A 72089-nucleotide genomic window follows, 5' to 3' on the forward strand; every position below is an offset into this window, starting at 1 on the left:
AGGCTGTAACCCTATTGTGAGGGAGGAGATACCCTTCTGTCATAGACATAGGGGAGGGAGATAGGGTGAACGAGAGAGGGTGGGAGGAACAAGAGGATAGAAATGATGGGACAACAATTGAGATGTAATCTAAATAAATTTATAAGAAAAAAAGTTAAAAATAAAGGCCAGCAGAAATCTGATACAATGAAAAAAGTGCTGGTTGGAATGCATACTAGTACAGCCACTTTGGAAATCTATCTGGTGCTATCTCAGAAAAATGGGAATAGGGCTTCCTCAATACCCAGTCTTTCCACTCCTTGGAATATACCCAGAAGATGCTCCACCACACAACAAGAAAATTTACACAACCATGTTCATAGCAGCCTTATTCATAATAGCCAGATCACGGAAACAGCCTAAGTGTCCCTCAGTCGAAGAATGGATAAAGAAACTGTGGTACATATACACTATGGAATACTACTCAGCTATTAAAAACAAGGCATTCCCAAAATTTGTGGACAAATGGATTGAGGTAGAAATGATCATAATGAGTGAGTTAACCCAGAAGCAGAAAGAATCAAATGGTATATACTAACTTATATCTGCATACTAGCCCAAGGGGCATGTCCCACGAAAGCCTTCACTTACCAGGAAACTGGGACAGAGTTGAGGGCATCTTACTGGGACTCTAGATAAGAGAATCATGGGAGAATAGCAAAGTGGAAGGATCCAGAGGGTCTTAGAAACCTACAAGAAGAGCATTATGATAGGCAGATTTGGGCCCAGGGTTCCCACTCTAACTAAGGCACCAAATGACACTAAAAAAAAAAAAAAAAAAAGAAAAAGAAAAAAGTGTTAACTATATTTCTTAACCTCAAGTCAAAATATTGTAAGTGACTATCTCAAGGTGTTGTGAAAATTTAGAAATTGAGTAATAAACTAAGAAAACAATAGAAATTGTGTGTCAAGAGAAGGATAATCCTTTTTCTTATACTTGGAATTGAACCAAGGTCTTTATATGGGTCAAACGACAACCAATAACCTATACGTGCAGATCCATCTGAAGCAGTTCCACCCCTTTTTACTCAGAATTTAAAAATATACATTGCTTGGGAGATATTATGAATTCATGCTCAAAGGATATTAGACTATTAAGTTAAAATCTCGAGATACCAAGATTTTCCAAACCAGAAAACCTTAGCTTTTGCACAAATTAATTTTCTTTTATATTGTTAAATATTTTTATTTTTAGATACACCTTTATATTGTTACACAAGTATACATAAACTGCCTACAGAAGAAAAACCACAAAACAATAAGAAATTATATATTTTATATTCATATTGTTTTGGTTTTGGTTATTTGTATTTGGTGGCCACGAAGAAAACACCTTTACTATCTTGGTGAGTCTAAAATTGAGTGTAAATCAATATCTATCATATCTCATCGTTATCAACTAAAAACATGTCTGTAGATCTAAAAACATCTTATCCTCTAAACAGGTAAGCTTAATTGTAAAACTAATCTATCTGGTCTTCAACCCTATCAAAGACTTGAGAGAGAAAAAAATAAATTACCTGAGTATACAGGGAGTGCATGTTAGCTGCTTCCTGAATGAGAAGATTAGAGAGACAATTTGCTGCCTGAACAGTCACCCAAAACTCTATGATGTTGGAACATCCTTTTTCACCCTTCTGCACCAATATATCTGATGGACATGTTGTGAAGGAGGAACTATTGGGGACTTCCTTATCCCGTCCTGGCACAGTTTGGCTGTCCACTCTGCCTGTACCAAGCATGCTTATTTCTAAGCAGAATTCTGTCTGTAGTGGAAATGAGGTTATTTTGCCTGGTGGCTTGTTTGCCACATTTGAAATCATCTCTATAAGGAAATTCTTTAAGGCCCATCATCATCTTTGAGGTAGGCTGGGTGTTGCTCTGCTAGGATGTCCCCATCATTTAGATGGGCATATTCTTATCTAAGCATCATTATTTGGACAATATTTATTCTTCCTTGCATGAAAGACAGTAACCGATTTAGGATACATGGGCCAAAGGTTAGAAGGATTATGAAAATGAGGAGGGGGCTAGGAGAGTGGAAATTTGGGTAGTGAGTCATGGAGATGAGTTGTACTGTGACTCAAACCATCCTTGAGTGGCCTCTTGCTCCAGTTTGTGTTTGGCTTTCATTCAGTTTGCATGCTGATTTCCACCCTTTGACTGCCAGGTTTTCATGTTCATGTTTATGAGAGGTGTTTCCGGAAGACACAGACAGTTCATGTTGTTTGTTAACAGAGACAGTTAGTCTATGACTTTCATTTGGGGACTTGAAGCTATTTACCCTTTTTGTTATTACAATTTATGCAGCCAACCTAGAAAGGGGAGCTGGAATGTAGATTCAGTTAAAAGCATTTGCTGCTTTTGTAGAGGACTAAGATTCATTTCCTAGCATCCACACGTTAACCCCATTCCCTTCAATAACTGCAATATCAGGGAATCTAATACCACCTTCTCATCTCCATGAGCATCAGACTTACACACAGCACATACTTATTCATGCTGGTAAAACAGTCACACATATGATTGTATTCGATGTAAACATGTTTTTATTTTGATCCCAAGTGTAGGATATGAAGCTGCCTTGTGTGAGGGCAAGTGATGTTTGCCTGCTGGAAAAGGACCTACCTCATACAGGAGCATGGTCTTTGCCAGTTGGAAAACATCCTGGTAAGGACTCCGAGAGGAGATAAATAGGAGCCCCCCAAAAATCCAGTGGTTTGCTTTGCTTACTTTGCAGTGCTTCTATCACTTGGCCGTTCATGGCTCCCACTTCAAATTGATCCTAGAGAGAAACTCTCCAGAGAATGATTCAAAGTTCCAGCTGCTGAAGATGCTGAAGATGATTTGTTGTTTAATAGGTCTGCTGGAATCCTGACAATGAAGAGTGGAATTGCCCCCAAGGAATTGAATTTTAAAAGATCTCTCTCTCTCTCTCTCTCTCTCTCTCTCTCTCTCTCTCTCTCTCTCTCTCTCTGTCTCTGTCTCTGTCTCTGTCTCTCTCTTTCTCTCTCTCTCTCTCTCTCTCTCTCTCTCTCTCTTTCTCTCTCTCTTGTCCCTATTAACCTTCTTAACCTTCTTTTCTGCCTATCTAGGGTAAGTGTGTTGAAAGGGAGGTAGAGGCATTAAAGAACACATAATAAAGAAGGTTTAAAAAGATCACAGCATACACATAATATAAAAATAAAATTTCAAAAACATAACCAGAAACACATTTTCAGAGTTCCCTTTCTCATGGCACTCTTTTCAGGGAGATGGACATGGGAAAAGCAGCTCCAGAAGTCTTCAAAATAGGTGCCACATATCAGGCCCAAGGCGTGCATACAAGATGTCAATGAGCTTCCAGCTCTGTTTTCCATTAACAATCTACTCCTCACTTCTACAGCTTCTCTTTGTTTTGGGTCAAGTATGTGTGCAGCCTGTTGGCAAATGGCATGGATTCTTCAGAAGTTTCCCCAAAATAAGAGAGATTGAGTAGATATGAGGATTATCTTTCTAGATACCCAAACTACCACCTCGGTTTCACAGTACTTTCACAGGCCTCCGAATATATAGGTACTGCGCTCAAGCAACTGTACTGCCCAAACTCTGGTATAGTTAACATTCAGTACCTCAGGTTTTGTGCCAGATGCAAAGACAAAGGTTTGTGGGGGATAATCCAGGAACCACCAGTATTTCACAGGGTGAACTCTTTATAATCTGTCTCTGAATACTTCTCTCATGACAGTGCAACTTTGCTGAGCATAACTTCACAAGGAAATTATGTTCTTCACTCTCCTAGATACCTTATCTGAGGTATGTGCAGGTGCCAATTTAAAGAGACACTAGTGCTTTAAATGATTGTGGTGCAGGATTCCCAACAGTAGAAAATACCACACATATTCTCTTTGATCTATTTTTAACTAAATGCTTTCCAGACAAAGTATCAACAGAAAGCTGCTCACCATAACCATCTGTAAATTGCATAGGTTGAGGTTTTACTGAGAAACACAGCACTGATATGGACCACAAAGGAAGCATCCACAGTTCAGCTTATCCAGCATGTGCAGGTGTGTTTCTGAGCTGGGCTCCAGAGACTGGATCTGCTTAAGGAGCGTCAGTTTTTGTTTAGCCTGTGCCATCAGTTCAAACACTGTGGGTCACCTCCCCGAGCACACAGAAATATGTTCCCGAATCTTCTAAGTGTAAGGCTGAAATGACAAGGCTGATAGACTTGTCCGATTTCTGGAAAACAACAGAATATTGTCCCCTCCTCTCATTCTTTTTAGAAGAAGACATTTGGTGAATAAGGAAAATCATCTTTCCACTAAGAAGCTGCTTGTACCAAAAGAGATCATAAACATAATCACTTGTCTCATATGAACAGTCCAGGGTGACTCCTTCTCCATCACGTATGCTTATCCTTGTCTGGTCCTGAGCCACTTTCTGGGAAACACTGGATCCTGCAGAACAACCAGAGGAAAGAATAAAAAGCTTATCTGTTGACAGTGTGAACAAAACATTGCTAGAAATGGGCACCTTTACACCCAAAGACAAACCTAACTGAAGACCTATTCCACTTGCTTTTCTCCAATCTTTCACACCCCTGAAGCCTATGTGAATTGCCGTATGCATAGGACAATGCTTCCTGTTTAATGTCTTTATCTATATGTAAAACATCCATACCAGAAAAGACCAAGACCAGCAACACGTGCATCAGGTTGTTTGGAGGCATGTCACAAACGTCCTTCTGTATGAGGGTGTCAGTTCTACCTCAGCTCAGTGCTCATTGCCTCATGCAGGAAGTGATGTTTTGTATGACCATAAGCCACAAGTTCCATGTACAGAAAGAAAAAAATGTGGCTCAACACAGACTTTACTTGCTTCGTTGTCATTCTTGGTAGTCAAAAGAGTCAGTGCTTAAAAGGGAGCTTGATGGTGAGGCTGCTTTGCACACATGGGTGTTATTCAGTGGGGTAATATGGAAGGACACAAAGGCAAATTCATCATAAGCCATGTGTGATGTGAAATGCACTTATAAATCATTGTCATATGTTTACTTCTTTCCATCTATTGCCTAATTGTCTAATTAAGCTTTAAAAAAAATGAAGCCCTCATGGACCATGGATTTCCTGTGAAACAATGGCATTTGAAATAGTCATCTTCCCTTGCTGGTTGCCAGGGTCTAACTAAATTTAGCAATTAACAAAGCTATTTCTAAATCATGTGGTAAAGGTCAGTCCATCTTCATTCTCCATTTACTTATGTTCTGTGAAACTTTAACCAGGAATAAAGTAATAATTTTTAGAGACTAAGGAGATGTTCAGTGTGTCCATTCCTGCTGTGACTCATGAGGCCCCACATGTGGATATCTATTGGCCATATAAGGATCCAGATGCTGCTGTTGTACATGCAGTCTGATGCAGAGACAGGAGGATATTGGGGTCTCACTAATCAGTCAATTGGTGGGCTAAGCTTGTCAGGGCTCTTTATAACTAAAGCCTATTGCATGTATATGACACATATAACCTCCGAGCACTTAGGGGCATTATAATGCCACCTGAATGAGTGGTTGCGTTTTTGTGTACTGTTGTATCACGATTTAGAATATAGCTCTCAATCCTTGATTTGCTCTCATTATTCCAATGGATGATTTAAATAACACAAAAGCTGATCAGAAGAGAAAATACAAGCAAAGTCCCTGAAAAAGCTCTAGTTCCCCTTGCGAGGTTAATTAACAGATCAATACGTTTTTCAGGGATTCGTTTCTTGTGTCTGATGTCTGTTCCTCTGCAGTTTCACTGCTGAGTGCTGAGGGCGCATGTCCTGAACTGCAGCCTCTGTAGCTAAGTAGCACATCTTGGGAGCCACAGCAGCCTGGGCAGCTCAAGATGGCTGTAGACCTCCCCAGAGCAGGACGACGCTCTCTGTGCTGCAGGGCCACAGCCTCTGAGATGTGACCTTGGAGTACCTTGGGTTTAAGTGCTGAGACATACAATCAGTTTCATTTTAAGCACTACTTTGTCTTTCCTTGTGGTTTAATTGACACTTCCCAGTGAACATAAAGCTTAAGGCTGATGCAGAGATAGCTCAACGGTGAAAAGCACATGTTGCTAATGATAAAGTCAATTACCAGGACATGTTTAACAAGTTAAGTGGCTTTCAAAACCTCCTACTTCACCTTTGAATACGTGTGTGCCAGCTTTTGGCCTTCACTTGCACACAGATGTGTCTCCCCATGTATACACACAATTCGGTGTCTACTCTAATGGATATGGGTGCTTGCAATCTAGCCCATACACAAATAAGTAAATAGGATATTTTTAAAAGAATAAATTTTATATTTAAAGAAGAAAAAAGTGATCAGTCATTCAGGAAAATCAGGATAATGGTTGGCTTCCTTTGAAAATAGGGAGGGATGTCAACAGAAGAGAGAGAAAAGACAGATACCACTGATTATGTTTGAAATATACTTAAAGATTCTTATTGTTCTATGATTACTTGGAATTATATTACATGGATATTTTTAATGATGTTATCCCACTTACTCTGCCACTAACTCCCTCAAGAGACACACTATCTAACAAGAAGCCAAATGCCAGGCACAGGAAACCTCTTTTCAATATGCTGATCATGGGAATCCAAGAGGCTCTCAGGAGAGTGCTGGCTTTTGCTGTTGCCTTTGATTGTCTCTCAGAGATCAAAGCCATTTCTCTAGTGAAGATGCCATGCACTCTGAATGCAGGGCTTGGAAGACTTGACCTGGCTCTGACCTGAATGCCTCTTCACTGACCACCAGTGTGATAGGTGCTATGCAAGTTGCTAAAGGAAGTCAGCATCAATAGACCTATCTGAAATTGATGCTTTGGTACCACAACAATGAAGAGCTCAGCAAGGTGCTTGTAAAGGTGCAATGGTGGCACTGATGACTCTGTGGTAACCAACACCTCTGTAATTAGACTTACGCCTCACTCAACAAGAGGGAAGTCAGGGTCCATATTAGAATCCTAGCTAACTCTTCAGACCTAGTGACAGTTGGTCTTAGAGGAGAATGTACTGCTGCCACTGAACAAAACCAGCATTATTAACTGTGATAAAAAAACTTGTTGTACTCCCACATGTGTGTGCACCTCTCATAGCTCTGAAGGAAGCTTTTCCTTCAGAGGAGATGATCACAGAAAATCAGAATCGGTCAAAATACAGAGAAGAGCTGATCATTGCAGGTTCACTCACACCAAATACTTTTTCAAGAAGACTCCTGCAACAAAGGCTCAGAAAACATTGATGGAAACAAGGCAAGAGGAAAATATAAGAGCCAGAAGAACAGGGTGTCTTCTGAAAGATTGGCTGCTAGAAATGATGGGTAAGCAGTATCCTTGATGGCACAGCGGTATGTCTGTATGACACGTCCTGAACAAAGATGCTAGCAATAGGCATAGAAAATTATTGCCAGACATTGTGACTTCCTTTTTCCCTATTCCATGCTTCCATGCTCTCTTTTCTTCTTTCCTTACAGCCCCCATCACTAGGTAGGAGAGAAAAAATGATAGAGTGGAAAGTGGGTAATGTTATCTTTAGACTACTCTCTTCTTATTAGAGGCAGAGAGTTCCTTGGGGCAAATTTGATCCTTGCCTTCAGGATTGTAACTTCTCATTTCCCTGTGCACAACTACTTGAAAAACAGTAGCCAATAGCATCCAGCCAACAACAGCAACCATGCCACTTGGGGCCCTAGCATTTATACCTCCTCTGAAAATTTCTCAGAATTCCAAATGTCACACACTAGCAGAAATTCTCTGTATCTGGCAATGCATGCCCCTGCTAGATCACAAGGCATACCATAGTCACCTGCTGTGAAGCAGCCTTATATCCTCACATCTAGGGTTAAAACAAAGACATAGTACCATAACATTTCTGTGTTTTTTCAAAGAAATCAAATGTCTCACTACAGGAAATGTCATGGGGCCTCATCACTAGTCAAGGAACTACAGACAAGTAAGTCTTGATGACAGAGTGAGAAATGGTCACCCCAAGGAAGAGCCATGATTAATGATACAATAGCAAGAGGTCAGTACTGAGATCATACGTACATAAGCAACATTAGGCCGACCCAGCAGATTGTATTTATGAAATTGTATGTGTGCATGTAAATGCATTTGTGTGTGTATATGTGCATGTGCCTGTGTATCTCTCTCTCTCTCTCTCTCTCTCTCTCTCTGTGTGTTTGTGTGTGTGTAAAACAACAACAATCATAGAGATGCCTTTGATTGAAAGTGAAACATACACACCTGTGTCTTTGTGAGTGCCTCCTGCCTTACACACTTAAATTTCTTGACGTTAGAAGAGATATAAGAGGCAAAACAAGAGGAAGTAGAAGAGGTTGGTGGTCATGTATATCACCACGTCCATGGACATCAGAGGAAATTAAGGTAAAACAAATGTCTTTGTGATTTCTATCCCAGTAACCAAAGTAAAGGTCTTCCAACACTGGACTGTAACAACCACACATTGACAACATCACTGAAAAGAGTGTAGGGAGACCGGTCCTTCACAAATTAAAGTTGCTGCAAACCAACCACACAGAGAACTATTTGTACAACAATGAAGGAAAACAATTCCCCCAAACTAGTTAAGGAAATGCATCTGAAACTCCAACTGTCCCTGAGGGACACAGGGAGACTGGAGAACAGCAATTTGTGACTTCAGCTTGGATGGTCCCTGGCCTGAATGAGTCTAATTCTTACACTCACTGTGTCCCCTGCCCCTGCAAATGAGAACCTCTCCACACTCTGCCAGGCTCAGCTCCACTGCAGAGCTTTGCTGGGGCTTCAGCTGCAGGCTTGTGGTGGGCTACAGGTGCCTGGAGAGCACTGTACACTTGCTGCTGAGTGCCCAGGCTGAGTGTCTGCGATGTGCAAGCAGAGCTGTTTCTCACTTTTACTAAAGAAGATGGTGAATCGTCCATCTTCCTTTTTATTGGACACAGATAGTACAGAGGTCAGGAGTGCAGGGCCTTCCCCAGGGAGCTGACAGTACCATGGGAAGTAGTTAAATGCGCTGTTTTCATAAGTGCAGTTCAGGACTGTGGTCTCTCCTTCCCAGACAGTCAGAGACTGGGGACTTTGTTTTACCTGTTGCTGGTCATGTCTCTCCTTCTGTTGGCCACTGACCCCTGTGTAGAGAAATAACAAGCATCATTAGGTCCACTGATGTGCACTACCTGGTCATGATTTTGACATTGACTCCTTTGTCTGCTGCTCTAATTCTCTCGTTCCTCCAAATTAATCACATAGCCTTGGATATATGGTTTATCCCCCATGACTCACAGGCTAGGTGAAGGCCTAGGACTAGAAATGATGCTTTCGGGACCTTTTCCATTCCTCCTAGACTGAAGCTAGCAGAGACTTCAGGTGGCTTTTTATCTCCCCACAGAACACTGACTCCATCTTCACAGCCATCTCCATTGAAGGGCTCTGCCCTTCAAACACTTTATCTAAAGCTGTTTCTAACATAGGAAGTCCTCCCCCATTTTGATCAAATTTGGTATTGCTGAAAATAGAGTCATGTGAATCAGAGATCTCATCTTTACTATATCCTTATGCATAATTATTAGAAATGTGTGTTGGTATAGACATCAAGAATAGGAGAGAGAGAGAGAGAGAGAGAGAGAGAGAGAGAGAGAGAGAGAGAGAGAGAGAGAGAGATTGGAGAGGGGGCAGAGTGGGGAAGGCAAGGTAGGAGAAAAGAACAAAAGCAGGAAAAAGATAAAAGGAAGAAAAAGAGAAAAGAAGGAAGGAGGAAAAAGAGTAACAAAGAAGGAAGGAATGGAAGAAAGAAGGAAGGAAAGGAGATAACAGGAAGAAATACCAGTGATCCACCTAATGCCACTTCAGGCACTCAACCAGGAAAAATAGAATCATCATATAGGAGAGATACTTACATATGCATGTTTATTAGTACACCATTAATGATTGTCAAGAAAGTAAAGATGATCTGAACATAGAAGTTGGACAAATGAGTAAGGGAAGGAGCAATGGGGACAGGGAAAAGGAGAGGACTAGAGAGAGTAAAGCCAAGAAGAATATGAGGAAATCACCGCATATGAATTCCATTTAAATATCACAACAAACACTAATTTGTGCAATGAATATGTGCTTATAACTTGGATAGTTATATAATTAGAGAAAAGATAGATTTAAATTTTTCTCTAGTCTAGAAGCTTATACACAAATACATAAAGTGAGTTAAGAATGAGTTACTCTACATGGGACAAGAATATGCCTATTAGACACCACAGACAAAAAAATAAAAAGTCAGTGTAAAGAATAGGTTACAACTTTTGGTATTTTAATTATGTTGAGTTCTATCACCAAGATCAATAAAATGACCAGAAACAACTTAGGGAGGAAATAATTTATTTGCTTTACATTTTGAACCTCGTCATTAAAATAAGGAAAAATAACTCAGTAAGTCAGGCAGGAATAGTGTCCAGAAACATAGATAAAGCTGCTTACTGGCTTACTCCCCTGGCTTGTTCGTTTTCTTTTAATACAACACAGGACCTCCTGCCCAGGGCTGAGAGTGGCATCAGTGGACTGGGCCTTGCCTCATCAATTGTTTCTCCCCATCATATACAACATCCCCACTGCAGTTTCTCCTCCATTCTCTCCTCCCAGTTACTCTCCCATCCTCCCCCTTTCTCAAGATCCATTTTTCTTGCATTTCCCTTCAGAAAAGGGCAGACCACCCAGAGATATTGACCAATCATGAATATCAAGTCCACATCAACTATTAATATAGAAAATGTCCACAGACATGCCTCCAAACCAGTATGACAAATACACATTTTATTGTGCTTTCTTTTTCCTGAATATCTACTTTGTGTGAAGTTGGCAAAAAGTGTGCACCACAACTTACAGCTTGTCAGCCTGGAACATTGAAACAGCACTATTAAGCTATAATCTTTCCTTTCTTGTTGATCCCAAGATTTCAATTTTGTATGACAATGTAAAACAAAACATAACTTTTAAATTGCCAGTTTTTAAAAAATTTCAAAGACATTAAAAGTTCAAAATCTTTTTGAATGTTTCTAAAGTTTCCTAACACTGGGTACCTGTAAGATCCAAAATAAGTTACAAATGTCTTGTTAGAAGGGGCATAAGCCAGGACACACTTAAATTAGACAAAATAAACTTGTAGTACCAGGCCTTAGCTTCTCCTTTTTTTCCTTCAGCCCTAAAGCTTGCACTCTAACAAAACACATTACCAAGTTGGGTTTCCAGATTTAAGTGAAACACTGACCTCCCAGATCACAGCCTGTGAGGCCACAACAGACACCTGTGTGTCTAAACAAGATGATGAGGGGAAGGGTGTGATCCCTGATTCTCACTTCAATCAGAGAAGATTCTGATGAAGGAGAGGACTGAACTGGCTTCAACCATATGAGCAGATTTCCAGTGGAAAGGACATACAACATTCTTGTAGACAAATGTCATATTAGTGAGGCAGGATATTGGACCATGTATTGTGACAACCTTAAAAATGTACATCAGAGAAGGTAATGTGACCCTGGCCTTGAAGGGTAGCATGCGTCTTCACACTTGAAAATTCTTATTTGTCAATACTATGGGCCCAGGACAAGCAAATATAATATAGGTCAATGGCTAGCAACATAGGTGATAATGCTTTACTTGTTTTAAATAGTTTTCAATCCTAGCTTACTGAGGAGCTTGTGGAAGAACCAGTTTCCCCTGCTCTGAAGCAGCACTGCCCTTCAGTGGCCACACAAGAAGTTCCTTATTCAAGAGTCCTAACTTTAAAAGCTCATGCTTGATGGACTTCACTGCATCTTTCTCCTGAGCCAACACTTTGAGATGGAGAGAGATGTTGTCTTTATTGGGTCAGCTATCAGATGGTTTTCTTATCTCTCCGGAAGCATCACAATTCCCCATCATTCTCTCATGCCGAAAACCACTTCCTTCTGGAAAATGAGAGAAGCCCTTCATAAGACATGAGGAAATGAAAATGCTTATATTTACAATAAAGCATGTTCCCCATCCACTCTATCATGGTTATTGTTGTCCTGATTCAGCTGTGTCCAGGAATCCATGTTGGTGTGGCTTCATCTGTGTAGCTCTGACATTCCTAAGAGACACAATCTCACAACAAACTCCCTTATACTCTGTCTCTTATCGTCTTTCATCCTGTCTTTGGTGTTTGTTGAGCTTTAGCAGGTACAGGAGCTCTATTGAAGACTTATCCATTTTGAGTCAGATACACAACTTTGCTTTTAGTTGGTTGAAATTTTCTGCAATGGCTTCCATCTTTTAGTAGTCATGGATCTTGGAGGAGCACCCATAACCACCACTGTACTAACCAGACAAATTCATCACTACATTCTAATTATTTATATTTAGAACATATAGGATCATCCGGAAAGTCTGCTCATTTCGCTCTTCTTAGAGTGAGTTATTCATTCTGTTTTATTGAGATGTAAGAGCTTTTTGGGGATTCTATTAAAAATCTTTGAACAATAAATATGGTTTGAGTACTTTCACATGGACAGTATTCTCTTCATTTTTTCTTTCTTCCTTTCTTTCTCTTTTCTTTTCTTTTTCTTTTTTCATTCAATAGACACTAGGCCCTTTAATATGGGCTGAAGCTCAGACCATGATCCTTCCTGATGCAACAGGATAAAAGAATGGTGAAGAGCTTCAAGAGAAATCAGGGGAGGGGATTATGAGTTACAGGAATGTTTACCTTTAGGCGTGTTGGGTGGATGCTGAATCACCAGGGAAAGTTTTTTTTTTATTTCAAAAGAACATTGGGTGCTGATTATATCTAATCACCTTGGTAGAGATTCTGGAGACTGCTGGCAGGTACAGTTTATGGCAGTGCAAGGTCATTCCCAGAACTCAGGGAGAAGTAAGAGTCACCTAGAGGACAAGTTCTCACAGAACATACAGATCATAGCATTAGTTACAGAACATATAGAACATGGTATTAATTTGTTCCTTGCATTCTCCCCTCTGACAGGTTCATGAAGGCCCAATCATGAGTCTTCCTGAAACGTATTCCACTGTGTTGGCCTGTTGTAGAGCCAGGTACTACACCTTATGAGCTGGATGGTGCCCAATCTTTGCTTGATATAAAGGAGGCCACAAAACATGACTGATTTAAACATAACTAAGAGCCTATTTTTCTTGTTATAGTCATTTGTCCCTTGGGCCAGAGAGTTACCCTTGACTTAACATTTCAGCCTATAAAGTGGGAAAATGGGTGAGGTCACTCTCTTTTGTAACTTCTTCAAGCTGACATAAAGGGCTCTTTTATCAGGGCTTAGAAAGGCTGAAAAGCTAGTCAAAGGCTAGGTAATGGGACACCTATAAAAAGTATCTGTTCAGCTGATCCAGTTGAAAAGACAGGGAGTAGTCAACCTGCAGGACTGGTTTACATCAGCTTCCAGTAGATCCAGATCTCAGAAGCTCTGGATGGAATCAGTTATCCAGGTAAAAATCTGCTGAGAGAAATACAGACAAGGGACAGAAGTTAAAATTGTGTCTATAAGACAGCTGGAGTAGATTTATGCCTTTGAAACCCAGTAAAAGCATGAAAATTCCTTTCTCAGTCCAGAAGACTTGATATACAGATTGGACAGACCTATTTTTGGCATGAGAAGTGCCCTTAAGTGTATATACACAATAGAACCAAAGAGAAATTAAAATCTTGACACTGGGACTTATTTATAAACAGTCAGTACTCCACCAGCTTATCATAACTATACTGATCTCATTTTTCATATATTTTAAACCTGCAATTTGTATTTATGTACCTTAAAACTTCTCTTAAGATTCTTTAACTTTTATACCTTGTACTTACCAACATTTCTTTTCTTTCTTTCTTTTTTATGAATTTATTCATATTACATCTCTGTTGTTAGCCCATCCCATGTATCCTCCCATTCCTCCCTTCCTCCCGCTTCCCCCCTACTCCCTTCCCCTATGTCTGTGACTGAGGGGGACCTCCTCCCCCTGTATATGCTCATAGGGTATCAAGTCTCTCCTTGGTGACCTATTATCCTTCCTCTGAGTGCCACCAGGCATCTCCATCCAAGGGATATGGTCAAATATGGGGCACTAGAGTTTGTGTGAAAGTCAGGTCTCCTCCACTTAACGGTGGAGAATGTCCTGTCCATCGGCTAGTCAGGATAGGGGTTCGAAGTTTACTGCCTATATTTTCCTTAGCTGTTGCCATAGTTTGCGGAGGATCCCAGGGCACAGACCCGCCTGTAGTTTTCCAGGACCCACTGGATCCTTCTATTTCCTCATTCTCCCAGGCTTCTCACACCTAAAGTCTCAATAGGGTGTCCTCCCCTCTGACCCACTTTCCTGGCAGTTACAGTTTTTCATGGGGACGTACACCTTGGACTAGTGTCTCGATATAAGTGAGTATATACCATTTAGCTCTTTTTGTTTCTGTGTGAACTCACTCATTATTATCATTTCTAGTTCAATCCATTTGTCCACAAATTTTGGAAATTCCTTGTTTTTAATAGCTGAGTAGTATTCCATAGTGTAGATGTACCACAGTTTCTTTATCCGTTCTTCTACTGAGGGACATGTAGGTTGTTTCCATGTTCTGGCTACTATGAATAAGGTAGCTATGAACATGGTTGAACATATGTCGCTGTTGTGTGGTAGTGCATCTTCTGGGTATATTCCAAGGTGTGGGATAGCTGGGTCTTGAGGAAGCCCTATTCCCATTTTTCTGAGAAAGCGCTGAAGAGATTTCCAAAGTGGTTTTACTATTTTGCATTCCCACCAGCAACAAAGCAGTGTTTCTCTTTCTCCACATTCTTGCCAGCATGTGATGTCAGTTGAGTTATTGATCTTAGCCATTCTGATGGGTGTAAGATGGAATCTCAGTGTCGTTTTGATTTGCATTTCTCTGATGACTAAGGAGGTCAAGCATTTTTTTAAAAGTGTTTCTCAGCCATTTGATATTCCTCTGTTGAGAAATCTCTGTTTTGTTCTGAGCCCCATTTCTCTATTGGGTTATTTGGTTTGGTGGTGTTTAATTTCTGGAGTTCTTTATATATTTTTGATATTAGACCTTTGTCAGATGAAGGGTTGGTGAAGATCTTTTCCCAGTCTGTAGGCTGTCGCTTCATTCTCTTGACAGTGTCACCTGCCTTAAAGAAGCTTCTCAGCCTCATGAGGTCCCATTTATTAGTTGTTGACATTAAGGCCTGGCTGTTGGTGTTCTGTTCAGGAAGTTGTCTCCTGTGCCTATGTGTTCCTGACTCTTCACCACTTTTTCCTCTAACTGGGCTAATGTCTCTGGTTTTAGGTTGAGGTCTTTAATCCACTTGGACTTGAGTTTTGTGCATGGTGACAAATAGGGGTCTAATTGCATTTTTCTACATGTAGACATCCAGTTAGACCAGCACCATTTGTTGAAGATGCTGTCATTTTTCTATTGAATAGATTTGGCTTCTTTGTCAAAAATCAAGTGACCAAATGTGTGTGGATTCATCTCTGGGTCTTCAGTTCGATTCCATTGATCCACTAGCCTATTGCTGTGCCAGTACCATGCTGTTTTAATTACTGTTGCTCTATAGTACAACTTGAGCTCAGGTATGGAGATTCCTCCAGAGGATCTTTTATTGTATAGGATTGGTTTTTGCTATTCTGGGCTTTTGGTTTCTCCATATGAAGTTGAGAATTGTTCTTTCAATATCTTCAAAATATTTTGTAGTTATTCTGATAGGGATTGCATTGAATCTGTAAATTGCTTTTGGTAAGATGGCCATTTTTACTATGTTGATTCTCCCGATCCACGAACAAGGTAAATCCCACCATCTTCTGATGTCATCTTCAATCTCTTTCTTCAGTGATTTAAAGTTTTTTTTCAAATAAGTCTTTCACTTGCTTAGTTAGGGTTATTCCTAGATATTTCATATTGCTTGTGGCTATTGTGAAGGGAGTAATTTTCCTAATTTCTTCCTCTGCCTGTTTGTCATTTGTATAAGGAAAGCTACTGACTTTTTTGAGTTTATTTTATATCCTGCCAATTTGCTGAAGGTGTTTATCAGCTGTAGGAATTCTCTGGTGGAATTTTTGGGGTCACTTATATACACTATCATATCATCTGCAAATAGGGATAATTTGACTTCTTCCTTTCCCATTTGGATCCTTTTGATGTCCTTTTGATATATTTTTGCTCTGGCTAGACTTCAAGAACTATATTGAAGAGATATGGGGAAAGTGGGCAGCCTTGTCTGGTCCCCGATTTTAGAGGGATTTCCTTGAGTATCTCTCCATTTAATTTAATGTTGGCTATTAGTTTGCTGTATATAGCCTTTATTATGTTTAGAAAAGTGCCTTGTATTCCCGATCTCTCCAGAACTTTAAACATAAATTGGTGTTGGATTTTGTCAAATGCTTTTTCTGCATCTAAAGAGATGATCATGTGGTTTTTCTCTTTTAGTTTGTTTATATGGTGGATTACCTTGATGGATTTCCGTATGTTAAACCATCCCTGCATGCCTGGAATGAAGCCTACCTGGTCATGGTGAATGATGTCCTTGATATGCTGTTGCATTTGCTTTGCGAGTATTTTGTTGAGTATTTTTGCATCAATGTTCATAAGAGAAATTGGTCTGAAATTCTCTTTTTTTGTTGGGTCTTTGTGAGATTTAGGTATCAATGTGACTGTGGCCTCATGGAATGAATTTGGTAATATTCCGTCCATTTCTATCTTTCGGAATAGCTTGAATAGTATCGGTATTAGCTCCTCTTTGAAGAATTCTGCTCTGAAGCCACCTGGCCCTGGGCTTTTTTTGGTTGGGAGACTATCAATGGTTGCTTCTATTTCTGTAGACGAAATAGGGCTATTTAATTTGTTTATCTGTTCATGTTTCAATTTTGGCAAATGGAATCGGTCGAGAAATTTGTCCATTTCCCTTAGATTTTCAAATTTTGTAGCATAAATGCCTTTAAAGTAGGTTCTTATGATTCTTCGTATTTCTTCGGTGTCTGTTGTTATGTCTCCTTTTTCGTTTCTGATTTTGTTTATTTGGATAGTGTTTCTCTGTCTTTTAATTAGATTGGTTAATGGTTTGTTTGTCTTGTTAATTTTCTCAAAGAACCAGCTCTTGGTTTTGTTGATTCTTTGGATTGGTGTCTTTGTTTCTAATTTTTTGATTTCAGCCCTGAATTTGATTATTTCCAGGCGTCTACTCCTCTTGGGTGTTTCTGCTTCTTTTTTTCTAGAGCTTCCAGATATGTTGTTAAGTTGTTTATGTGGGATGATTCCATTTTCCTTTTAAAGGAACTCAGTGCTATGAATTTTCCTCTTAGCACTGCTTTCAATGTGTCCCACAAATTTGGGTATGTTGTTCCATCATTTTCGTTGAGTTTCAGCAAGTCTTTTATTTCTTCCCTTATTTCTTCCATGACCCATGTGTCATTAAGTAGAAAGTTGTTTAGTTTCCACGTGTTAGTATGCTTTTTGTTATTTCTGTTGTTGTTGAAGTCCAGCCTTAGACCATGGTGATCTGATAAGATACAAGGTATTATTTCAATCTTCTTGTATCTGTTGAGGTTTGCTTTGTGTCCAAATATGTGATCAATTTTAGAGAACGTTCCATGGGGTGCTGAGAAAAAGGTATACTTTGCGTTTGGGTGGAAAGTTCTATAGATATTGTTAGATCCATTTGATTCATGACATTGGTTAATGAGGGTATTTCCTGGCTTAGTTTTTGAATCAAAGACTTATCCTTGAGTGAAAGTGGGGTGTTGAAGTCTCCCACTATTAATGTGTGGGTATCGATGAGTGGGGCAAGCTTTGTTAATAACTCTTTTACAGATGTAGGAGCCCTTGTATTTATAGCATAGATGTTCAAAATCATGATGTCTTCCTGGTTGACTTTACCTTTGATAAGTATGAAGTGTCCATCATCAGCTCTTGATAATTTTGGTTGATAGTCTATTTTATTAGATATTAGAATGGCTACCCCAGCTTGTTTCTTGTGACCATTTGCTTGGAATATTTTTCCCCAACCTTTTACTCTGAGGCAATATCTGTCCTTGTGGTTGAGATGTTCTTCTTGAGTGCAGAAGAATGTTGGGTCGTGTTTATGCATCCACTCCATTAGTCTGTGTCTTTTTATTGGAGAGTTGAGACCATTGACATTGAGAGATATTAATGACTGATGATTGGTAAGTCCCTTCATTTTTGGTATTTGTAACTGTCGAGATTTTGTCAGGTTGTGATTTTGCAATGGTATAGTTACCTATTTCCTATGTATTTTTGGTTGTAGTTTGACCAGTTGGGGTGTAGTTTTCCTCCTAGTAATTTCTGTAAAGCCAGATTTCTGGCTAGGTACTGCTTAAATTTGTTTTTGTCATGGAATATCTTGTCTTCTCCGCCAATGGTTATTGATAATTTTGCTGGATATAGTAGTCTTGCCTGGTATCTGTGTTCTCTTAGGGTTTGCAGAACCTCTGTCCAGGTCCTTCTGGCTTTCAAGGTCTGTGCTGAGAAGTCAGGAGTAATTCTGATAGGTTTGCCTTCATATGTTACTTGGCCTTTTTCTCTTGCCGCTTTTAATATTTTCCTTCTTCTGTATATTTTGTGTTGTTATTATTATGTGGTGGGAAGATTTTCTTTTCAGGTCTATTCTATTTGGTGTTCTGTAGGCCTCTTGTATGCTCATATGCATCTCCTTTTTCACATTGGGGAATTTTTCTTCTATTATTTGATTAAAGATATTTTCTGGGCTGTGGAGTCAGTTGCCTTCTTTTTCCTCTATCCTTATTATTCTCAAGTTTCGTCTTTTCATGTTGTCTTTTATTTCATGAATGCTCTGTGTCAGGAACTTTTCAGATTTACCATTTTCCTGGATGATTGTTTCCAGTTGTGTGATTGTATCTTCAAGTCCCGATATTCGTTCCTCCATTTCTTGCAACCTGTTAGATAAGTCCACCTCTGAGATGCCTGCTTTCTCTTCTGATGCTTCTCGATCACGTTTTCTTCCGTGTGTTCTTCTATGATAGCTTCCATTTTTATCTTCAGGTCTTGAACTGTTTTAATGATATTCTTCATCTGGTTCTTTGTATTTTTCTGAAATTCTTCAAATACCTCTTTATATGACTCTTTTAAACCCTCAGCCCTCTTGATGGCCTCCTCCTGCACTTGTTTACAGATTTTATTTGTTTCTTCCATCATCATCTTACTTACTAAGGACTTGAGATCATTTTCTTGTATATTAATTTTTGTTGGGTTCTCCAGGTTGTTTTCATTGGGATTGCTGGGATCTGGAGATGCCAACCTTTTTGGCTTTTGTTAGTGTTCTTTCGCTGTCTGCTTGTCATTTTGGTGACTCTGAAGTTGGTAGGTGGTTTGTAGTGGCCTTCCTTGTTTGAGAGTGGATAGTTGATGCCTGATTATAGGTAGGGTGCCCTTGCCTGTGGGGATCAGGGAGTATTTCCCTGGACCAGGCAGGTGATTCAGATTCTACTCCTGGAGATTTTTCTCAACACCTTAGGCTCCAGGCTGCGTCATGCGAAGTAGGTTTCTGTTTGGGCCTTTTCACCTTACTGCTGTAATTCAGATCAGCAATTTTGGGATCTAGAGTAAGGTCACCATATAAGCTCTCTGGTTGTGTAGGTTGATCCCAGCTGCCTGTCCTTCCTGTTGCTTTGTATCCAGGACCTCAGGTGAATCAGATCTTCTGGGCTGTAGTTGTCTTTTAGCTCTGCCTCTATACTCTGTAGGAGGGTCCAGCCTCTCCCATGAATTTGGCAGTTCTTGCTGGGTCTGCAGGATCTGACTCAGCTAGGATCTGCCTGCTGGAGATTACAGGATCAGTGTCTGGTTGGCCTGAGATAATATGGTTTCTGGCCACTGGCAGTATCCAAGGAGGCAGCAATTTCCATGCTCCTGTAAGCCAGGACACTCCCAGATTGCTTTAGATCAGTAGTTAGACCCTGCAAGCATGACCCACAGCTCCCTGTATCATGGGAGGTTCTGTCCTACCCACAAGAATGGACCGGACTAGGTTCTGTTGTTTGGGGAGTGCCGGGTCAGTGCTGGCAGCCCAGGTGTGTAGCTGGCAACAATGGCATTTCAGAGCACTGGTGGGGCTCCCCTGTATCTTCTCTTTCTGTCAGTGAAAGCCAGGATGCCCCCAAATCACTTTAAGTCAACAGTTAGGCCCTGCAAGCACGACCCATTGCTCCCTATGTCATGGGAGGTCCTCTGGTGCCTGCAGGAATGGACCAGTTAGGTTCTGTTGTTTGGGGAGTGCCAGGTCAGTACCGGCAGCCCAGGTGGGCAGCTAGTGACAATGGCACTTCAGAGCGCTGGTGGGGATCTCCTGTATCTTCTCTTTCTGTCAGTGAAAGCCAGGATGCCCCCAAATCACTTTAAGTCAACAGTTAGGCCCTGCAAGCAAGACCCACAGCTCCCTATGTCATGGGAGGTCCTCTGGCACCTGCAGGAATGGACCCAGGTAGCTTCTGTTGTTTGGGGAGTGCCGGGTCAGTCATAGCCGCTCTGGAGGGCAGCTGGCGACAATGGCGCTTCAGAGCGCTGGTGGGAATCCCTTGTATCTTCTCTTTTCACCAGTGAAAGTCGGGATGCTCCCAGATCTTTTTAGGTCAGCAGTAAGATACCGCAAGCAAGACCCACGTCTCTCGATAACTTGGGCAGTCCCACTGAGCTGTGGGAGCCATCCGAGCTGGTTTCTAACTGCTCCTGTTTGCAGGGTCAATCCTTTGTGTCTGGCTTCAGATTGTGCCCAGGACTTGGTCTGGGAACTACAGGCCAGCTCTAGTTGTTTTTGGTGTGTCCCGCCACCTGTGTTTCCACTTGGGCTAGGCAGGTGACCTCCACAGTTTGGTGTGGTGTGGATGGAGAGGTTGAATGGCAGTTTCACCCTATTCGCTGAGACTCCTCAGGCTGGGAGCTCCAGAAAATCCCCTCCCCAAATGGTGAGTTTGAGTTTTATGTGCCGGCTGCAGCTTGGTTGTGGATTCCGTTTCAGGGTTTAGGGAGTGCGTTTAGCACCTCCGGGCTGTTGCTTGTCCAGGGGTTAGACCCACTGGTGGTCTGCGGAGTTTGGGGCCCCACTCACCTAAAGTTCTCAAAATCCAGCAGTCTGTGGCTCCATTCACGTCCCTGGTCTCCACGGAGTAGACCAGCTATGGTGCATACTGGTTGACGCCATCTTGGAATCCCCCTTACCAACATTTCAACACTTTCTTAGACCCTCAAATATTTAAAATATTTCATTTATAACTTACACTTATTAACTTGAAACACTTTCTTAGAACCTCTAACATTTGTAGAAAACCTTTAAAAAAACTTCTTGTAACACTTTCTTAGATCTTCTAATATTCTTAACTTGTATGTATCAACCTTTAAATGCTTTCTCAAACCCTCAAGTATGTTAGATTCCCATAACTTAAACTTTCATATCTTGAGACCTTATATAACTATCCTTTTTTCTATCCAGGTATTCACCAAGAGACACAAGCAGCTGTTGTTTAGAGAAGATAGCTAAAGACACACAAGGATTGAGTACATATATGCTGGCCCTCAAGCTTGTCAGATATATGCTGAATATGGCATTAAATATATTTAAAATAACTACATCCTAGCAGTAACTCCCCAATGTCTCTGCAAATATTTGGCATGGAAGATGACTTCCACCCTGGATTGTGGTTTCTGGCTGCTGAACAAAACTGTTCCCAATGTCTTTCCTTCTGCTATGGATTAGCCTAACTTTGGACAAAGTAGACACCTGGATAGTCATTGTCTCATGTTTATGAATATGAGGTGAGGTCAATCTCTTCCATGTTCTCCTTCTACACAACAGACTCTCATCTTCTGTGCCTCTGTGCCTGATGGCCAAACTATCTGGGACCATGGTGCCATGTTACTATAGGAGAAAACTGGGACCTGTCTAAGTACTAAGATATGGCTGGTCATCTCTGTCATTTTAATTTACATATAAACTTGTCTAGGTTACAATTTATTCTTCTCAAGTCTCTGATTACACCGATGGTAAGAAAATGTTAGACTGGCAACTAGGACAAATAGATGCACTCTTTATTTTCTTATAGATGTTTAGACCTATGCCTAGAAGAGTTCAAATAATGAGGAGTAAAGTTAAACATATGAAAAGGTAACTAGGATTAATTAATTAGAAAATTCAATAGTTTTAATTTCCCCCAACGTCTTGCATAAATTTAATGAAGTAGCAGTAAACCTCTAAGCATCCTATTTTAAATTGATGTGTTGAATAGGACCATCGCAGTGTGGTGGCATCAACTTGTGCAAAGTGGTCCTGGGTTGTGTAAGGATGCTGATTAAAGTGAGTCTGTGAGTGAGTTAGCCACACACTCCCTCCATGGTTTCTGTTTGATTTCCTTTTGAGTATGAACCAGTGCTGGAATATTGCCTGGAAGAGAAAGCTAAATAAATCCTTCAGCTTTCGGATTGTTTACTCAGAGCGTTTTATCCCAGCCACAGAACTGCAACTAGAGCCTGCAGCTCTTTGCTGTCTGTGGCTCATGCAGCTTAATGTTCTTGAAGTTGCCGCAGTCCTTCTCCTTGCTAACCATAACCTGTCCACAACTCTTTAATTTTGAGGCTGACTTTGCCTTTCATTCCTTTTCCTACTTACCATGTATGAGATCATCACACTGTGGCTTGCATGATCACATGGATTCTTTCCTCACATCAACTTCTCTGTTAGTTCTAAGATGGACATTTATGCTTTTGGAGAAACTATGTATTGAGAAATGAAGATAAAGACTGAAGTCCTGACCCTACAAGGCCAAAAGATTACCTGAGGGTACGAGTCTACCAGTCCAGGAATGGAATATTAAAACAGGCAGATGTTCTGTGGTGGCTTTCTGCTGTCTTGTGACTGGGAAGGGCCACACCCACCCAGCTGCAGGTTTGTGTACATGCTGCAGGTGTGTGGGCAGCATTGTGCATCATAGCACAGAGATAAGTGCCTGAGTCTGTGATCTGTGAAGAGCAAATGGACAAAGAGCTGCGACGTTCCTTAGTGATGGTTGTGGAAGTCAGTCTTCCACTTTGCTTTGTTCCAGAAGGGTTGTAAAACAGACTGATGAGATGTCCCCCAAGACTTTGGTAAAACCACTGCACTTGGCTTGTGGAAGTGGAAAAGTTGCACTGCAGTGTTGCATTCTCTCCTTCCTGCAGAACCAAGGACACAGGACTCTGCTCCACTTGCTGCCCTTTCACCCCTGAGTAGAAATAGAGAAAGAGATGCAGATGGCTGTCATTGCAGTGTCCACTGAGCCCTACATGCACCCCACATCCTTTGAAAAGGTGGGAGCTCTTCAGGACTCCTGAGCTGTTTTCCCCACCCCTCCATGCGATGAAGCAAATCCCCTCAGGTGCCCTGAATGTGGACAGCCAGACTCACAGCAATCCTGGGTGCACAGAAGCCCCAGCAGAGGGCACAGCAGCCTCTTCATGGTGCTTGTGTAGCTGCTGGAGACAGAAGCAATTAAGCAACCCCTGAAATGTGGTGTCAGGGTGGCTGGTGAAGTGGCCTTCCTCTTGCACTAGTCAACTCCACCCATGCCTGACCACACCCTGCTGATTCCCTCCCAGTCTTCAGAGCCTAAAGCTCCTCCCACACCAGACTTGGATGAGCCTCTGAGTGGAGGCCAGTGGGGGAAGAGGGGTATTTTGAGATGATCCTAGGGTTGTATGTAATTAGTGATCCTGGAGAAAGAGGGCCCAAGGAGAATATGCCTCAGCTGCACACAGAGACTGCACACTCACAGAAACAACAGTCAAATGTTTAACTCAGGAAACAGGTGCATAGTCTAACTCTGACTCTTTATTGGGGCCTGAGTGATGTCTCAGCAGATAAGGGTACTTTTGCTTTAGTTCTATTCATAGCATCCACATGAGGTGGCTCATAGCAGGCTGTCACTCCAGCTCCTCGGGATCTAAACTCTCTTCCATTTCCTCAGAATCTGTACTCAGGTACCACACATTTACACAGACCCACTCTAATACACATTTAAAAAAAACAAATAGAATCTTCTTCTGTGAAACAATTTAAGTGAAATTACTGCAATACAAAACAAACAAAAAACCATACACAAAAAACCAGAAACATAATGATAATGTAATGCATTGAAAATGTGGGACTGGCCTGAACAATTCAACTTTGTTCTAAATGTTGTTTCAAAATATGTCCCCATGAAAAGGAAGTGTGTTGGGGAAGAGTAACATAGGAGTGGTGCACTCCACATGACAGGACAGCAGTGCAGGTGTGTTATGGCATATGGTGACTGCATGGACACAGCAGGCTGTGTTTATGACAGTAGAGGAAGGAATTTTAAAGTTTTCACCATAAAGAAGAATGCTAGAGAAATAAGACTAGTTATGAAAAGTAAACACTCATTCTCTTTAAAAGTAGCTCATGGCCAAACTAATGCCATGTAAGCCCATCATTGTCTCAAACAGTATTAGAGCAAGGAACAGCCTCCTGTTTGATAAGAATCCTGTAGTGTAATTTGGGTAGAATTTTTACCCTTACGGAAGAATATTGTTCTACAAGAATGAGATCATTTCAAAGAGGCATAATTAAATGGCAACTAAGATCTCTCTCATAGGAATGAAACACTTCCAAAGAATCCACTCTCTGGACTGTCACCCTAGTGAATTTGCCAAATCCCTGAAAGTGCCTGAGGCTGAGACCCTGTTCTCTTCTATCAGGTGACTTGCATCCAGCCTTGCACTTATTTGACTCAGGCCAAAAGGGCACCCAGCTGCCCCAGTATCATCCTCAAGTGGAGAGATTTTCACCTTCCTGCACTCAGTCCTCCATGCCTGAAAGGATGACTTCCTGGTGTGAGCTTCAGGAGCTCAAGGAGACCCAGGTGAGGATGTCTCACATGCAGGAAAGGACCCTGAGGGTCAAAGAATGGGCAGATACCCTTCTGCTCCACAGCATCAACAGCACATGTGCAGATGCCAACACCAGGCTGGGCCATAGCCTGCTCTGTATCCTCTTGCAGCATCAGAGCTGTGGATACCCAGCTACAGGAGCATCTCTATCCAGAATGAAGCCACACAGTTCTCTGTCTGTGAAGATGGACTAGAGAAGTGTGACACTCACAGAGCACTCCAAGCTTCAGGGTGCACAGAAAAGGCAGAAAGGTGAGTAGGAAGTACCTCATTCCTCCTAGGAGATTCCAGGAAGCTAGGAAAGCCTGAAGAGTGTGAGAGGTAGACAGAGGTTGCTCTGAGTTTAAGGACTTCTAGATACCTTCCTCTAGGGACATTGGAGAGACAAGTAGGATGACACACTTTCTTTCCCTTGGCGTACCTCTGCCATCTGTGTAAGAATGCTCTGTTGTCAGAGTTCTTACTGATGCATTGGAAGAGTTTTAGAAAAATATCTATTCAGCAACTTCATATATGAACATGATGTATTTAGATAAGACCCACCACCACATGGCTCCCCTCTCCTTCCTCCCAGAACCCACTATACCCTGCTCGTCATGGAAAATCTAGAAAAGCAAAATCGGGGCTGTGCAGCAAGAGGAAAGAACTTAGGGAGTAAATGATGCAGAAACGGATAGTACAATGTCAAGAGAAAATATAGGGGATATGTTAAATGCAGAGGAGGGTGGCTGGGTGGGACTGAAAGGAAGGCTTGGGAGTTTATTCACATCTATGAAGAAGATGTTTACTTGTTAGAAAGGAGTGCCCCCTAGAGGCCCCATGGAGAACCAGTGAGTTCACATTTGAACTGCACTTCCCACTGTCCTTGCTGCCTTCCCAGGGTGCATTCCAAAGCTTTCTGATCATGCACAGAGGAAGGTTGGTGTATTTTAAGTGTAAAACTTGTGAGACTTTTTAATTATAAAATTAGAAATTGAAATGTTTGAAAATATTTTAGAGTGAAAAGAGTTTCAGAATCTTCACATATTTGAAAACAAGTATGAGGAACTTAGCATTCGGAACACTTTGTATCTACTAGCGTTCTACACAGCACTATCAAAATGCCTGAGAAAACCATGTGTTTGATGTTGCTGGGAGATATTGATTCCAATAAACATTGTAAAAGTACACTTTGTAAAAATTAGGGTTTCCCATCAGAATGGCTAAGTTCAAAAATTCAAGTGACACTAATGCTGGCAAGGATGTGGAGAAAGGGGGACACGTCTTCATTGTTGGAGGGAATGCAAACTAGTACAACCGTTTTGGAAATCTATCTGCCTCTATCTATGAAAATTGGAAATATAGATTACTCAAGACCCAGTTATTCCACTCCTTGGAATATACCCAGAAGATTATCAAGCACACAAGGATATATGCTCAACCATGTTCATAGCAGCCTTATTCATAGTAGCCAGAACATGGAAACAATCTAAGTGTCCTTCAGTAGAAGAATGGATAAAAAAACTGTGGTACATTTACACTATGGAATACTACTCAGCTATTAAAAGCAAGGAATTCAAAAAATTTGTGGACAAATGGATGAACTAGAGATGATCATAATGAGTGAGTTAACCCAGAACTAGAAAGAGTCAAATGATATATACTCACCTATAACTAGACACTAGCACAAGAGACATGTCCCATGAAACTCTTCACCTATCAGGAAAGTGGGATAGATGTGAGGATATCCTTTTGGGACATGAGATGAGAAAAGTATGGGAGAATGGGGAAATAGAAGGATCTAGAGGGTACTAGAAACCTACTAGAAGAACATTATGATGGGGAGATCTGGGCCCAGGGGTTCCATACAAACTATGGCACCAACCAAGGACAATATGTGCAGTAAACTGTGAACCCCTACCCAGATCTAGCCAATGGACAGGACATTCTCCACAGATGAGTGAAGAGTGGGGACCGACTTTCACTTGAACTCTTGTGCCCCATAGTTGACTATGTCCCCTTGATGGGGAGGCTCAGTGGCACTCAGGGGGATGATAGCAGGCTACCAGGAAGAGACTCTATACCCTATGATCATATACAGGGAGAGGTGCCCTCAGTCACAGTCATAGGGGAGGGGAATAGGGTGAAAGAGGGAGGGAGGGAGGAATGGGAGGATAAAAGGGATCGGATAACAACTGAGATGTAATATGAATTAATGAATGAATGAATAAATTTAAAAATAAAAAACTAAGGTTTCCAAGATAGTGGCGCTCCATATGCACCATATCTGACCTACTGCATGGAGACCAGTGACTTGAATGGAGCCATAGACTGCTGGATCTAGAGAACTGTAGGTGAGTGGGGTCCCCCACACCACAGACCACGGAGGGGCCTCGCCCTGTGTCAAGGAACAACCTGGAGGTCCTGAACCCACTCTCCATACACTTGAATGGAACCAACCACAGGCTGCAGTTGGCCTTCAAAGCAGAAATTTACTGTGTGGGGTGGTGGTAAACCAGAGCCACTGTTCTGAGGAGTCTCAGGGGAACTGGTGAAACTTCCCTTCGATCCCTCCACCTACCATACGCCAACTTGTGGAGATCCCTGGGATGAGTGAAAACAGAGGTGCCTGGGCCCACCAAAAACAGCTGGAGTAGGAGTGCAGCTTATGAGCTTACCGCTGGCCCAAAGTAGAGCCATACACAATGGACTAAGCCTGCAAACATGAGCAGTTAGAAACTAGTTTGGATTGTTCCTACACACCCGACAGGATCTCCCACACTCTCAGGAGAGGCTGGCAACCCCTGTGGTGTCTAGTCACTGAGCTAAAAGGCATCTAGAGCTCTGAGGGTCTGTGAATGATTCTGGCTACAGGGATGCGGGAAGTGCAGACAGCTTGGAGCATGCCCATGGTCTGAAATGGTCCTGTCTCTGGGCTGCCTAGTGCTGATCCTGCACTCTCCAACTGACAGATCCTAACTAACTGGATCAGCTCCCAGAGGCCTGCCAGAATCACCCATGCTCTCAGAAGAGGCTGGACACCCTTGAGGTGTCTAGTCGCTGAGCAAAAAGGTGGCTACATCTCAGAGGGCCTGGCCCAAGCGAGGTCCTGGCTACAGGCCCATGGGAAGTACAGACAGCTTGGTGGTCTGAAAAGGTTCTGTACCTTGGCTTAGGCATACCGATCCTGCACCCTCCAATAGAAGTAACCTAACTGAATCAGGTTCCACAAGGCCAGCAGGATCCTCCGTGCTCTCGGGAGATGCTGGACAGCCCTGCGGGGTCTAGCTAAAAGGTGGCTACTGATCAGAGGCTCTGACCCAGCTGGGGTCTTGCCTACAAGGTGCAGAGGACAGGCAGCTGGAATCATCATACCCAACCAGAGTGCTTGCCTGCTAATCTTGTTCTAGGTCCCAAAAGAGCTGATCTAAATTTCAGCAGTAAAGTGAAAGGATCCAGACAGAAACCCACTTCTGCTGACTCAGTCCAGAGCCTAAGGTGTAGAGCAAAATCTCCAGAAGTGGAAACTAGATCACCTGCCTGCTCTAGGAAAGAACTCCCTGATCCCCACAGGCAAGGGCACATGACCTATAATCATTCACCAACTATCCATTCTCAAAGACCAGTGAAAGACACCAAATCTACCTCCCAACATCAGAGACACCAAAATGACAAAATGACAGTGTAAGAATGCAAAGAAAAACGAAAACAGTTCTGCATCTCCAGAGTCCAGCTACCCCAATGGAAGAAAGCCTGAGAACACAAAAACAATTGAAATACAAGAAAATAACCTCAAGGCTTTAGTAAGAGAGATGATAATGGAAGAAATGAATGAAATCTGTAAACAACTGCAGGAGGATGCAACCAAGCAGGTTTAAGATATAAAAGACATATAGAGAGGCAATGGAAGAATTTCAGAAAAGTACAAACAACCAGATGAAGGAAATCATTAAAACAGATCAAGATCTGAAGATAAAATGGAATCTATGATAAAGGAACACACAGAAGGAAAACATGGTAGAGAGGCCTCAGAGAAGAAAACAAACATCACAGAGGTGACTTTCTCTAACAGAATCCAAGAAATGGAGGAATGAATATCGGGACTTGAAGATACAATCATAGAACTCGAAACAACCATCAAAGAAAATGCTAAATCTGCAAAGTTCCTGACACTGAACATCCAAGAAATAAGGGTAAAAATGAAAAGATGAAATTGAGAATAATAGGCATTGAAGAAAGAGAGGACGCCCCACTCAACAGCCTAGAAAATATCTTCAACAAAATCATAGAAGAAAATTCCCCCAATTTGTAGAAGGAGATAAATATGAACATACAAGAGACCTACAGAACACCAAATAGAATAGACCAGAAAAGAAAATCTTCCTACCACATAATAATAAAACCACAAAATATACAGAACATGGAAAATTATTAAAAGCGGCAAGAGAAAAAGGCTGAGTAACATATGATGCAAACCTATCAGACTTACACCTGACTTCTCAGGAGAAACTATGTTGTCTCCCAGCCCATGGGAAAAATGGAATCAGGGTTCACCTGAAAGAGGGAGTAGGGATTGAAAGTAGGATACGGAGACACAAGAAATAATGAATCAAGTCAGGAAATTTCTGATCAAGATTCACTTTATTGCTGACTAGCAGGAACATATATAGGGTAAGGACAATAGGATCTATTCTTATCTCACTCACCCTAGCCCCCAGGCAAGAATATAATAGCCTAAATAGCTCCCTGTAGAACTTCCTAGTTCTCTAAGTAGTTCCTAGTAAGAACTTCCCAGATCCTCTGGGTGGTTCCAAGTTGAGAATTCTCTACTTCTTTCAAAGGCATATAGTCCAAGGATAGCCTAGAACACAAGACCTCATGAGGTAAAGGTCAGCAACTCAAAGGTCACAGCATACAGCCTAAGCAGAGGATTTCTGACATGGCAGAATTTGGCATGGGTTCCCACAACCATGAAAGCCAGAAGGGTCTGGACAAAGGTCCTGCAAACCCAAGAAAACACAGATGCCAGGCCAGATTACTATACCCAGTGAAACTATAAATGACCATTGATGGAGAAAAAAATATCCCATGACAGAAACAAATTTAAAAAACGATACATGCCACATACAATCTTCATTTTGAAGAACTCAAAATTAAATGAACATATGCTAAGCTGATGAGAGACTTAATTATCTGTGCTGCCCCTGGCTTTTATTATAAAATGTAGCATAATTTAGGAGTTATAACTGCCATACTCAAGGTTCTGCACCACAATTCTCATTCTAGCAAGGTATTTTTAGGGTTACCTTGCACCAATCTCCCCCCTCTGTGGTGTGTGTGTGTGTGTGTGTGTGTGTGTGTGTGTGTGTGTGTGTGTGTGTTCGGAACATATACATGTATGTGACCATAAAAGTGAAGTCATTTAGAAAGTTAACAGGAACCATTGAGTGAGATAATTTTATTCCAAAGGCAGAACACAAAGGACAGAATCCTCCTCAAACAGATCACAGTACACAGCATGGTTGCAGTGACTAGAGAGGAGGATACAAGTTGGGAAGCAGTTATGCAGGAGAGAAAAATATTCCAACACTAGAAACTGTCTGTATATAAACCAACATAACTTTGAGTTAAGGAACCAAAGAGCAACTAGTCATGATGTAAACAAGCATTAGCTAAAGGCTGTGAAAATTTGATGGCAACACTTATGAATACAAGGAAGAGACAGTGGGTTGCATAAACAGATCCAACTCAGTCACTCATGTTATACAGGTCCATAATATGTTTATGGCCACTCCATCCTCACTAGAAATATAAATTGAAATAGAGGGGTATGGCGTGAAGAAGTCTTCAAAATATTTTACTTTATTAAAATTCATGACCACTGCATCTATTTCATCTGTTGTGTATTGCACTCAGGGTTATTTGCACCATTAACCCCACTCTAAATATTCTTCCATTCAAAAGAAAATATTTTGTATGATTTATCACCTACATGGTCCATAAAGAATATATTAATATAATAATTTACCACATTAATCCTCATACTGTGATTTTATATACATGAATCTAGCCTTGGAGAAATTAGGTGAATTTATTAAGCAACAATATAAAAATGAAGCATGGGAGCTGTTGTTCAGGGAGGCCCCACAGGTAACAAAACAATACAGGTTGTTGTCACTGTTCTTGGTTGTCTACTATAACTAGATAGTAAGATCTTATAGATATCAATGAAACAGAAGGCACAACATACCCAAACCTATAGAACACAATGAAAGCAATGCTAAGAAGAAAGGTTATAGCACTAAGTGCCTTTATAAAGAAACTGGAAAGATCCCACACTCTCAAATTAACAACACACTTGAAAGTCCTAGAACAAAATGAAGCAGACATACCCAAAAGGAGTAGATGACTGGAAATCATCAAACTTGGGGCTGAAAACAACCAATTGAAAACAATTAAAAGACTCAAAAAAGCACAAGCTGGTTCTTTGAGAAAATCAACAAGATTAACAAACCTTTAGCCAAACTAACTAAAAAGTATAGGGAGAGTATTCAAATCAACAAAATCAGAAAGAAAAAAGGAGACATAATGTCAGACACTGAGGAAATCCAAAATATCATCAGGTCTTACTTTGAAAGCCTATATGCCATAAAATATAAAACCTTAATGAAATGGACAATTTTCTTGACAGCTACCAGTTACTAAAATTGAATCAAGATCAGGTAAACAAATTGAATAGTCCTATCACACCTGAGAAAATAGAGTCAGTCATCAAAAGACTCCCAACAACAACAAAACCAAAAGTCCAGGACCAGATGTAACCATCATAGAATTTTACGAAACCTTCAGTGAAGAGCAAATACCAATTCTCTTCAAACTATTCTGTAAAATAGAAATGGAAGGAACATTATCAAACTCATTCTATGAGGCCACAATCACCTTGATACCTAAACCACAGAATGGCGCAACAAAGAAAGAGAATTTCAGATCAAATTCTCTTATGAACATTGATGCAAAAGTACTCAATAAAATACAAACCAAATTCAAGAACATATCAAAACAATCATTCACCATGACCAAATAGGCTTCATCTCAGGAATGCAGGGGTGGTTCAATATATGGAAATCAATCAATGTAATTCATCATATCTGCAATCTGAAAGAAAAAAACACATGACCATCTCCTTAAATGTAGAAAAAGCATTTGACAAAATCTAACACCCATCCATGTTAAAAGTCCTGGAGAAAGCAGGGATACAAGGCACATACCTAAACAAAATAAAGGCAATATACAACAAGCCTATAGCCAACATAAAACTAAAGAGAGAGAAACTTAAATCAAGTCCACTGAAACCAGGAACAAGACAAGGCTGTCCACTCTCTCAATATATCTTCAATATAGTATTTGAAGTCCGAGCTAGAGCAATAAGACAACAAAAGGAAATCAAGGGGATACAAATCGCCAAAGAAGAAGTCAAACTATCACTATTTGCAGATGATATGATAGTGCACAGAAGTGACCAAAAGAATTCTATCAGGGAACCCCTAGAGCAGATAAACACCTTCAGCAAAGTAGCTGTGTACAAAGTCAACAACAACAACAACAAAAACCCAGCAGCCCTCCAGTATACAAATGACAAAAAGGCTCAGAAGGAAGTTAGGGAAACAACACCCTTCACAATAGCCACGAATAATATATCTTGATGTAACCCTAACCAAGAAAGTGAAAGATCTGTATGAAAAAAAAGTACAAATATATGAAGAATTTGAAGATTTCAGAAGATGGATAAATCTCCCATGGTTATGGATCAGGAGAATCAACATAGTAAAATTGGCCATCTTACAAAAAGTAATCTAGTGCTCGCTTTGGCAGCACATATACTAAAATTGGAAAGATACAGAGAAGATTAGCATGGCCCCTGCGCAAGGATGACACGCAAATTCATGAAGCATTCCATACTTTTACATTGCCTCAGAGTAAAAGGTTGGGGAAAATATTCCAAGCAAATGGTCACAAGAAACAAGCAGGGGTAGCAATTCTTGCCCTACTTATTGATACCTACACATTAATAGTGGGAGACTTCAGTACCCCACTTTTACTCAAGGATAGTCTTTGAATAAAAAACTAAGCCAGGAAATACCCTCATTAACCAATGTCATGAATCAAATGGATCTAACAGATATCTACAGAACTTTCCACCCAAACGCAAAGGAGTATACCTTTTCCTCAGCACCCCATGGAACGTTCTCTAAAATTGATCACATAGTTGATCACAAAGCAAACCTCAACAGATACAAGAAGATTGAAATAATACCTTGTATCTTATCAGATCACCATGGTCTAAGGCTGGACTTCAACAACAACAGAAATAACAAAAAGCATACTAATACATGAAAACTAAACAACTTTCTACTTAATGACACATGGGTCATGGAAGAAATAAGGGAAGAAATTAAAGACTTGCTGAAATTCAATGAAAATGATGGAACAACATACCCAAATTTGTGGGACACATTGAAAGCTGTGCTAAGAGGAAAATTCATAGCACTAAGTGCCTTAAAAAAAATGGAATCATCCCACATAAACAACTTAACAACATATCTGGAAGCTCTAGAAAAAAAGAAGCAGAAACACCCAAGAGGAGTAGATGCCTAGAAATAATCAAATTCAGGGCTGAAATAAAAAAAATTAGAAACAAAGAGAACAGTCCAAAGAATCAACAAGACCAAGAGCTGGTTCTTTGAGAAAATTAACAAGACAAACCATTAGCCAATCTAACTAAAAGACAGAGAAACACTATCCAAATAAACAAAATCAGAAACGAAAAGGGAGACATAACAACAGACACCGAAGAAATACGAAGAATCATAAGAACCTACTTTAAAGGCATTTATGCCACAAAATTCGAAAATTTAAGGGAAATGGACACATTTCTCGACCGATTCCATTTGCCAAAATTGAAACAAGACCAAATAAACAAATTAAATAGTCCTATTTCGCCTATAGAAATAGAAGCAACCATTGATAGTCTCCCAACCAAAAAAAGCCCAGGGCCAGGTGGCTTCAGAGCAGAATTCTACCAGTCATTCAAAGAGGAGCTAATACCGATACTATTCAAGCTATTCCGAAAGATAGAAATGGACGGAACATTACCAAATTCCTTCTCTGAGGTCACATTCACATTGATATCTAAACCTCACAAAGACCCAACAAAAAAAGGAGAATTTCAGACCAATTTCTCTTATGAACATTGATGCAAAAATACTCAACAAAATACTTGCAAAGCGATACAACAGCATATCAAAGACATCATTCACCATGACCAGGTAGGCTTCATTCCAGGCATGCAGGGATGGTTTAACATACGGAAATCCATCAAGGTAATCCACCATATAAACAAACTAAAAGAGAAAAACCACATGATCATCTCTTTAGATGCAGAAAAAGCATTTGACAAAATCCAACACCAATTTATGTTTAAAGTTCTGGAGAGATTGGGAATACAAGGCACTTATCTAAATATAATAATGGCTATTTACAGCAAACCAACAGCCAACATTAAATTAAATGGAGAGATACTCAAGGAAATCCCTCGATAATCGGGAACCAGACAAGGCTGCCCACTTTCCCCATATCTCTTCAATATAATTCTTGAAGTTCTAGCCAGAGCAATAAGACATTAAAAGGAGATCATGGGGACCCAAATGGGAAAGGAAGAAGTCAAATTATCCCTATTTGCAGATGATATGATAGTGTATATAAGTGACCCCAAAAATTCCACCAGAGAACTCCTACAGCTGATAAACACCTTCAGCAAGTTGGTAGGATACAAAATAAACTCAAAAAGTCAGTAGCTTTCCTTATACAAATGACAAACAGGCAGAGGAAGAAATTAGGAAAATTACTCCCTTCACGATAGCCACAAACAATATAAAATATCTAGGAATAGCTCTAACCAAGCAAGTGAAGGACTTATTTGAAGAAACTTCAAACCTCTGAAGAAAGAGATTGAAGATGACATCAGAAGATGGAGGGATTTACCTTGTTCGTGGATCAGGAGAATCAACATAGTAAAAATGGCCATCTTACCAAAAGCAATTTACAAATTCAATGCAATCCCTATCAGAATACCTACAACATATTTTGAAGATATTGAAAGAACAATTCTCAACTTCATATGGAGAAATAAAAAAGCCAGACTAGCAAAACCAATCCTATACAATAAAAGATCCTCTGGAGGAATCTCCATACCTGATCTCAAGCTGTACTACAGAGCAACAGTAATTAGAACAGCATGGTACTGACAAAGCAATAGGCTGGTGGATCAATGGAATCGAATTAAAGATCCAGAGATGAATCCACACACATTTGCTCACTTGATTTATGACAAAGAAGCCAAATCTATTCAATGGAAAAATGATAGCATCTTCGACAAATGGTGCTGGTCTAACTGGTTGTCTACTTGTAGAAAAATGCCATTAGACCCTTATTTGTCACCATGGACAAAACTCAAGTCCAAGTGGATTAAAGACCTCAACTTAAAACCAGAGACATTAATTAGTTAAAGGAAAAATTGGGGAAGAGCCTGGGACACATAGGCACAGGAAACATCTTCCTGAACTATACACTAACAGCCCAGGCCTTAATGTCAACAATTAATGAATGGGTCCTCATGAGGCTGAGAAGCTTCTGTAAGGCAGGAGACACTGTCAAGAGAACAAAGCGAAGGCCTACAGACTGGGAAAAGATCTTCACCAACCCTTCATCTGACAAAGGTTTAATATCCAAAATATATAAAGGACTCAAGAAATTAAACGCCAGAAAATCAAACAACCCATTTGTGAAATGGGGCTTGGAACTAAACAGAGAATTCTCAACAGAGGAATATCAAATGGCCAAGAAACACTTAAAGAAATGCTCGTCCTCACTGGTCATTAGACAAATGCAAAACAAAATGACACTGAAATTCCACCTTATGCCCATCAGAATGACTAAGATCAAAAACTCAAATGACACCACATGTTGGTGAGGATGTGGAGAGAGAGGAACACTCCTTCATTGCTGGTGGGAATGCTAACTAGTACAACCACTTTGGAAAGCTGTCTGGCGTTTTCTCAGAAAAATGGGAATAGGGCTTCCTCAAGACCCAGCTATTCCACTCCTTGGAATATACCCAGAAAATGCCCTAACACACAACAGGGATATATGCTCAACCATGTTCATAGCTGCTTTATACATAATAGCCAGAACATGGAAACAGCCTAAGTGTCCCTCAGTAAAAGAATGGTCTAAGAGACTGGTACATTTACACTATGGAATACTACTCAGCTATTAAAAACATGCAATTCCTGAAATTTGTCCCCAAATGGATTGAACTAGAAATGATCATAATGAGTGAGTTCACCCAGAAGCAAAAAGAGACAAATGGTATATACTCACTTATATCAAAACACTAGTCCAAGAGATGTGTACCATGAAAACCTTTACTTACCAAGAAAGTGAGTCAGAGGAGAGGACATCCTATTGAGACTTTAGGCGAGAGTAGCTTGGAAGAATGGGGAAATAGTAGGACCCACAGGGTCCTGGAAACCTACAAGAAGAACTTTATGACAGGTAGATCTGGGTCCTGGGGTCCTCCTCAAACTAAGGCACCAGCCAAGGAGAAATAGGCAGTAAACTTCGAACCCCTACCAAGACCTAGCTGACGAACATGATATTCTCCACTGTTGAGTGGAGAGTGAGATCTGACTCTCACACGAACTCTGGTGCCCCTTTTCTGACCACATCCCCTGGATGGGGAGGCTTGAGAGCACTCAGAGGAAGGATAGCAAGTTACTAAGAAGAGACTCGATATTCTTAGAGCATATATAGGAGGAGGAGGTCTCCCTCAATCACAGACATAGGGGAGGGGAGAAGGGGGGAAGTGGGAGGGAGGGAAGAATGGGAGGAAACAGGGGAAGGGAACAATCAAGATGTAATAGGAACAAATTAATTAAAAAAAACAAAAAGCAATCTACAGATTCAATGCAATTCCCATCAAAATACCCACACAATTCTTTTTTTACTTCTATTGAATGTCTATGACCCACATGTCATGCACCAAAATCCCTTTCTTTCCCTTAGCAAAACAAAACAGACAACCAAAAAATCTTGTCACAGAAGATGCAGCACATAACACAGCATAGCCTTTTTTCTACCCATGATCACTTTGAAATGTTCATTGCTACAACTCATGGGTCTGGCCTGAGGCCCACACTATTGCTACCAGATCCTCACTGGGGCTGCCATCGGATATCTTGTTGTTACTGTTTGTCAAAAAGACTCCCAATCTTCGAATCTGAAGGTCTGGCCTCTTCATGTGTTCCAGCAGGTCATACATGGGTTATATGTTGGGGGTGAGGTCCAGCCAGAGCCCTAGATCAGGGCCCCCTCCCTTTACCTCAGGGCAGGGCCCCCTCTACTGTTCCCTGTCATCAGGGCAAGGCCAGCTCACCCGCTTCTGTGTCATCAGGCAGGGCTGGCTCACTCACTCCTGTGTCCTCAGGGCAGGGCCCTGTCTCCTGCTCCCATGTGATCAGGGCAGAGCCATCCCACCTAGTCTCATATCATCAGGGAAGGGCCTGCTCACCTGCTCCTGCCCACACAATTGTTTATGATCAATTCTCAACTTCATATGGACAAAGAGAAAACCCAGAATAGGTAAAACCTTTGTGCACAATAAAAGATCTTCTGAAGGAATCTCCATACTGGATCTTAAGCTGTATTATGGAACAACAGTAATAAAAACAACATGATACTGGCATGGAAATAGGCTATTTGATTAATGGAACTGAATCAGAAACCCAGAAATAAACCCACATAAGAAAGATGTCTTCTTGAAAGCTGTCAATTACAAACAGCCAAAACACTAAGATTGTAACATTTATATAATTCTTGCTACATATATATATATATATATATATATATATATATATATATGTATATATATGGAATAATATAAATGTATATTTAAATAATTAAATTTAAAAATATCTTATAGCTGAGCACACCACACTCTACTGTTGCATGACATAAAGAAATCAACCTTGAACTGACTGGGGGAAGTCCTCTTTGATGACTTGCTTTCATAGTGCTGGAAGGTCCTGTGCAGACTGTGGGCAGGGGAAGAAAGGATAGGAAATGTATTCATCAGTGCTGCAGGCTACAATACTGAACTTTCAGATAATATGTGCTCAGTGCTGCAGTAGTGGCCTGAACTGCTATGTAAAAACCAATGCTTTTTGATTGTATGGATCCTACTCCATATGAGGGAATTCATGCCTCATAGTGTAACATGGCTTCAAAGCGCATGGTCACAGCAACGTGCCTTCTAAGTGTGTGTTTATATTCACAGATTATTACCAGTCTCAGCTTTGCTTGGAGTGTGTGTTTCAAGACCCTGTTATAACAGAGTGTTTCCATATGCTTTTCTTTAAATGCCTTAAGTGTTAGTTATCTCTCCTCACATTGCTTCCTCTACCCTTTCTACCATCTCCACCCCTTTTAATTCTGCCTCTTCTATGCCCTCTTTTATGGAAATATTTTTTCTATTTTACTCTCCTCCCTTGTGGCATCTTACTGGTTATCCAACATCTATGAATATTTCAAATGAAGCACACATAGTTGAGAAAATACACAATGTGTTCATTTGTTTGTTTGTTTTTGTTGGTCTGGGTTACCTAGCTCATGGTGACTGTCTCCAATTCCACCCAGTTACCTGTACCTTCCTAATTTCCATTTTTCTTAACAGTTGAATAATATTCTACTGTGTAAATGTACCTCAGTTTCACAATTCACTCAGGAGTTGATGGACATCTAGGATGTTTGCCATTCCTGATGACTGGGAATAGAGTAACAATGAACACTGAAAAGAAAGTATCTTTGTAGAAAGATGTAGAATCTTTCAGACAAATGCCCAAGAGTGGCATAATTAGATCTAGTGGTACATCTATGTTCAGCATTGGAAGGAACCTCCATACTGATTTCCATATTGGTGCTACCCAATTGTAGTCATATCAGCAATGAATAAGTATTCTCCCTCATGTCATCCTCTCAGCTTGTACCATGGTCCTCCAGGTCTTACAATCCCTCCTTGCTCATTTTCTGTGCTTTTCTCTGAGACTTAGGTGTAGGAGTTGCATTCTGTGTGTATTAACTTATATTGGAATCCTCACAGCATTTAGAGACCTTACTCTACATTGTGACCAGTTGTTGATACTGTGTTAGCCTCTATTTGCTTCAAAATGAAACTATTATATATATATATGTAGTATATATTATACATATATAATATACATATTATATATATGTAGTATATATTATACATATATATAATATACATATTATATATGTAATATATATGATATATATATAATATATATATATATTTACAGTTAGAAGTTCCATTGATTCAGGAAAGTGGCTGTAGTAGGTTCTCCTACAGGGTATAAGACCTCTCCAGCCATGGGGAGTGAACTAGGTTTACAGTATTGGGCCTGAATTCCTTTTTATTAAGCAGGCCTTGAGTGCAATAAGACATATGTTAAGCATGTGTTTTCCCCAAGATGAAAGTGCTGTTGTTGTCCTTTGGTGGGTGTTCTTGCAATGGTGGTCATTGTTATGGTTCATAGCCTTTATTTAGCTTAGTATGACTCTCTGTTGTTTTCTCCCTTGGAATCTTGCAGAACATCTTTGAATACTATGAGAACGTGTCCTCAGGGAGGAATCTTCAGGTCAATTCCAGCTAAATTCCCACAATTCCTTGTGTGAATTATTCGGTGTGCTCTGAAACAGGATCTTATCTTCAAGCTCAGTGTTGCTAATCGAGGCCAATTGCAATATGCTGTTTTATTTGAACAGTCCCTTGAGGCCCTCAACTAACAGCTTGAAGAGATGGTTCCCGTGCCTGTCACTGGGATTTTATTTGATTTGGAATTCCATCTTCATTTGTCAAGCTCTCATCTCAGAAATTCTGTTCTATGCTGTGCCATTACAAGTGACTCTTAGGGTTAAAAATGCAATGTGACATCGCACTGTGCTCCCTAAGCAGTAAGACAGCATGCACTTCTTTGCTGTTCTTTGTGTATGGAAAGGGAGGCTTTATTTAGAGCATGGTGATTTTACTTCAGATCTTTCTTCCTTTACAGAGAGATAAATATGAGCACTAGAGCACTCTAGTGTAAACCAGACTTTCCTTTACAGAATTGAGACAGATCAGAACGTCTTTACCATATTTCAGAAGAATTGTCAGAAGACCTGACTGTAACCCACATGAGGGAAGACACCACATCCTCAGAATTTAAGCAAAGTGCTATGGCAGAGGAGAGTGGACATCAGTGGGAAGGGCTTTCTGGACAGAGTTTTTAATGACCATGCTGCCTATCACACAGTGTGTAGGACCGGGAAGGACCTACGGCACTGGGCATCTTCTTGAGAGCTCTAAGCTGTATTTCACGAGCAGCTTCTCTAGTGAAGGATGTCAAGGGGTGTGGTGGCTTTCATGAGAATTGGCCTTCATAGGCTCAGCTATCTAAATGTTTGGTTCCAGTTGGTTGACTGTTTAGGAAGAATCATGAGGCGTGGCCTTGTCAGAGGAGACAGACATATCATTAGTTGTGGGTGAGCTTTGGAATCTCAAAGCCCAAGCCAGGCCGTCTCTCCCTATCTCTGTCTCTTGTTCATGATCAGATGTAAGCTCTCAGCTACTGCTCAGGGCTGTGTCTACCTGCCTGTCTGCTACTATGCTCCCCACCATGATGGTCAACCTTTGAAGCTGTAATCAAGCCTTCCAACTAAATGCTTTCTTTAATAAATTGTCATGGTCATGGTGTCCCTTCTCAGCAATAAACAAATAACTGAGATGGGAAGTTGGGCTGAATCTCTGTAACATGGACCAAGGAGAGGAGGAATGTAAATAACTTGTGGAGAGAGACTGAAGCAGATTTTTAAAGGCTAGAGTCTATGATCCTCATTTAAATCATAAATTTCTGGGGTAATAACAAAAGATCGATGGAGAATTTAAATCACTAGATTTTGTAAAACATCTTGGTAGTGTAAATCCCATGCCAATGTTTTTCTGGCTGTGAGATGTCCCCCACTTAAGAGAGAACATTTTCTGTGGATCACAGCCTTGGTTGGCTCTAGCACTGACTTCCATCCTAGCCTGTCAGAATATCCACAAATTTTTAGATTTCCAGGAATCTGACCTGACATGTGTTGCCGTTTTTCAGGAAGCTTAGTGAACACCACTTAGAGAAACCACACAGTTTCCCTCACAATATTGCTCCCCTCAGCCCTCCTGCACCCTTGGTTTGTGCTCAGCTTCCCCTGCAGCTCCCCTCACTGTGTCACTCAGAGCACAGTAGTACAGGGCAGAGTCCCCCAGCTGCACTGAGGACTTCTGCAGGTGGAAGGAGCTGCTGCTCTTGTGGAGAGTGGCATGGAAGCCTTGGTGCTCTGTTCTCTTGTTGTCTGTGGAGCTCTTCAGGAGAAGCTGAGGGGCTCTATTGAGATGTTGCATGTACCAGAAGAGGAAGACACCTGAATAGGTACTCTGATAGGTGCAGTTTAGCACTACAGGCAACCCCTCTGTCAGAGTGATCAGGTCTTCAGTCTGGGTCACTGAGTCTCCATGGCTTCCCCCTAAAATACAAACAATCAAATAAATATATAATTTTTAGATAACTTTTTAGATGTGGGAGACAGTTGACAACTGCTGTAAATGTAAGGCAATGACCTCATTTGCCTAGGGAAAAATGTAACTTACTGAGCATTAGGAGGAGCAAAAGGACTGAGCAGGTGTCAGGAAGCATGGTCATAGAAGAAATGGCACTGGTCCTTGATTGCAGCAGCCTCACAGTACAAGTCTCCCACAGGAGCTCTTCAGGCTTCTCTGACAAACAAAGAGCTTTATCTGCACAGTTAGTGTCATGTTAAGTCACCCCTGAAGCAGATGTTCACCACATCTGAAAAGGCAGCGCCCTCTACTGATATCCCTTCAACCTGGTCCACAGACTCCTTCCTATTAGATGTCTTAGAAATTTCCACTGATTATTCTGTGGCTCCAAAATATTAACTCATCATCTAGCTGAAGTCACAGAAACATGAATAAAGTAGGAACATTTGTCTTCATTGTCCTTCCCAATTAGTTAAAATCCACTGTAGATTGTGATGGTTACCTGGTCAGCTATGAGGCCGTTGTTCTTTCTCTGTGAGGATTCTGTTCTTCAGTCTTCCCCTCAGTCAATGTGAAAAGGCTTTGCTTCTGCTCTAAGTCTGCAGTGAGCATAAGAGGAAGTGGAAGAGATATACTGCCACCTTGTGGATGCAGCTATAACCAGCAACGACTTTGCTTAAGTGTTCTCAGACCCTCTGAGGGACTCAAACATGTAAAGCACAGTGTCAACTGGGTTCTAGTGTTGAGAAATCAAGAATGGTATTGTACACACTAGGGAAGCTGTTTCTTCTCCTTAAATGTAGCATAGTATATCTATGGCAATTCATATATAAATGCATATACATGAAAATTTCCTACATGCATGAATTATGTGGTGCGCTGCTATATATGGTGGGGTGTCTGTTTGGGGGGAGGGGTGCAACATTTCTTCTGTTTAGAACTGTATTTAATAATCTACTATCACATAGAAGACTGCTTGGATCATTCATCAAGCAAGTCTCCCTTTTCTTGGAGGAAGAATCTTAGGCCATTTGTCCTTGTGAGTTATTACACTCATATAAATGCTTTTACAGGTTTCTTGCAGGCTTTGAGTTGCAAGAGGACAATGTTCTTTCTATTTCATGAGGTCTTGATAGTACAGATATGAGGTTTTTATGCTTGCAACTTGCCTTCCTGAGAACTCATCCTGGCATGACAAGTACACATAGTTACACTTAGGATAGTTCTCAGAAGCCATTTGGTATCTAGGACTGCACCATCCATTTTGCTCACTCTCACAGTATCCAGTGTTGGTAGACTGAACTGTTTATGGAATAGCAGTGGTGGGTATCCTGAGAATCTGCCAAGCCTTGCAACAAACCCATGCTTTGTCTTTCCTGTGGACCCTCCCAGCGCATGCTCAGCCCTTTCTAGTATATTTGCTTTTCTATCTGTCAACTGTGAGTGGCTCAAACACCCTCTGGGAACCCAGTGTCCACACAGGTTCAGAAAGCCTGCAGGCCTTCTTCTTCTTCTTCTTCTTCTTCTTCTTCTTCTTCTTCTTCTTCTTCTTCTTCTTCTTCTTCTTCTTCTTCTTCCTTTTCTTCTTCTTCATCTCAGTTTATCCAGTATCATCCCCATCCCTGTAACAGACCACTGAGAGAAGCCTGACATCTCACTCCTCCTCCATTTACTAGAGACTCAGTCAAACCTGGCTGCATTTCTTTCCGTCTCTCAACCACACTCTTTTGTGTCAAAAACCAATAGAGAGTCTCCACCTGGGATCTGGGTGGCCACATCTACCTGGAAAAAAGTAATCTATCTTCACTCACCTTCATGTCCCACAGTGCAGTTTCTCTAGTTTCCAGCAAACCCTGTACCAGACTGTTTGCAGGGTCCTGTCCTTCCCTTCTGCTTCCATTACCCAGAGACTCCACCAAAGCCTACAGAGGACCCAGCTTCCCTCGTTCCTGTGGATCCTCACAGCACTCCCTCTAGTTCATTCTCTTTCCATCCTGTCACCTTCCAATGCATAAAAACACTTTCCACCTGCCATTACAGGGACTCAGTAGGATATTAATGATATCCTTCCTGTCTTCATTATAGATTCTCTTTTCTGATCCTCAGCCTGGTGACAACCTGCTTACAGGGGAAAACTCACCTCTGGGTTCACATCCGACCCTGATTTTTAACTATCTGTGTTCACCCATTCAAGAAATCCATCCCTCTCCCCTAGTTGGCTATGCTATACTGCGCCTAACTTCTGTTCAGGAAGAGTTGGTGGGACCTAAGTGTTGGAGGAAGGATTTAGGAAGAGAAATACTGGGCCTGGAATAAACCAGGAGTGATAGTTGTTGTAGATGAGCAACTACCTCTACTTCCAAGATGTAGGCATAGAATTATTGTGTAATTCAAATGCTGATTTCTGTACACACACACACACACACACACACACACACACACACACACACACACACCATATCTGGTTGCAATCCTGGTTCTGAGAATCTTCTGTCTCACTGTTGTGTAAACACTGCTGCCCAGTTGTCCCCTGACAATAAAGCAGCTTACTGAGCAGGGGTGAGAATAAGGCTGAATTTCTTGCCAGCTGTGGCAGGAGGAGTTAGAGGAGGAAGAAGAGGATGAAGCCACTGGAGAGGTCATGGGAGATCAGGAAATGAATGGAACAGGAAAGCTAGAAAGTGCAAGTATCTCTGGGATGTACAGAGGGAGGAAGCCAGATTAGCTTAAATGGTTAAGGATAGATTAATAACTGCTCAGTTGTTGTACTGTAAAGCTTGATAAAAATAATATAATAGAGTCTTAATTATTTTTCTGGTAGCCAGGTTCAGAGAGAAACTGAGAAACAAACACAGTTATAAAAATAACATTAACAGCAAGGCTTGTTTTAGGAGGTGAAAGAGCTCAAGATTCCACCTAATACAAACTGGAAAGAATTAATCAAATTTGCTCCAGGCGACCTGCTACTTCAAGAAGAGTTGGCAGATAATTTACAGACTATCTCATCAAAGGTCGAAATAAATGTACTAAACAAAGTAGATAAAGAAAACGTGGAGCCTGGGCATGGTGGGGCATGCCTTTAAACACAGAACTTGAGAGGCAGAGTGAAGAGGGAGAGATAGGGGGATCTCTGTGAGTTCAAGGCTTTTCAGGTCTACAAAGCAAGTTGAGGAAAGCCAAGACTACACAGAGGAAGCCTGTCTTAGAAAAAGAAAAGGAAAAATAAAAAAGAAAACTCAATACATCCATTCAGAATTACTCAGAAGTTGGAAGTAGCCTGGCTTTGGAGAAGTTGAAAATGCTGGTAAAAGACAAGCAAAATATGAAAATCAATTAAAGACAAAAGTAATGAAACTGCAAGATGAACTGGAGATGTTTCAACAGTGTGCAGGTGGATATGATACTAGTTTACATGATGAAATTCACCAACTTGAGTACCAGCTGTAATAAAAAGAGAATTAGAGAATGGGTGAAAGAGTTGGATAAGGAAGAAAAGTTAATGAGAAGCTGTGCCTTTTAATGAAGAGGCAGAAAATAGAATCATCAAGTTAAGAAAAGAATGAACAGCTTCATCAGGTCATTCTGAGGACCTGATACTAATAGATTCACAGAAGTTTTCAATTTGATCAGGAAGAGAAGACAGTGAAAACCGATCAGAGTTGTCTGAAAAGAACTATAAACTTGTTTAGTATCCGGATCAACTCAGACCACAATGGAAGCTATCGAGAAAATTGTTCAAACCTAAGAAGTGAGAAAAAAATCTACAAGAGACTGTAGGAAATTGAACAGATGACTGGTAACTATAACAGGAGCAAATTTTTTGTGCATCTCACAGATACTGTTGTGAACCAAATTTAAAAGAGAATCGGGTTTATCAGCGTCAAGTGTGAGCGCTCAGAGAACTTCTGAAAGCATGAGATGAAGATGACCTAGTCAGGACGCCGGTTGATACAAATGTAGAAATATTGAAGGTGCCTTTCTCAATTGATACATTTTCTTGTTTTGATTTAAGTTCAATTTTGATTTTGATTTTAAGTATTTACACCAGACAGCACCATTTATATTGCTTTTTAAAACGTTTATTGTGTCTTGGCTATAAAACTTCTATAACTGCTATCTGTAGTCCTCAAGCTCATTTGTCCATTAAACAAGCATTTTCAGTCCAGCTTAATCAGGAATGAGGCTAGAAAAGAGATTCCTTAGAATGGGGTTACACAAAAGATCAGTTACAGAGTCTGTTCAGAGTGCCCACTTTCTGTGCCCAATATCTCCTAATTCCACAGCCAGGAAGCCTGGATTAGGACAAACACTGTCTGTGAACTCTCTGAGATGACTGGATTAATATTTGTTAGTGTAAATGCTGTCACTTCTAGTGACACCACTTGTAGCCTTGCTCATGTAAATCTTAATGGCAATTAGGAATTGTTCATTATCTGGGAAGCTCAGATAATCTATATTTTAAACAAGTGTAATTGCAATGGGGATGAAGGTAAATGAATCACAAAAGGGACAGTTAAATCTTGAAGCTCTAGAAAGAAAAAGTTTGAGCCAATCCAGTGGTTGCCATGCCCACTGAGCTGCAGTTTCTACATGAGGACAGCAATGGGCAGATATTATGTGGGTGACTGAGCATGGCTACTTTCCACCTCCATACAGAAGCAAATGATGGGCGAGGGATTGCCAAGTGTGCAATGTAATCTGCCAACCAACGGGGAAAGGCAAGTGATTATTACATAATGAATTAGTCCCCTTTATGTTTTTTAGAAAGTTTTCAGTTTTCTTTGGAATATATATATATTTGCTGATGTATGAATACTTCAGATGAATCAATTGCTATAAAGATTATTATGACACATATTACAAATAAATTTCTCTAGTTGTTCATTTATCCTTTGGCTTTCATAAGTTTTGATGTCACAAATTTGTTTTATATTGGATAAACATATTATATTTTTAGAATAGTAAGTCATTGTGGAAGTAATGTCTTGATTTATAATACAAATTGTCTTGCTTATATATCTTAATTTATTATTTTTTCAAAATTAATACTTTTATCAACTTCACATCTAGTAGACTAGCTGGATGTGTTCTCAGGAGCTTTGTAAAACAAAGTATGAACACAGTTGCTCTGAGTTTCTGAATATGAGAGATGACCCAAATGATTCTGAAATCTGTAAAAGGTTTTTTTTTTATTTTATGACATTAGCATGACCATTTGATAAAATGAAGTATGTATCTTCGTCATGTGGGCTGATGCTTCTGAGCATTTAATATTCTAGAAACAGTGTCATGTCAGTCTGAATTTAAGTGTGGGCTTCTGCAGTAGTATTATGTTTTTTTCATGTGTTCTGTGTAACTGGTGGAGATCTGATAAATGCACAGCTGTGGGAAGGCTTCTGCAGAGTCTGTCTGTGTCAGGGGCTGGAGCTGCACACCAACTGCAGTTTGTGGCCAGGCCACAGGCTTGCTTGAAGCACTGTGCCTCAGCAGCACAGAAGTAGGTGCCTGAGTCCTCCAGCTGGGCATCTGTGATGTGCAGGGTGCTAAAGCGCTCCTTAGAATTGAATGTTGATTTTAACCTTTCACTTTCTTTTGTTCCTGAAGCCAGGTAAAAAAGATTGATGAGGCTGCCTCTGGGATTCTGTCGGAACCACTGCACAGTTTTCATGGACCCAGAAAAATTGCATCTCAGAGCAGAACTGCTTCCCTCATGGAGACTCAGGGCTGAAGGTCTCTGATCCACCTCAGCTCCTCGCATCCCTGCTTGGAAACAAAACAACAACCCAGAGTCACAGAGAGGCTTTTGACCAACCTGTCCAGTGCCCCAGGAGACTCCCATGAGGATGGATGCGCAGAGCTATGCATTGTCTCTCTCCTCCTTCACCACAGACATTTCAAGAGAATCCCTAAAGCAACTCAGCTGAGCACAACTCACAGCAAATCCACAGCCACTGAATCCTGAGTGCAACTCTCACGTTTCCTCCCCATTTTGCTGTCTTCTCTCGGACTATGAGGAGTATCAAGTCTTATGTTCAGGCACACTTCTTATAGACTGCAGGTTTCCTAGACCTAACTTCCTCATTCATCTGAACAAGAAACTCCACCCACCTCCACTTGCTCCAGGAGTGTGTGTGTGTGTGTGTGTGTGTGTGTGTGTGTGTGTGTGTTCTTGAACATACATGATATAAACAGCATTGGAATAATTTATAAATCTTTGCACTTGGAGAGGGAATTTTAGACATTGACCTAAGAATGAAGCAGTACACATATTTTCTATGGAGTGTCCATTTTTAAAATTCCCAATGAGATTCTATTTTGTTTATATTTGTTTATGGAATTGTTCTTAAAATAAATTTATAGACACACGAGATCCCATGAACAGGCTCTAGATACCTGTGGTTGTATAGAGAATGACTGACAGCTAAAGATGTGGGTGAACTCCACACCATCAAACCTACTCCTTGCTTTGTGTGTGAAATGCTTTATGTCTCTTCTCTGCTCTTCAAACCTTCAGGCATCTTATGAAAATGTAATTTCTAAGGACCCTGCAGTGTCCCCTAGTAGATGGACACAACTGCACAAGTGACTTCAAACCATCTCTACAAACCTGCATAAACCAGACCTATTCACTCCATCACTTCCTAGTGAAGGAAGTGTAGATAAGCAGAACAAAGATTGCCTCAAAGGAGTTCTCAAAGAAGAAATAAAAATGGCTAAGAAATATCAACACACTTAGAAGTTAGGGAAATGCAAGTTGAAACAACATTGAACATTATCTCAGAGTCAAGGGTTGGAAAACTATATTCCATGCCAACAGGCCCAAGAATCAATTTGGAGTAGCCACTATAGTTCCTAAGGAAATAGACTTTCATCAAAAACTAATCAAAAGAGATGGAGAATATGAATTCATCCTCACCATAGGAAAAATTCACCAAGATGATGTCTAAATTCTGAACATCTATGCCCGAAACACAGGAGCACCTACATTTGTAAAGGAAATGTTACTAAAGCTTAAGTCACACATTGACTCCCCCATTAATAGTGGGAGTCTTCAATACCCCTCTTTCACCAATAGACAGATCTTCAAGACAGAAACTAAATGGAGAAACAAGGAAATTATAGACATCATGAAACAAATGGACCTGATATCTACAGAACATTTCACCTATGCACAAAAGAATACACCTTCTTTTCAGCACCTCCCAGAATCTTCTCCAAATTTGACCATATACTTGGTCACAAAGAAAACCTCACCAGTTTCAATAAAACCAAAATAATACTTTGTATTATACCCGACCACCATGGATTAAAGCTGGAACTCAACAACAAAAGAAACAACATAAAGCCTACAAACTCATGGAACCTGAACAACTCCCTACTTGATGACATCTGTGTAAGGGATTAAATAAAAAGAGAAAATAAAAACTTCCCAGAATTCAATGAAACTGAAGGCACAACATACCCAAACTTATGGGACACAATGAAAACATTGCTAGAAGGAAAGTTCATAGCACTGTCTTTCTAAAGAAGCCTAAGTGGTCCCATAGTAGCATGTTAACAGCATCCCTGAAAGCTCTAGAACAAAAGCAATGAGACAAACTCAAGAGGAGTAGACAGCTGGAAATCATCAAACTCAGGGCTGAAATCAATAAATTGGAAACAAAGAGAACAATTCAAAGAATCAATGACCCCACCAGCTGGCTCTTTGGGTAAATCAACAACACTGACAAACCTTTAGCAAACTAACTAAAAGGTAGAGGGAGAGTATTCAAATCAACAAAATCAGAAATGAGAAGGGAGACAAAATGACAGACACTGTGGAAATCCAAAAAATCTTACTTCAAAATCCTATATGCTACGAAATTTGAAAACCTAAATGAAATGAACAATTTTCATGATACCTATAAATTACAAAAATGAATCAAGATCAGGCAAGTAAATTGAATAGTCATATAACACCTAAGGAAAAAGAGGCAATCATTAAAAGTCTCCCAACAAAGGAAACCCCAGGAGCAGATGGATTCATGCAAAATTCTACCAGTCCTTCAGAGAAGGCCCAATCCTAATTCTCTTCAAATTACCCCACAAAAGAAAATCAGAAGGAACATTACCAAACTCATTCTTTGAGGCCACAGTCAACTTGATACCTAAACCAGAGAAAGATGCAGAAAGAAAGAGAATTTCAGAGCAGTTTCTCTAATAAACATTGACAAAAATGCTCAATAAAATGCTCTCAAACTAGTGGAGAGTGGCATCTGACTTTCGCATGAACTCTGGTGCCCCATATTTGACCACGTCCCCTGGATGGGGAGGCTTGGTGGCACTTAGAGGAAGGATAGCAGGCTACCAAGAAGAGGCTTGATACTCTATGAGCATATACATGGGGAAGAGGTCCCCCTCAGTCACAGTCATAGCGGAGGGGAGTAAGGGGAAAATGGGAGGGAGGCAGGAATGGGAGGATACAAGGGATGGAATAACAATTTAAATGTAATATGAATAAATTAATAAAATATATTTTAAAAGAAGAAAAAAAGAACTCTTTAAAAGTATCATCCACCATAACCAATTACGCTTCATCCCAGACATGCAGAGGTTCAGTATGTGGAAATCCATCAATGTGATTCATCATGTAAGAATACTGAAAGAAAAAAACCCACATGATTATCTCCTTAGCTGCCAAAAAGCCATTTGACAAAATCCAACACCCATTCATATTAAAATTCCTGGAAAGGAGGGATACAAGAAACATACCTAAAGAAAATAAAGGCAATATATATCAAGCCTATAGCCAACATCAAACTAAATGTAGAGAAACTTAACTCAATTCCACAGAAATCAGTGACACAACATGGCTGTACACTCTCTCCCTATCTCTTCAATATAGAACTTGAAGTCCTAGATAGAGCAGTAAGACAACTGCTGTAGGTAGTTTGTTGTATAAATGTGTATAATATAAATGTATATTTATAAAATAAAAAAAACAACTTTGACAGCCCGCATTAGCTGTCCTCTGAGATGCTCCATGGATTGAATCAGATGCTGAGTCTCACAGCCAAATATTGTGGGAGAGTGATGGGAAGGACCGAAGGACCTGGAGGGGACAAGAACTCCACAAGGAGACCAAAAAAAGCCAACCAACATAGGCCCAGGGGCTTGTGGAGATTGAAGCACCAACCAAGGACCATACATGACTGTACTTAGACCCCTATATTTGTGCTCTTGAAGGACAGCTTGGTCTTCATGGGAATCCACTAGTAAGGGAATAGGAATTTCTCTGAGAAGAACTCTGCTGTATGCTTTTCCATCACTTCCCTTGGCGGGGCTTCCTTGCCAGAACACCAAGGAAGATGATGGCTCAGTCCTGATGTGACTTCATGTGTTGGGGCAGGTTGGTGGTGAGGGACTCCCCTTTTATGAGAGATAGGGAGAGAGGGAGGGAGGGAGGGTGGAACCAGGAGGAGAGGATGGGCTGTGATTTGGATGCAAAGTTAATAAATAATTTAATTAAGAAATAACTTTAAGATTTCATTTACCCTAGTTTGAATATGCAAAATCCATTTAAAAAACAACTGACAATACATGCTGGTGAGGTTGTGTCAGGTGAAAGGATTCTGCATTCATTCTCAGGGGAATAAAAATTGGTGCATCTACTTTGGAAATCAGTGTGGAGAATCTTCAAAACACTAAAGATAAATCTACCACATGACCAAGCTATGCCACTTCTTGTATATGTATAAAGAAATCTGCATCCTACTCCACAGATACTTGAGTAGTTGTGTTCACCGAGGTTGTCTCACAGTAACTAGAAAATGAAAACGGCCTAAATGCCCTTCTTCTGGTGAATAGACAATAAAACTGCAGCACCTATACATTATGGAAAGTTCTTCAATGTAGAGAAAAACTGCATCATACACTTTGCAGGGAGATGGATAAAACTAGAAAAGATTATCTTGAATAATTTGATTGTGTCCCTGATAGACAATTGACACATGTTCTGTCACTGAACTCCTAACTCCACTGGAAACTGTAGAGGCTCCTAACACAAAATCTTCAGATGTAAATATATACTTGGACAAACCACAAAAGCCAGTAGGTAAAATTGGAATCATGTGGTCAGGAGAAGCACTTACTTGTGAGGGTAACCCAAACATAAGCAATGCTTAGTGGAAGAAAGAGGAAAAATGAAGGTATAAAGGAAGGTCCATGTAGAAGGAGAGAGATGGAGGAACATGAAGTTACAGTGACTGTCTAAAAGAGCCTCTGTAATTGGTGGAGATATGACAGCGCCACAGCCACAGCTGTGTGAAGCTTTCTGCAGACTCCGCCTGTGTCAGGGGCTCGAGCTGCATACCGAGCTGCAGTTTGTGGCCAGGCCAGAGGCTTGCTTGAAGCACTGTGCCTCAGCAGCACAGAGGTAGGTGCCTGAGTCCTCCAGCTGGGCACCCATGATGTACAGGGTGCTGTAGGGCTCCTTAGAATTGAATGTTGACTTTAACCTTCCACTCTCTTTTGTTCCTGAAGCCAGGTAAAAAAGATTGATGAGGCTGCCTCTTGGATTCTGTCGGAACCACTGCACAGTTTTCATGGACCCAGAAAAATTGCATCTCAGAGCAGAACTGCTTCCCTCATGGAGACTCAGGGCTGAAGGACTCTGCTCCACCTCAGCTCCTTGCACCCCTGCTTGGAAACAAAACAACAACCCAGAGTCACAGAGAGGCTTTCATCCACCCTGTCCACTGCCCCCAGGAGACTCCCATGAGGATGGATGCACAGAGCTTTGCATTGGCTCTCTCCCCCTCTACCACTGACAGTTTAGGAGAATGCCTAAAGCAACTCAGCTGAGTAAAACTCACAGCAAATCTGCAGCCACAGAATTACTATTGCAGCCTCCAGGTTCCTCTCCATGGCCCCCATCCAATTGCTGGGAAGTCTTCTCTCAGGGCCTGAGAAGTATCAAGTCTTCTGCCCAGATACTCACTCTGTGCTTACAGACTGCAGGTTCTCTTGCATCACCTAACTTCCTTATTCATCTGAACAAGAAGCTCCACCTACCTCCCCTCCATACAAAGATGCTGCACTGTACTTGCCTAGGACTGTGTAGGACAGTGATGTAGATCTCAGGGCACTGTGTTTCTAATGTAACTTGTCATATAAGAGAGCACATTGGAGGAAATGTGTTACAAAGATGGAGGCATGTATGCAGAGTGATGATGAGAACACTAATCACTCTAGTAGATACACACACACTTACAGGTGTGTGTGTGTTATGAGTCATTTTTACATCTTTGAATATAGAGGACTTTAGACATAAAGCTAAAACCAAAAAATGAAAGCAGTGGAGATATTTTCTCATAAGAGTCCATTGTCACAGTGCTCAGGGTGATTCTATTTTGTTTATATTCATTCAAAGAATTGTTCTTAAAATAGATTTATAGACACATGAGTTCCCTTGAACAGGCTTTAGGTATCTGTGGTTATGTTAAAAAAATAGTGACAGCTAGAGACCCAGGTGAACTCCACACCACCACCCCTAGTCCTTGCTTTTTGAGTGCAATGATTTATGTCTCTGCTCAGCTCTTCAAACCTATAGACATCTTAAGAAACTGTAATTTCTAAGAACACTGGAGTGCCCCCTAGTGGACTAACATGAACACAAAAGTGATTCAGGCCACCTCCACAAACCTCCTTAAAGCCAACCTAGTCATTCCATCACTTCCTGGGAAAGGAAAGCAGATGCTTAGAAGACAAGACTGTATTAACTCAGGTATTAAAGGAAAAAATAAAAATAGCTTAAAGAAATCTCAAAATTGCTCTTCATCCTTAACCAGTAGGAAAAAGCAAGCTAAAACAACTTAGTATTTTTATCTGATCCTAGTTAGAATATGTAAAATCAATAAAACATCTGACAACCAATTCATTCTTTGGGGCTTCAAACTGGTGTATCTACTCTGTAAATCAGTGTGGATAATATTCAGACTCTATAGAGAAGTCTACCGCCCAATCTAGCTGTTAAATTTCTTGGTTTATGTCCAGAGAACTCTGCATCTACTCAAGGAATACGTGTGTAGTTATTGTCACAGTAAGGAAAGGAAAGAACACACATGTCCTCCTCCTGGTCAGTAGGTAATGAAACTGTCAGGCTATACATGATGTTCTTCAATGTGGAGGAAAACAGCACTGTAAACTTTGTAGATAGATCAATGAAACTGAAAAAAAGATTATTTTTTCTTTTTCTTTTCTTTTTTTAAATTTACAATTAATTATAACCAGTAAGAACGGTTATGAAGCAGTTGGGAAAGTCATATATAAAAGCTGTTTTCAAAGTCTTTAGCTCATTTGTTTTTGGTAACCTTGACAAGACACTATTTGTTCTATCTAAGTGAGTCTAAGGTTTGGCACTTAAGTTATTCTCTATCATACCTTGTAATTATCAATTTATAAACATCTTTGTGGCTCTAAAACATTTTCTTAAACCCTAAGCAGCTTAAGCCTAACTGTAAAACTCTATCTAGTCTTCAACTCCATCAGAGACTTGAGAAGGAATAAAATTATCACTTAAGTAAGAAGTTCAAGCAAGCAGCTTCCACATCTGAGAGATGACAGAGACAGTGTACTGTCTGGTGAGTCACCCAACCTCCCCTTATACACTGCTTCAGCCTTCTGACCCAGTATATCTGGCAGATATAATTGTGAAGCAGGAAATATAAAAGACTTCTTTGCCCTGTCATAGCAGAGCTTGACAGTCAACTCAGCCTACATCCAAGTCTTGTCCTATTTGGATACCATATTGTCTGTAGAGGTAGCTGGGACATTTTTCCCCAGTGAGTCATTTGCCTTAATGAAGTTATCTCCAAAAGGAGATTTTAGGATACTCATCATCTTAGTTGAGGTAGGCTGGGTATGATACTGGGAGCTGACATGTCACAACTTTAAAAGGCCTTAAATTGATTTTAAAAAAATCTTTAAATGCCATATTCTGTAGGTCTTTGCAGTGTTTTAGAATGATCTATATACATTATAGTGTATAATCTATCTATTTTCTATATATCTATCTATAGTAGATATGAATAGACAAATAATGCTTCTTGTTTCTAGATGTCTACTATCTGTTCAACCTAGGATGTATATTTATGAGATAAACTAGATTACTACCTGACATGACTGTGACTCTGATTGATTAACCATTAACCTTTATAATGAATTATTCTAAATTGTCTGTAATAGCAGCTTTTAAAAGCACTCAAAGTAAACCTGACATTTGTAAATGAGTTGAAAAGGACCAATACTTAATATTAGACTAGAAACATACCTACATATGTATATCAAGATAATTGTAAGTTTGAATCAATATATAAATTTCCATAACCATGTATCAAAATAATTTATTTCTGTATCAATGTACAGAATTCTATACAAATGAATTTAAAAATATTTGAGAATCACAATAGCTTTATAGTTCAATAATCTAGCCTTTTCTCCTATTATTTCTCTATGATATTTATATATTTCCCCTTTCCTTTTTTTATATTGAACTTTTATTTTCTCACTTTACATCCTTATCTGAGCCCTCCATCCTTTACTCCCTGTACTGCTTCTCATCCTCTTTCTCTTCCCCTCTCCCCTTATCCCCAGAAAAGCTCCCTCCTGCCACTGACCCACCACAGCACATCAATTCACATCAGGACCAAGCACATCCTCTTCCACTGAGGACAGACAGGGCAGCCAAGTCAGGCAAAAGTGATCCAAAAGCAGGTGGTGAAGTCCATGTCAGAGAAAGACACTGATCCATTTCCTAGAGGACCCACATGAAGACTAAGAGGTGAAGATTCAGTGATTATATATGAAAAATTTACAAGAAGCATATTAGCATCAAATTCCCTAAAATAACATAAAATGCATATAAATACATATGCATACATATGCTCATGTCATAAATTAAATAATATTTCCATCTGGACTATAATACTCTTCCCCTAAGAGCCATAGTTATCTAAAAAATACATAGCAAAAATCAAAACAAAATGAACCACCGTACCAGCAATGGGAAATGCTCACTCAATTTGTTGGCCAGGAAATTTCAAGAGACTCCTAAAATATTATAGACTATTACTCTTGAACTTGGTTGCATCCCAGATGTTGCCAGTGAGTCCCTATTGCTGATGACAGCATCAATTTTGAACAAATGGCCTATAGGACTTCAGCTTGATCTGACTTGAAATGTTCCTCCCTGGTGACTAACTTTTATGGTACCAGAGGGTGACTTACAGACTTCTACAGGAGAGAAGCAGCCATTTATCCTATCCAGATGTGATGCTTATAAACTACAATGTCCAATGTGGTATAAATGCCTAAGAATGCAATCAATAGTGACCCTCATATATTGTGGCAACTGAAAGTTGTATAAATGGACAAAAGAAACAGCGCAACAAGAGGAAAATAATGCCTGGTACTGATAACCTGCCAAACTATGTAAGATTGGTGAGGTTATGTTTGTACCCACAGATAAATATAGTCCTCACCCTCATCAAATAATGACTACAACCAACCAAGTGCAGAGGACAAATGATCATCTGGTATTCTGCCTCAGCTCATCTATCTACAACACAACTCCTGCAACTAAATTTCAGAGAGCACTGAGGAAGAGGGGAAAAAAGATTGTATGAGCCAGAGGATGAGCAAATTTCCTGTGAGGTTGCATCTCTTAGACATGTCAGGGACGATATACCCATGAAGTCTCAATGCCACAGTTGCCTAAACAAGACCTGAACAAGGATGACACTAACAGACATGCTAACACAGAAGGGGGAAATCTCACAGAGCCTCAACTCTAGACAAAGAACAACAGTCAACTAAGAAATGCCAAAGACAGAAAAAATGATCTTCCCCAACAAGTAATCTCCCAATTTGCTATTGAATCCCATGTGGGCAGCCCTGAAATCATGTACATGCAAGTTACATAGTACAGTCTGAGGAGGTTGTATCTATATATTTAGAAGTCTATATGTAACAACAACTAAAGAGAAGCAGCCACATACCATGAATTGGGGTGGAGGCAATTGTAGGAGAGGCCAAAGTGAGTAAGAGAAAGTGGAAAATGAAATATTTTTTAAATGTGAAAAATGATATGAGACATTAGCCTTGAATTAAGAGAAACACAATCACACATATCTACAATATAATCTAAAAATATGACCTTGTGAGCTGGCTGTTCCCAGGAATATGAACTATTAACACATGGGAATTTTGAACAATACCTTATGAAGAAGGTAGACATGTGGCAGGAGATGGAAGGAGAGAATGAAAGTCTCTGATCTGCAACTTTTGTGTGTCACCTGCATATACAAACTGCATGAGAGCATACAAGAATATCAATCATATTTTTATTTTAAAAGTTTTTATTTTTACCCCTTGTCATTATAAAAATGAAAATATGGTGAATCATTCATTTCCTCTTATAAATTTATAGTCTTAATATTTGGATAAATTATTTTAAATTAATAGAACATTTCATTCAGGTAAAAAGACTATATCCCTGAACATGTGGGTCCACTTTGGTGATTTCATCACTCTCCATCCTATTCTTCTTCAGTACTGATTTCATACTGATGCTTCCTTGCATCTTATTGAAGAATCATAATCATAAGTTCAATATGCAGAGCAATAGGAAACATAGAGTATGTCATGTCCCACTTTTTTAAATACAAAATGTCACATTTTGTGTAGAACATGCTGTCATTTCCATTGTAGTCTTAGAAGTCTTAGCTGGAGTTGGTGGGAAATGCCTGGGATCCCAGCAACTGGGAGGCTGAGAATGGGGTATCAGAAGGTCAGCATTACTCCCAGCTGAGTACCGAGGTTGTTTGCTGTCATCCTGAATCCCATAAAACTGCACCACAACAGCAACCAATCAATCAAACAAACAAGTCCTTCCCTTGTTAGCATCAGCTGTAGCCCTGGCTGTTATGTTGCCCTGTGTTATGGACACATCTCAGTTTATTCATCCTCAAATAGCTTGAGGTATAGAGAATATCACAGTTATGTGTAACAATATATGCACATGCATTCTCTTTTCCACCCTTAAATCCGTTTTAAAGAATATCATTGGGCAAGCCATACTTAATTAGAACACAATAAGGCATATTTGGCCACTGAAAGAGAAGTAAACAGCTTTTTGAATCTACACTCGGCCTTGAATCCCAGGCCTTTCTGACATAGATATGCACCTTGAGGGCAGGTTTGTGGTTAGAAGTATATTTTAAAAATGGTGACAGGTGAAGGGGTCCAATGAGGTTGATTAACTCTATCCTCGTAGCACAAAACACCATACTCAGGTGACATAAAAAGATCTGTAATTGCTTGTACATCTGGAAGCCAGGGAGTCCAAGATCAGTGTGCTGGCTGGTGAGAACTCCTATCTGCTTCACAGTTGGTGCTACAAAGCATGACCTGGAATGTGCTGGAAGGCAGAAGGGTCAAAGACTTTCTTTGAAGCCTCTCCTGTAAGGACCTTAGTCCTCCTATGAGGATTGGTCAGTTACTTGGAGGCCCCACCCCTTAATACCACCACAGCAGGAATTCAACATAAGATGAATTCCAGAGGGAAAGTTACCTTCCAGCCACAGCAGAGATAACTAGGAAAAGTTATCAACTGTTGGTAGGTGATTCATGCATGGATATCTTCTTTCTCTCATGTTTATTCATTCATTCATTTATGGTTTTAATTCACTTTACAGCCTAATTAGTGAGCCCTTCCTCCTTTTCCCACTGAGGCCCTACAAGGCAGCCCAGCTATGGGAAAGGGATCCAAAGGCAGACAACAGAGTCAGAGACAGCCCCAGTTCCAATTGTGATGGGACCCACATGAAGAACAAGCTGCTCATCTGCTACACATGTGTAAGGGTCTTGGGCCAGTCATTGGTTGACTGTTACCTAGATCTCTGCTCCATCTTTGTCGCTGCACTAGTTTTAGGCAGGACAAATTCTGAGAAAAGGGTTTTGTGGGTGGTTTGGTTTTTCCCTCACCTCCACTGGAAGTCCTCCCTGGCTACAGGAGAGGGCCTCTTCAGCCTCCAGATCCCCACTAGTACCAGTCTCAGCTAGGATCACTCACATAGACTCCTGGGAGCTTCCTCATCCCCAGAGATGTACCCCTCCACTGATTTCTGTTTCTCCCAGCCTTCTCGTGCCCACTTCTGAATCCCATCCCTGTTCCTTCTCCATCGCTCTCCACCCAGATCCCTTCCACCATCTACTTCAGATGTTTATTTTTTTCCTCTTCTGTGTGAAGTTCAAGAATGCTCCTTTGGGCTCTTCTTATTACTTGGTATCTCTGAGTCTATGAATTGTAGCCTGGTTATCCTGTGTTTTATGGTTATACTCATTTAGATGTGAGTACATGCCATGTGTATATTTGGGGGTCTGGGTTACCTCGCTTAATATAATTATTTCTATACTTGCAAAATGAATACAAGAACACATCAAAGATATCATTCACAATGACCAGGTAGGCTTCATTCCAGGCATGCAGGGACGGTTTAATATATGGAAATCCATCAATGTAATCCACCATATAAACAAACTGAAAATAAAAAACCACATGATCATTTCCTTAGATGCAGAGAAAGCATTTGATAAAATCCAACACACATTCATTTTTAAACTTTTAGAGAGATCAGGGATACAAGGCACTTTCCTCAACACAATAAAGCTATATACAGCAATCCAATAGCCAAAATCAAATTAAATGGTGAGATACTCAAGGATATTTCTCTAAAATTAGGAACAAGGCAAGGCTGCCCACTCTCTCTATATCTCTTCAATATAGTACTCGAAGTTTTAGCCAGAGCAATAAGACAACAAAAGGGGATCAAGGGGATCCAAATGGTAAAGGAGGACATCATATTAACCCTATTTGCTGATGATATGATAGTGTACATAAGTGACCCTCAAAATTCCACCAGAGAATTCCTACAGCTGATAAACATCTTCAGCAAATTGGCTGGATACAAAATTAAGTCAAAAAAGTCTTTACCTTTCCTATACACAAATGACAAGCTTGCAGAGGAAGAAGTTAGGAAAACTACACCCTTCACATTAGCCACAAGCAATATAAAATATATAGGAGTTGCTCTAACCAAGCAAGTGAAGGACTTGTTTGAAAAAAAAATTCAAAACTCTGAAGAGAGAGATTGAAGATGACATCAGAAGATGGAATGATCTTCCTTGCTCATGGATCAGGAGAATTAACATAGTAAAAATGGCCATCTTACCAAAAGCAATCTACAGATTCAATGCAATCCCTATCAAAATACCCACACAATTTTTCAAAGACATTGAAAGTTCAATTCTAAACTTCATATGGAAAAACAAAAAACCCAGAATAGCTAAAACAATCTTGCACAATAAAAGATCCTCCAGAGGAATCTCCATACCTGATCTCAAGCTGTACTATAAAGCAACAGTAATGAAAACAGCATGGTACTGACACAGCAACAGGCTGGTTGATCAGTGAAAATGAATCAAAGACCCAGATATGAATCCACAAACATATGGTCACTTGATTTTTGACAAAGAAGCCAAATCCATTCAATGGAAAAAGGATAGCATCTTCAAAAAATGGTGCTGGTCTAACTGGATGTCTATGTGTAAAAAAATGCTACTGGACCCATATTTGTCACCTTGCACAAAACTCAAATCCAAGTGGATTAAAGACCTCAACATAAAACCAGAGACACTAATTCACTTAGAAGAAAAAGTGGGGAAGAGCCTGGAACATATTGGCACAGGCGACAACTTCCTAAACAGAATACCAACAGCCCAGTCCTTAATGTCAACAATTAATAAATGGGACCTCCTGAGGCTGAAAAGCTCTTGTAAGGCAGGAGACACTGTTAAGAGAATAAAGCGACAGCCTACAGACTGGGAAAAGATCTTCACCAACCCTACATCTGACAAAGATCTAATATCCAAAATATATAAAGAACTCAAGAAATTAAACACCACCAAACCAAATAACCCAATTGAGAAATGGGGCTCGGAACTAATCAGAGAATTCTCAACAGAGGAATAGCAAATGGCTGAGAAACACTTAAAGAAAGGCTCAACCTCCTTAGTCATCAGGGAAATGCAAATCAAAACAACTCTGACATTCCATCTTATACCCATGAGAATGGCTAAGATCAGAAATTCAAGAGACACCATATGCTGGCAAGGATGTGGGGAGAGAGGAACACTCCTTCATTGCTGGTGGGAATGCAAACTAGTACAGCCACTTTGGAAAGCTATCTGGTGCTATCTCAGAAAACTGGGGATAGGGCTTCCTCAAGACCCAGCTATTCCACTCCTTGGATTATACCCAGGAGATGCTTCAGCACACAACAAGAAAATTTGCTCAACCATGTTCATAGCAACTTTATTCATAATAGCCAGATCATAGAAACAGCCTAAGTGTCCCTCAGTAGAAGAATGGATAAAGAAACTGTGGTACATATACACTATGGAATCCTACTCAGCTATTAAAAACAAGGAATACCCAAAATTTGTGGATAAATGGATTGAGCTAGAAATGATCATAATGAGTGAGTTAACCCAGAAGCAGAAAGACTCAAATGGTTTATACTCACTTATATCTGCATACTTGCCCAAGGGGCATATCCCACAAAAGCCTTCACTTACCAGGAAATTGGGACAGAGGGGAGGACATTCTATTGAGACTGTGGATGAGAGAAGCATGGGAGAATAGCAAAGTAGAAGGATCCAGAGGGTCCTAGAAACCTACAAGTAGAACATTATAATAGGCAGATCTGGGCCTAGGGGTCCCGCTCAAACTAAGGCACCAGCCAAGGACAATACAGGCTGTAAACTTTAAACCCCTATCCAGATCTAGCCAATGGTCAGAACATTGTCCACAGTTGAGTGGAGAGTGAGATATGACTTTCTACCGTACTCTGGTGCCTCACCTTTGACCATGTCCCCTGGAGGGGGAGACCTGGTGGCACTCAGAGGAAGGACAGTAGGTTACCGAGAAGAGACTTGATACCCTATGAGCATCTAGAGAGGGAGGTAATCCCCCTCAGGAACAGTCATATGGGAGGGGAATAAGGGGAAAATGGGAGGGAGGGAAGAATGGAAGGATACAAAGGATGGGATAACCACTGAGATGTAACAAGAATAAATTAATAATAATAAAAAGTAAAATAAAATAAAATAAAATATGAAAACAGTTGCTCTTAGTTTCTGAATATGAGAGATGACACAAATGATTCTGAAATCTGTAAAGGGAGATATTTATTTTATGACATTATCATGAGCATATGATAAAATGAAGTATATATCTTAGTCACTTTGGTTGATGCTTCTGAACATTTAATATTCTAGAAACAGTGTCATGTAAGTTTGAATTTAAATGTGAACTTCTGCAGTAGTATTTTTATGTTTTTTTCATGTGTTCTGTGTAGCTGGTGGAGATCTGATAAATGAACAGCTGTGTGAAGGCTTCTGCAGAGTCTGTCTGTGTCGGAGGCTGGGGCTGAACACCATCTGCAGTTTGTGGCCAGGCCACAGGCTTACTTGAAGCACTGTGCCTCAGCAGCACAAAAGTAGGTGCCTGAGTCCTCCAGCTGGGCATCCCTGATGTGCAAGGTGCTGTATTGCTCCTTAGAATTGAACATTGAGTTTAACCTTCCACTCTCTTTTGTTCCTGAAGCCAGGTAGAACAGACTGATGAGGCTGCCCCTGGGATTCTGCTGGAACCACTGTACCCTCGTCATGGTCTTAGAAAAATTGCATCTCAGAGCACAATTGCTTCCCTCGTGGAGACTCAGGACTGAAGGACTCTGCTCCACCTCAGCTCCTCTCACCCCTGCTTGGAAACAAAACAACAACCCAGAGTCACAGAGAGGCTTCCACCCACCCTGTCCAGTGCCCCAGGAGACTCCCATGAGGATGGATGCACAGAGATTTGCATTGGCTCTCTCCCCTTCCACACAGATATTTCCGGAGAATGCCTAAAGCAACTCAGCTGAGTAAAACTCACAGCAAATCTGCAGGCACAGAAACCAGAATGCAACTCTCACGTTCCTCCCCATTTCGCTGTCTTCTCTTGGGCTCTGAGGAGTATCAAGTTTGATGTTCAAACACACTGAGTATAAATGCAGCAGGTTCTCTATAGCTAACTTCCTCATTCATCTGAACAAGAAACTCCACCCTCCTGCACTTTCTCCAGGACTCTGCACATGCACGTGTGTGTATGTCTCTGTGTGTGTGTGTGTGTGTGTGTGTGTCTGCTTGTGGGGTCATGAACATACATGATATACACACTATTGGAATAATTTATAAATCTATTCACTTGGGGAATTTTAAACATTGATCTAAGAACATGAAGCAGTAGATATTTTCTCTTGAGTGTCCCTTTTCAAAATTCCCAATGAGATTCTATTTTGTTTATATGTGTTTATGGAATTGTTCTTAAAATAAATAAATAAAAATAAAATAAATAAAACACACACAAGATCCCATGAACAGGCTCTAGATACCTGTGGTTGTATAGAGAATGACTGACAGCTAAAGATCTGGGGGAACCCCACACCATCAAGCCTACTCCTCACTTTGTGGGTGAAATGCTTTATGTCTCTTCTCAGCTCTTCAAACCTCCAGGCATCTTATGAAAATGTAATTTCTAAGGACCATGCAGTGCCCTCTAGTGGACTGACATCACAGCAAGAGTGATTTCAAACCATCTCCACAAACCTGCATAAACCAGACCTATTCACTCCATTACTTCTTGGTGAAGGAAGTGCAGATGAGCAGAACAAAGACTGACTCAAAGAAGTTCTCAAAGAAGAAATAAATATGGCTAGGAAATATCACAAAATTGGTCAACACACTTAGAATTTAGGGAAATGCAAATTGAAACAGCTTTGAACATTGTTCAAAGAGTCCAGGGTTAGGAAACTATATTCCAAGCCAACAGGCCAAAGAATCAATTTGGAGTAGCCACTATAGTTCCTAAGGAAATAGACTTTCATCAAAAACTAATCAAAAGAGATGGAGAATATGAATTCATCCTCACCACAGGAAAAATTCACCACATCTATGTCCCAAACACAGGAACACCCACATTTGTAAAGGAATTGTTACTAAAGTTTAAGTCACACATCAAGCCCCACACATTAATAATGGGAGTCTTCAATACTCTTTTTTCACCAATAGACAGATCTTCAAGACAGAATCTAAATGGAGAAACAAGGAAACTAATAGACATCATGAAACAAATGGACCTAATATCTACAGAACATTTCACCCATGCACAAAAGAATACACCTTCTTTTCAGCACCTCCCAGAATCTTCTGCAAAATTGACCATATACTTGGTCACAAAGAAAACCTCACCAGTTCCAAGAAAACCGAAATAATCCTCTGTATCATTTCAGACCATCATGGATTAAAGCTGGAACTCAACAACAAAAGAAAAAACATAAAGCCTACAAACTCATGGAAACCGAACAACTCCCTACTCGATGATATCCGTGTAAGGGATTAAATAAAAAGAGAAAATGAAAACTTCCCAGAATTCAATGAAACTGAAGGCATGGCATATCCGAAATTATGGGACACAATGAAAGCATTGCTAGGAGGAAAGTTCATAGCACTAAGTGCCTTTCTAAAGAAGCTCTATTAGTCACATACTAGCATGTTAACAGCATACCTGAAAGCTCTAGAACAAAAGCAATGAGACAAACCCAAGAGGAGTAAACTGCTGGAAATGATCAAACTCAGGACTGAAATAAATAAATTGGAAACAAAGAGAACAATGCAAAGAATCAATGGATCCACCAGCTGGTTCTTTGAGTAATTCAACAACATTGGCAAACCTTTAGCCAAACTAACTAAAAGGTAGGGGGAAAGTGTTCATATTAAGAAAATGAGAAATGAGAAGAGAGACAAAATGACAGACACTGAGGAATTCAAAGAATCATTAGGTCTTACTTCAAAATCCTATATGCCACGAAATTTGAAAACCTAAATGAAATGAACAATTTTCATGATAGCTATAAACTACAAAAAATGAATCAAGATCAGGTAAGTAAATTTAATAGTCACATAACATGTAAGGAAAAAGAGGCAGCCATCAAATGTCTCCCAACAAAAGAAACCTCAGGAGCAGAGATTGACTCACACAAAATTCTATAAGACCTTCAGAGAAGGCCCACTCCTAATTCTCTTTAAGTTATTCTACAAAATAGAATCAGAAGGAACATGATCCAACTTATTCTTTCAGGCCACAGTCAACTTGATACCTAAACCAGAGAAAGATGCAGAAAGAAAGAGAATTTCAGAGCACTTTCTCTTATGAACACTGATGCAGAAATACTCAATAAAATACTCTCAAACTAGTAGAGAGTGGGGTCTGACTTTCACATGAACTCTGCTACTCCATATTTGACCACATCCCCTGGATGGGAAGACCTGATGGCACTCAGAGAAAGGATAGCAGGCTACCAAGAAGAGACTTGATACCCTATGAGCATATACAGGGAGAAGAGGTCTCCCTCAGTCACAGTCATAAAGGAGGGGAATAAGGGGAAAATGGGAAGGATGGAGGAATGGGAAGATAAAGGGATGGGATAACAATTTAAATGTAATATGAATAAATTAATAAAATATATTTTAAAAGAAAAAACTCATTAAAATTATCATTCACCATGACCAATTAGGCTTCATCCCAGGCATGCAGAGGTTCAGTATATGGAAATCTATCAATGTGATTCAGCATGTAATAAAACTGAAAGAAAAAATACCACATGATTATCTCCTTAGATGCTAAAAAACCATTTGACAAAATCCAATACCCATTTATCTTAAAATTCCTGGAGAGGATGGATACAAGGAACATACCTAAACATAATGAAGGCAATATACAGCAAACTTACAGCCAACATCAAACTAAATGTAGAGAAATTTAACTCAATTCTACAGAAATCAGTGACACAACAAGGCTGTACACTCTCTTCCTATCTCTTCAATATAGTACTTGAAGTCCTAGCTAGAGCAGTAAGACAACTAAAGGAGATCAGAGGGATACAATTTAAAAAGGAAAAAGCCAAACTTTCACTATTCTCAGATGATATGATAGCATACAAAAGTGACCCAAAAATTCTATCAAGGAACACCTACATCTTATAAACACTTTCAGCAACGTGGCTGGATACAAAATCAAGATGAAAAATCAGTTGCCTTCCTGTATACAAATGACAAACAGGCTAAAAAAGAGGGTAGGGAAACTACACCCTTCACAATAGCTACAAATAATATAAAGTATCTTGGTACAACTCTAACCAAGAAAGTGGAAGACTTGTATGAAAAAAAGTTCAAATCTCTGAAAAAAGAAATTGAAGAAGATTTCAGAAGATGGGAAGATCTCCAATGCTCATGGATTGGGAGAATCAATATCGTAAAAATGGCCATTTTACCAAAAGCAATCTACAGATTCAATGAAATTCCCATCAAAATACCCACACAATTCTTTTCCAAATTGAAAGATCGATTCTCAACTTCATATGGAGAAACAAAAAATCCATAATAGCTAAAACAATCCTGTATAATAAAAGTTCATCTGGAGGAATCTCCATCCTGGATCTCAAGCTGTACTTTAGAGCAACAGTAATAAAAATAGCAGGGTGCTGGCATGGAAATAGGCTAGTTCATCAATGGAATACATTCAAAGGCCCAGAATTAAATGCACACACCTATGAACACTTGATTTTTGACAAAGAAACCAAATCTATGCAATAGAAAAAAGATAGCATCTTCAACAAATGGTGCTTGTTTAACTGGATGGCTACATGTACAAGAAAGAAAATAGATCCAAATTCATTACCCTGCAGAAAACTGAAGTCCAAATGGATTGAAGTGATCAAGATAATACCAAATACACTATATCTGTTAGAATAAAAAGTGAGAAAGAGCCTTCAGCTCATTGGCACAAGAGACAATTTCCTGGCCAGAAGCCCAATGCTCAGACCCTAAGATCAACCATTAATTAATGAGACCTTATGAAACTATAAAGCTTCTGTAAGGCAAAGGACACTGTCAACACAACAAAATGACAGTGTATAGACTTGAAAAAGACCTTCAGAAATCCTACATTAGACAAAGGGCTAATATCCAATATCTATAAAGAACTGAAGAAATTAAACACCACCAAACCAAATAATCTAATTAAAAATGGGGTACAGAACTAAACAGAGAATTCTCAACAGAGGAATATTGAATGGCTGAGAAATACTTAAAAAAAAGTCCAACATTCTTAGTCATCAGGAAAATGCAATTCAAACAACTCTGATATTCCATCTTACACCTATCCAAAGGGCTTAGTTAAAAAACTAAGATAACAACACATAATGCCTAGGATGTAGGGAAAGGAGAACATTCCTTCATTGCTGGTGGGAGTGAAAACTTGTACAACTACTTTGGAAATCAGTCTGGTGCTTTCTCATGTAATTGGGAATAATTTTTCCTCAAGACCCAGCCATACCACTCCTGGGCATATATGCAGAAGATGCTCCACCATTCAACAAGGACATTTGCTCAACTATGATCATAGCAACTTTTCTCATAGAACCAGAATTTGGAAAGAACCTAGATGTCTCTCAACTGAAGAATGGATAAAGAGACTGTGGCAATCTAACAATGGAATTCTACTCAGCTATTAAAAGCAAGGGCATTTTGAAATTTGCAGCCAAATGGATGGAACTAGAAAAGATCATCTTGAGTAATGTATCCCAGACCCAGAAAGACAAACATGGTATATACTCACTCATAAGCGGATATTAGCCACATAATACAGGATAACTACACTACAATACAGAGACTGATATATCAACCAAGGACCATGTGTGATGTGGACATAGGCTCTCTGCTCAGATGTAGTAGCACAGTCTCCTTGTAGGTCCCACAATGTGGAGAGTAGGAACTACTTCGGACATGCACACTGGCCACCAAACTTTGTTTACTTCCCTCTAGCAGGGTGGCCTTGCCAGGCGAGAGAGGAAGTTGTTACAGGTAATACAGATGAGACTTGATAGGATGAGGTCAGATGTTAGTGGAGGAGGGCTCTCCTTTCCAAGGACTAGTGGAAAGAGGGAGAGGGGAGGAAGGAGTGGGATACAATCAGTATGTGAAGAATTTAAACTTTAGAACAAGCAGGTAACTTATATTCCTAATCACACTATATGGGAATAGGTCTGAGACTGGCTGAGACATAAGGCATAGACAATGTTTCTTGTTGGCTACAGAATCCCTATGAATTAGATGCCATTCTTCATATGGCATGAATGAATATTTACAGATGTTTTTTATTTTATGCTCATACAAAGAGCAGAAAACCAGCCTTAATTACTCTCTGCATGAGGCACACCATATACATTTATACTATTAGGACTGTATAATGCTTGTGAGAAAATATATATGTTCAGAGCAACAGAACCAGACATTGACATTACATCAGACCTGACATGATTCATTCTTCTCAGCATGCTGGACACTGAGATACTGCAGCCTTCATGTTCCAGCACCAAATGCTTCAGTTGTTGTTCCCCATCAGAACAAGACAGCTCCCAGGACACCTTCAAAAAAAAGGTTTCAATCCCAATTAGTCCAGCATTTCTGACTGTCCCACACAGGACTCTAAGTAAGCCTGGGAATTCTCAGCATTTAGAAACTGGATGCTGTTTAGAAACAGATTTAGAAACAAATGCTATTTCTAGCTTATTTTGAACTTTTCTCCAATGTTATTTGGGCCCCACAAAGGTATTATTCATCTCAACTCAGCCTGAAGAAATCTTATGAGAATGGTATCCCATTTCTTTATAGGAATTCGATAGGTTTTAAGTTGCTTTCTTTGGCTATAGAGGGTTATTTTCAATGGGAGTTGGTTATAAGTTATTGTTGATCTTATTTAGAGAGAAAACAAGATTGGAATCAAGGATATTTTTCCTTTTTTTTACCTTCCATTCTAAAGTTTGGAGCTAGGACTTGGAAAGAAAGAAGGAGGAAATATATAGGGAATTTAGAACAAAGAGCAGATTATTGAATCTATTCCTTAATGCCTTAATTGATACTTGAAGGTTATTTTTAATTCACTGGTATATATTTTGTATATAAAAGCAAAATAAATTTAATGTTACATACAGTGGTATTGAATTCCAATGTAAGATTACTCTTTACACACATTATATATAGTTCTACTCCTTTATGAGTTATTGTACCCATATAACTCCATCGTAATACAAGGCTTCCTTGTATACTTTGAACATTCTGTTGCAGGCTGTTTAGCATAAATAAGTTATACAAATTATATGTTAGTTGACCAAATCATGGACATATCAGTTACTACTCTAATTTTATCACAAGAAAATCCATCTTAGGTGCAACAGATATATATGATTGTATAGAAAAATAAGGTAAAATAAATAAGGCTTCGAAAACCACAGAGACATACAGAATATGGCATTATAAAGGTTTTCATTATTTTAAAGGGTCACTGACAATGAGATAGGTTAACTCCTGACAACACCTAGCCTACCTCAAAGAGGATGATGAGCATCATAGAACCTCTTTATGGTAACGACTTTAAATGTGGCAAACAAGCCACTAGGTAAAATGTCCTCACTTATACCACAGACACAATTCTGTCTAAAAAAAGGGCAAGCTTGGATGCAGGCAGAGTCAACACTCAAACTCTGCCAAGACAGGGTAAGAAAGTCCTCAATAGTTCCTGCCACACAAATATGTCTCTCAGATGTATGGGTCCAGAAAAGGTGAAGATGATGATCCAACATTATAGTTTTGGGTGATTATTCAGGTAGCAACTGTCTCTGTCACTTCTCACTCGGAAAGCTACTAACCTGCACTCCTGGTGTACTCAGTTAATCAATTTTAATCTTTCTCAAGTCTCTGATGGGGTTGAAGATGAGTTAGTTTAGCTTTACAATGACTTACTTGTTTAGGGGTTAAGATATTTTCGGGCCCAGAAAGATGTTTTAAGTTGATAATAATTAGATATGATAGATATTGACTTACATTCAGAATTTTAGACACATGAATATGGGAAAGCTGTTTTCTTCAATACTGCTAAATACAATTAGTCAAAACACTAAGATATATAAAATTCATGATTGTTTCATAGTTCTTCTTGCTGAAGGTAGTTTATTGTATATATGTTATAATATAAATGTATATTTAAAAAATAAAAGAATAATAAAAAACATTGAGAGCCTGCATTAGCTGTCCTCTGAGAGGGCCCATGGTTCGAATCAGATGCTGAGTCTCACAGTGAAATATTCTGGGAGAGTGATGAGAAGGTCAGAAGGACCTGGAGGGGACAGGAACTCAAGAAGACCAAAAGAGCCAACCAACATGGGCCCACAGTCTTGTGGAGATTGAAGCACCAACCAAGATCCATGCATGACTGTACTTAGACCCCTATATTTGTGCTATCAAAGGACAGCTTGGTCTTCATGTGAATCTGGCTAGTAAAAGAGTGGGGATTTCTCTGAGAAAAACACTACTGCATGACTTTCCATCACTTCCCCTGGCAGGGCTGCCTTGCCAGAACACCAAGGAAGATGATGGCTCAGTCCTGATAAGAACTGATGTGCTGGGGCACATTGGTGTTGAGGGGCTCCCCTTTTCTGAGAGATGGGGAGAGAGGGAGGGAGGATGGAATCAGAAGGAGAGGAGGGGCTGTGATTTGGATGTAAATTGAATAAATAAATTAATTAAGAAATAACTTAGTGATTTCATTTACCCTAGTTAGAATATGTAAAATCCATTTAAAAAACAACTGACAACACATGCTGGTGAAGTTGTGTCAGGGGAAGGGATCCTGCATTCATTCTCAGGGGAATAAAAATTGGTATGTCTACTCTGGAAATCAGTGTGGAGAATCTTCAAAGCACTAAAGTTAAATCTACCACATGACCAAGCTATGCCACTTCTTGTATATGTATAAAGAACCTTGCATCCTACTCCACAGATACTTGAGTAATTATGTTTACCAAGGCTCTCTCGCAGTAACTAGGAAATGAAAACAGCCTAAATGCCCTTCTCCTGGTGAATAGACAATAAGACTGCAGCACCTATACGTTATGGAAAGTTCACCAATGTAGAGAAAAACAGCATCATAAACTTTGCAGGGAGATAGGTCTAACTAGAAAGGATTATCTTGACACGTTGATTGTGTTTATGATTGACAAATGACACATTTTCTGTCACTGAACTCTTAACTCCACTGGAAACTGCAGAGGCTCCTAACTCAAAATCTCCAGATATAAATATATAATTGGACAAACCACAGAAACCAGAAGATACAAATGGAATCATGTGGTGGGGAGAAGCAGTTGAGAAGGTAACCCAAATGTAAGCAATGCTTAGTGGAAGAAAGGAAAAATGAAGGTAGAATGATTGAGAGGGGAAGAGAGGTCCACATAGAAGGAAAGAGATGGATGAATGTGAAGATACAGTGACTGTCTAAAAAAGTCTCTGTAATTGGTGGAGATATAGCAGAGCCACGGCTCTGTGAAGCCTCCTGCAGACACTGTGTCAGGGGCTTGAGCTGCATACCCAGCTTCAGTTTGTGACCAGGCCACAAGCTTGCTGGGAGCACTGTGTGTCAGCAGCACAGAGGTAGGTGCCTGAGTCTTCCAGCTGGACATCTCTGATGTTCAGGGTGCTGTAGCCCTCCTTAGAATTGAATGTTGACTTTAACCTGCCATTCTCCTTTCTTCCTGGAGCCATGAAAAACAGACTGATGATGCTGCCTCTGGAATCCTGTTGGAAACACTGTGCAGCTGTCACGGTGGTAGAAAAATTGCATCTCAGAGCATAACTGCTTCCCTCGTGGAGACTCAGGGCTGAAGAACTCTGCTCCACCTCAGCTCCTCGCACCCCTGCTTGGAAACAGAACAACAACCCAGAGTCACAGAGAGGCAGTCACCTACCCTGTCCAGTGCCCCAGGAGACTCCTATGAGGATGGATGCACAGAGATTTGCATTGGCTCTCTCCCCTTCTACCACTGACATTTCAGGAGAATCCCTAAAGCAACTCAGCTGAGTACAACTCACAGCAAATCTGCAACCACAGAATCACCAGAGCAGGCCCCAGGTTCCTCTCCATGGCCTCTCTCCAGTTGCTGGGATCTGAAGAGTGCCAAGTGTTGTTCTCAGACACTCTGTGCTTACAGACTGCAGGTTCCCTTGAATCACCAAACTTCCTCATTCATCTGAACAAGAAGCTCCTCCCACCTCCCTTCCACCTCATGATGCTGCACTGTGCTTGCCCAGGACTGTGTAGGACAGTAATCTAGAGCCCAGGACACTGTGTTTATAATGTAACATGTCATAGAAGGGA

Source organism: Acomys minous (genome assembly GCF_964271855.1).
Source record: "Acomys minous genome assembly, chromosome: 18".
Taxonomy (NCBI): domain Eukaryota; kingdom Metazoa; phylum Chordata; class Mammalia; order Rodentia; family Muridae; genus Acomys; species Acomys minous.